A 71,524-nucleotide genomic window follows, 5' to 3' on the forward strand; every position below is an offset into this window, starting at 1 on the left:
CGAAACCAAGTGCCTTTTACAACAACTACTAAATTTTCATCAACATATACACTCTATGCCGCCCCCTTAAGATAGTAAAAGTCTTGCCATGATAATGATCACTTCACTTGCCACTACTGCAGGATGCTGCTAACGCGACACTACGATCAGAGACCCTTTGATGAAACTGTGCGTGATGCATTAATCGCAAACGATGATGTAAAAAAACATCAAAAAAGACGCAAAACATTTGCGATGAATGATACATCAAACACAGTTCAGATTTTAGTTGTGTGTGCGATGAGGGGCATACGGTTGGTACAGACGAACTGTTTGCGATGAGACAGAACAACAGAAACGGGCAGCCAGATCAAGGTGTGTGCGATATACGGCATACAGTTCGCTCCAATGAACCGTTTGCGATGATTGAGGTGAACACAAACGATTCAGCGTAACAAGATGTGTGTGATACCTAGCAAACAAGTTGGTAATCAGAATTATGTGCGATCATTATAGACAGCCATACGGTCTTTTTTGTGAATTGTGTGCTCGTCAGGGCACTCAAGTCAACAGACCAACCTGTGGGTCATAATGTAGAAGATCTCTGTCGAATACATATTACTAATTGTCTGTGATGAGATTGATAGTAAACAGAGATATATACAGTATGCTTAATTTAGTCCTTCTTTTGTTGTTGTTGGATGGCCCCGTCATCATCGTCATTGCTGTCGTAGTCGTCGTCCTCCTCCTCATTCGACCATTCATCCTCCTCATCATCGTCGTCCTCTTCTTCGTCCTTCGACGGCTCCTCGTCCATCTAGTTGTCGTCCGACGACTCCGGAGGTGGCGTCTGTCGGTGTTCTGGGAACGGGGGTCCCCAGACTTGCCTGCCTGCAGCCTGCGACGTGGCTCAAAGGAGGCCTAGCACAGCCCATCTTCATCAACACAAACTCAAGACCCTCGCGAGGGGCCAAGCCTCGCGGGGCGGATGACAGGGAGCTTCCTCAGGCACGGCCTCGTCAGGCTGGCTCACGAGGAGGCGGAGAGTTCAAGGCCGGGTACCTCGCGAGGTGCCCATGACGCAAGCCATGACGACCAAGGGTGCCAGTCGGGCGCCAGCCCGCGCAGTGTCTTCCTTTCCTCTTTGGTTCAAAGGGAGCAAGTGCAGGTGAGAGAATCAAGCAAAGGCATCCGTTTCGGTGCAACGAGACCAAGACCAGCCCAACGGCAGGGAAGAAGTCATTGTGGAGCCCAAGCGGGCGTAACCACCAGAGCCTTTGACAGGCGAGGACCAACTTTAGTCAGGATAAGTGTACCCGCTGTTCCCCTTCAAATTGGCCAATTGTTGGTGCCCTTCCCGCTCAACATTTGGGAAGAGGCCCAGGGCCTTTGCCTATAAATAGGACTAGCCACCCCCAGGATAGAGGCAATCTGGACCTGACCCAGCTATCGGGATCCTCACCAAGAAACCAGTAGATAGAGCGATTGAACTCCTCCTAGCAGTTCGTGGCACCAGCCAAGAACAGACCCTCGCGAGGCTGTTCTTCCTTGTATTGTCCATCATCAGCCCAAGAGGCAATCCACCACACCACACACTGGAGTAGGGTATTACACCACAATGGTGGCCTGAACCAGTATAAATCTTGTGTCTCTTGTGTTGTTCTGTTTGGTAGTTTAGATCCTAGCGATTCAAGGGTCTGCCGGAACCGGAAATCCGACATTTGGCGTGCCAGGTAGGGGTGCGCCGGAATTTGCCTTCTGTCGTCCTGTTCTTCTCCGACCATCGCATCCATGTCTGACGCCCGTTGGGCTCGCGCCGAGCACCGAGCCGCCCTTGCTTCCCGTGTCTCCCGGACGGCTCTTGTCGGCGGGCGCCCCCGTCGTTCCCCGTCACCTGCCATCAACGCCGCCACCGGCCCGGCGGGGAACGGGCAGCAAACATCGTCCCAGCATCCCCCCGTGGCCTCTCAGGAAGAGCCGCGCCGCCTCTTCCTCACCCACCCCGTCGCACCGGCTCCCTCGGTCGTCGCGGCCCTCCTGGGTGGCTCGCAGGCGCCGGCCTCCAGCCACCACGTCAAGCCATTCGTTCGCCGGGTCGGCGCCGCCTCCACGCGGCAGGGGGCTCCCCCGGGCCAGTCGGAGCCACCGGCCAGGCTGACCTTCAGCTCTAAGGACCACCCCTCCAACTCGGCCTGCTCGTGCGCGCTCCCCATGCTCTGCACGCCCACCATCTGCCAGGTGGCTGTCACCAGGACTCTCGTCCATGGTGGCGCGGGCCTCAGCGTGCTCTCAGTTGAGGCCTTCAACCTCCTCTGCATACCCCGGGAGCGGCTGCAACCCAGCCGGCCTTTCTCGGGCGTCGGAGGCGGGTCGTCCAGCTCCTTGGGGCAGATCCGACTCCCGGTAACTTTCGGCACCTATGACAATTTCCGCACAGAGCTGGTCGATTTCGACATCGCCCCCATCGGCCTCCCCTACAACGCCATCCTCATCTATCCAGCATTGGCCAAATTCATGGCCGCGACTCACCCGGCTTACAACCTCATGAAGATGCCCGGGAGCAACGGCGTCCTCACCGTGCCCGGGGACACCGAAGGTGCGCTGCGAGTGCTCAAGCTTGCCCTCAAGACGGCAGCGGCGGCACGGCCCGCCGACACAGAAACCCCCAAGCTCAAGGGGGTTGCGCCAACCAAGAAGAAGCAGTTGTTCACCCAAGAGAAGGCAGAGACCAAGCAGGTACCTGTCGATGAGGACGGGTCCACTAACGCCACTTTCACCATAGGCACCAACCTCAGGCCCGAGCAGGAGGAAGCCCTGGTCAAGTTCCTGCGTGCAAACAAGAAAGTGTTCGCCTGGGAGCCCGATCAGTTGGCAGGGATCCCGCGGGGCGTAATCGAGCACCACCTCAACGTGTGTCCCAACGTGCGCCCCGTGAAGCAGAAGGCGAGGAGGCAGTCCACTAAAAAGCAGGCCTTCATCATCCAAGAGACCCGCAAGCTAGAAGCCACGGGGGTTATTCGCGAGGTCCGATATCCAGATTGGTTGGCCAACCCCGTGGTTGTGCCAAAGAAGGGAGGGAAGGAGCGCATGTGTGTCGACTTCACCAACCTCAACAAAGCATGCCCGCAAGATCCATTCTCGCTCCCCTGCATCGATCAGATCGTCGATTCCACCGCTGAGTGTGACCTGTTATGCTTCTTGGATGCCTTCTCCCGGTATCACCAGATCAAGATGGCGGTGGAAGACGTGGAGAAGACGGCCTTCCTGACCCCGTGTGGGGTGTACTGCTATACATGCATGCCGTTCGGACTGCGCAACGCGGGGGCAACCTTTCAGCGGCTCATGCACATCACCTTGGGCCCGTAGCTCAGGAAGAATGTGGAGGCTTACGTCGACGACATCATAGTGAAGTCTCGCGAGGCCAAGACCCTGATACAAGACCTGGAGGAAACCTTCGTGAGCCTCAACGTAGTGAGCCTGCGGCTCAACCCAGAGAAGTGTGTGTTTGGAGTCCCCTCGGGCAAGCTCTTGGGCTTCCTTGTGTCCCACTGGGGCATCGAGGCCAACCCAGAAAAGGTCAAGGCAGTCAAGGACATGAGCCCACCAAGGACCCTCAAAGAAATGCAGAAGCTCACGGGGCGCGTGATTGTGCTAGGGCGCTTCTTCTCCAGGTTAGGGGAGCGAGCGTTGCCTTTCTTTCAGCTGATGAAGAAGAAGGGGCCCTTTGAATGGACTGAACAAGCCGACAAAGCGTTCCAAGATCTCAAGAGATACTTAACCAGCCCTCCGGTGATGGTGGCCCCACGCCCTCAAGAGCCCTTGGTGCTCTATCTCGCCGCCACTCCTTACCAGTGCGGCTCTGGTGGCAGTTAGAGAGGAGCATCGGACCAAAGCCACAGCTGCTGCGAGTGTCAAGGCAAAGCAGGACCAACAAGGACTCGCAGAGGTCTCTACCACGGCTGAGGAGGATCAGCCGCCGCAGGGAAGCGCGCCGGGAATGGAGGAAGCTCTTCCCCCAGGCAACCAGTTTCCGGAGGCCCCATCACCTCAGCAGGCGCCACGGCCTCCGGAGGACACTACCAGCACCGACGCTCCAAGCCTCGTCGAGCACCCGGTGTACTTCGTCAGCACGGTGTTGCGGGATGCGAGGGCATGGTACCCCATGCCACAGAAGCTCCTCCTCGCGCTGCCGGTGGCCTCGCGTAAGCTGCGGCACTACTTCCAGGGTCACCCGATCAAGGTTGTCTCGGCATACCCCTTGGAAAGAGTGCTCAGGAGCCCTAACTCGGCCGGAAGGGTCGCTGAGTGGAACATTGAATTGCAAGCATTTCAGCTCGAATTTAGCACGACCAGGGTCATCAAGGGTGCCGCGCTAGCAGATTTCGTGGCTGAGTGGACGGAGGCACCGGACCTCAAGGCCGACGAGGACCGATCACTTTCCCCAGGAAGCGAGGCGCCAGAGGGCTAGGCCATGTACTTCGATGGGGCGTTCTCCAGGCATGGCGCTGGGGCTGGGGCGGTGCTCATATCTCCCACTCAGGACAAGCTGTACTACACCGTCCAGCTCTGCTTCCAGCAGGGTGAAAAGGTCTCCAACAATATAGCAGAGTACGAGGGACTGATAGCAGGCTTGAAGGCCGCCGCTTCCCTGGGGGTGAAGCGCCTTACTATCAAGGGCGATTCGCAGCTCCTCGTCAACTTCTCCAACAAGGTATACGAGCCAAGAGATGAGCACATGGAGGCCTACCTTGCGGAGGTCCGCAGGATGGAGAAGCAGTTCTGGGGGCTGGAGCTGCAGCATGTGCCCCGCGGCACTAATCAAGAGGCCGACGACATCGCCAAACGAGCCTCCAGGCGGTTGCCCCAAGAGCCGGGCGTCTTCGAGGAACGGTTCTTCAAGCCCTCGGCCATGCCATCATTATCGAACACAGCACAGCCTCGGGTGGAGCTTCCTCATCCACCTGCTTCGGGAGCCCCAGTCTGTGGCCCGGCCTCAGGAGCACGCCTGCTCCTGACGATGGAGCCTCAGGAGGGGTGCTGGATCACAGATATCCGGAGCTACTTAACGCAAAGGACCCTGCCGGAGAAGGAGGAGGAAGCAGAGCATGTGGCACGGCAAGCCACAGCGTACTGCATCAGGGATGGATAGCTCTACCGGAAACGACCGAATGATGTGTCCCTTGCGTTGCATCACCAGGGAGCAAGGGAAAGAACTACTGGCAGATATACACGGTGGAGACTGTGGGCATCATTATCGTCACGGACCCTCGTCGGCAAGGCGTTCCGCAGCGGTTTCTATTGGCCTACTGCGCTCAATGACGCTGTCGAACTTGTGAAGGCTTGCGAGGCTTGCCAATTCCATGCCAAGCAGATCCGTTAGCCGGCAGGAGGTCTGCAAACCATACCCCTCACGTGGCCATTTGCAGTCTGGGGGCTGGATATCCTGGGCCCTTTTCCTCGGGCGCCAGGGGGCTATCGCTACCTCTACGTCGCCATGGACAAGTTCACCAAGTGGGCCGAAGTGGAGGCCATCCGCACCATCCCTGCTGGTTCTGCGGTCAAGTTCATCAAGGGCATCGTGAGCCGGTTCGGGGTGCCGAACCGCATCATCACTCACAACGGTTCGCAGTTCACCAGTAACCTTTTCAAAATGTATTGTGCTAACCTTGGAACGCAGATGCTACGCTTCGGTGGCGCACCCCCGAAGCAACGGCCAGGCCGAGCGGGCCAATGCAGAAGTCCTAAGGGGCCTCAAGACCAGGACGTTCAAGAAGAAACTGGAGGCCTGCGGCAGAGGTTAGTATGACGAGCTTCAGTCCGTGTTGTGGTCCATCCGCACCAGCGCGACCAAGCCGACTGGGGAGACCCCCTTCTTCTTGGTCTACGGAGCCGAAGCGGTCCTCCTTCACGAGGTCAGGCGTCGTTCCGCGCGGGTCCTGGCGTTCGATGAGACGCTGCAGGACGCCATGTGGGGGACAGACCTCGTGCTAGGGGAGGAGCATCATCGAGAAGCTGCGCTGCGGGCGGCAAGGTACCAGCAGCCACTCCAGCGATACCACTGCCGCAACATCCGCCCCGGAACTCTCGAGGTAGGGGACCTCGTGCTCCGGTGGGTCCTCTCCAGGGAGGGAGTGCATAAGCTCTCTCCTATGTGGGAGGGCCCGTTCAAGGTTGTTCATGTTTCCAGGCCCGGCTCCATGCACTTGGAGACTCAGGAGGGAGTACCTGTACAGAACGCGTGGAACATCTAGCACCTCGGAGGTTTTACCCCTAGAAAGGCCCAGAGCCTGTGAAGAAGGCGAATGCCTGTGAAGCTCATCCTTTTTTGGAAAAGGCCCAGAGCCTGTGAAGAAGGCGAACGCCTGTGAAGCTGTCGCGTTTTGGAAAAGGCCCGGAGCCTGTGAACAGGGCCAATGCCCGTGAAGCTTGCCTCCCTGAAGAAAGGCCCGGAGCCTGTGAAGAAGGCCAATGCCTGTGAAGCTCGCCGCCCGTGACACTCTCACGTAATAATGAGTTGGGGCTGTACACGCCCCAGAGTCTCAGGGGTGCCGGCCTCAGGCCCTGGGGCTCCCTCCCACGCCCAGTGGCAGCACTAAGCTCCGCGCTGGTGAGAAGACGTCGAAGACTAGACTAGGTGCTGGACGCGGCTTTTTCATTTGCTTTCTGCATTTGGCTAGTTCATTCCCATTTGGAGTTTTATCGAAACTATCGCCGCCTCTTGACATGTGGTTCTTCGACTTTTTCGCTCTCCTGCCTCGATTTCTCTTGCACGGGGGCTCGCGAGGTGGGAGCCCCAGGAGCCCTCGCGAGTGTTCCTGCCCCTATCGCTCAAGTTTTCACGGCCCAGGTCCACTACAGGAGCGCCCCTCCAGACCATGCCTCACGGGCACCACGACACGAATACAGGGCCTTGGTCGGTCGCCTCCACGGCTGAGACTGGAGATCACTTGCGAATGGGCATGCAACAAAAAGGAACAATACCAGAATAATAGAAACAGTACGATGATTGACGACGTTAACCCAAACACGCCCCCACGGGGCCACACATCGCTGTCTTTTTGCGCAGGAGAAAAGAAAGGAAAGAACAAAGCAGGCGAAGCTCGTCCTGCGCCGGCCCCCATGGAAGACTCGGGCCGCCTATGGAGATCAGGCGGATAACCTCTCGCGCTTCACCGGGGCGCGACGGCGGGCAGACCCACTGCCGCCCTCCAAGCAGGCGCGACGGCGTGGAGGCTGACCATGGCCGCTGCTAGAAGGGTCGCTACCCGAAGAAGAGCTGGTGAAGCTTGAGGAGTCACGGGCGCCGCTAACCGCGCGCGTGCTGTCCTCTCCGTCCTCGCCGGGGCTAAGTTCCCAGCCGCGATCGTCGTCTTCAGGGCAGCACCCTGCACGGCGACCATCTTCCCCAAACACCCTCACATAGAGGGTGGCGTCGCCGTCGAACTTGAAGTGTAGAGAGCACCGGTGGCGCAGGCCACGCGCCCGAGCAAACGTCTGCCAGCCGCGGGTCAGGGCCAGGCTCCCGGCTGCGGAGACCTCCAGCGAAGCCCACGAGGCCCGGCTGCAGCAGCCATCTGCCTGGAGCCAGAGGCCACCCAAGGCGCCAGCTGGGAGCTCACCTAGGAGGAAGCGAGGGAGCTGAAGCCGGGCGCCGGTTGGCTCCACCGCCCACACAATGAACTCCGGCAGCACCTCCGCAGTATGAAGGCGCGGCCTCGAGGGTCGCACGACCGGAACACACCCCCCGACCATGGCCAGCCACTCATCACTGCGTAGAGAGCCACCTCCGTGAATGCGGGGGGCCGCCATGGAGGCCACAGGATGTTTGCGAGGGCGACCTCAACCGCGCTTGGGCGGGGGAGAGGTATACTCAACCTGGTGAGCCTTTCCTTTCTCTGCGGCCGAGAACTTCCTTGGTGGAGCCATGAAGAAGAAGGAGAAGCAAGAGGGGATAGACTGGAAGGGCTCGCACCGTTTCGTACTTACAACCGGCGAAGGCCAACCATTGACCTCCATGATCGCAGGTAATCATGACCCGCTTTACATGCAGGGACTTGTCGAATCTGTGCGGTTACCAAGGCGTCGTGGGGAAGCGGAGGCGCCCACGTCCAATCAACCGCCACACGGCACCCAAGGCCGCAGGCTGTTAGGGCCCGCGACGCTTCGCACTTGCCCTTTCGCCTCTCTGCTCAGCCAAGTTCGGGTGTGCCGTGGGCCCGGGGGCTACTGTCGGCGTTCTGGGAACGGGGGTCCCCAGACTTGCCTGCCTGCGGCCTGCGGCGTGGCTCAAAGGAGGCCCAGCGCAGCCCATCTTCATCAACACAAACTCAAGACCCTCGCGAGGGGCCAAGCCTCGCGGGGCGGATGACAGGGAGCTTCCTCAGGCACGGCCTCGTCAGGCTGGCTCATGAGGAGGTGGAGAGTTCAAGGCGGGGTACCTCGCGAGGTGCCCATGAGCAAGCCCGCGCAGTGTCCTCCTTTCCTCTTTGGTGCAAAGGGAGCAAGCGTAGGCGAGAGCATCAAGCAAAGGTATCCGTTTCGATGCAACGAGACCAAGACCAGCCCAACGGCAGGGAAGAAGTCATTGTGGAGCCCAAGCGGGCGTCACCACCAGAGCCTTTGACAGGCGAGGACGAACTTTAGTCAGGATAAGTGTACCCGCTGTTCCCCTTCAAAATGGCCAATTGTTGGCGCCCTTCCCGCTCAACAATTGGGAAGAGGCCCAGGGCCTTTGCCTATAAATAGGACTAGCCACCCCCAGGGTAGAGGCAATCTGGACCTGACCCAGCTATCGGGATCCTCACCAAGAAACCAGTAGATAGAGCGACTGAACTCCTCCTAGCAGTTCGTGGCACCAGCCAAGAACAGACCCTCGCGAGGCTGTTCTTCCTTGTATTGTCCATCATCAGCCCAAGAGGCAATCCACCACACCACACATTGGAGTAGGGTATTACACCACAATGGTGGCCTGAACCAGTATAAATCTTGTGTCTCTTGTGTTGTTCTGTTTGGTAGTTTAGATCCTAGCGATTCGGCGAGGAGCAGGCAGGCAGAGGGTTAGATCTCCATGCGCACCCCAGTGTTCAAACCTCAAGGGTCTGCCAGAACCCGAAATCCGACAACTTCCCTTCCATGAACCGGATATAATCGAGGTCTGGGCTCGACGCCGGATTCATGGAAGACGAGCGAGATGATTCCGATGTTGACCTATCATCGGGCGCCAGACAGCTGGCCGAACTATCGTCCGCGTTGTCGCTCGACATGGTTGCAGAGTGTGTGCCAGTGTGTAGCGCGGCCTGCCGGGGACGATGAAGATGGTGGACACTTAAGCCGGGTATGCAGAGAAGAGGAACTGCCAATTGAAGCGGGGTTGCGATTATTTGTACCTAGTCGCTCCAAATTCCCAGGGTTGCACAAGACTCCTATTGGCTATTTGGCTGGTTTCCTTTTTTAGGACAAAAACAAGGAACGAGTTTTGGGATTATGCACCGGTAATGGTACGAACGGAATAGGACAGCTGGCAAGCAATACATTGAGATCTTCTTATTGATAAAGCCAATAATAATCAAACTACAAAGGAAAAGAAAAAAGACAAAGAAAAATATTTGCATGAATCTTCGTGTAACATCAATCGCATAGGACCTAGATGTGCATTACTTAGAGCACATCTAGATGTGCTTTAGCAATACTGTCAAATAAAGCCCCTAATCATCATTGCAAACACCGCATAGAACATGGCTAACGCGACAACCACAACTACACATGCTAGTTCCTTCTTGTCTCCTTCTTTCATCTGTTGCCTATGATTGATTCTTTCTCGCTTCATCATACTAATTGTACATTCCAGATTAGCCAGTTTCTTCTTCAGCTTAATGTTATCTTCTGCGAGCTTGGTGATAACACTCCGAGCCCTGCCATGCCATTCTCCATCAAGCCAGTTAACAAAGGCACAAGCCTCATATCCCTGCCAATGTTAAATAGTATTCAGGATGAGCGGTGGCATTAACTCAAGTAAAATGATGAACTTAGCACTAACCTCTAAGGGGCAACTGAGAAACCGCCTGCCAATGTCGAATCCCTCCATGCATACACGTCGAGAGGGAGTGTGCCCATGCACACAACTCAGCTTTTAGTACTGTTGGGGATATAACTATTGGTATGACCCGCCCAGGAGGGGCCGGGTTATACCTACAAGTATTCTTGAAGCCCAAGACCAAGGTTGAAGATGGCGGTTGAGTTAAGGGCCCAAAGCCCAGAGGCGACTTAAGGCCCGTAGTGATAAACCTCCATATGTACGTGACTTGTATTGTAAGGCAAGAATAGTGAAGAGATTGAGCCGAACACTGTTTATGAGCCGACCGGGACTCTGTGAGCCGCTGGGCGTCGACCTCTCTTTATATAAAGGGACGACCCGGCGGCGGTTCAGGGCAAGTAACATCAGATCGAGAGCTAGGTCAAGCAATTCCGCTCCCTAGTTATCGGGTCATAAGCAATCCCACTCAAAACTAGATCGTAGGCTTTTACCTTCACCATAAGGGGCCGAACCAGTATAAACCTTGTGTCCTTTGTCCCTATTAACCCCTTTAAGCTTCCTAGTTGCGATGGCTCCACGACTAAGTCCTTTCGCTAGGACATCTGACGTGACAATTCCACGACAGTTGGTGCCCACCATGGGGCCAGCACACGGTGGATTTGAGGTCTTGAAGGGCAACTTCGAAGGGCTCAAGGGATACGCTGTGGGCCGGATGACCAAGATTCATCACGGCAAGCTTTACATCGACGACGCAGGCTGGGGCCTAGATGCCGGCTCAATTGAGTACGGGTACCGGGTCCCCTTCGGTGGAATCCACGTCTTCATCGGTAAGATCGGCGAGCCGGGCCCTGAGCCGGTCATTTGCACCAACCTCGTTGAGACGGCTCAGCATGCGAGACCCACCCGAGCTCTGCCTGCTGTGAAGCGTGCCTTTGTGGGATGCATCCACAGAGGACTCTCTGAAGGATCTGTTTCTGGCGGTGAGACGGCCATCTATTCAGATGGTGAGTCGTCCACAGGCGAGACAGATTCATTGTATCAATTAGAAGACGGCGGGCTTGGGGGTTGTTCCAATGGCAACAGTATTCTGGATCTCCTTGAGCCGCCAAGCAGGGTCAGAATCTTCATGGCCGGCACGCAACCTATCCAAGACTCCACAACTGCGGCAGCCATAACCTCTGGGTCAGCAGCAGCCAGGGCAGGGGGCCTTGTGTGCTCACCGGCTCAGGTGCTGATGGATCTCACAGATAAGATGACCGCTCTGTTAACCACCGTGGTCAACCCGGCGGATCAAGCTCAACATGATGCGGAAGTGGCGCAGTTAAAGCTGGATATAGTGCAAGCTAAGGAAGATTTGGCAGCGGAAGATGTCAGGATGACTGCAGAGCGGGCGACTCTGGATGCTCAGGCTCAGCAGATTCAGGCACAGACTTTCCGGCTCACGATGGATCAGAATGCATCCAATGAGGTCATGAGGAGAAGATACCAGAAGACTCTGTCTTGGCTCCCTCTGGTTTATGATCCTCAAAACCTCTTCCATACACACGGTGCAAGGCCCAGTAACCCGCCGGAGATAGACCGGGTTGGAACGCCGGTTCAACCATAGGTGATGGGGCCTCCCTGTATGAATACTGCTCCACCTCAGTATGTACCAACCCCACCAGGTCATTATTCTAACCCGTTGGAGAACATGATCACGGCGGCGGCATGACTGGCGGCTCTCTCGATGGATGGCGACTCTCCGACGACGGTTGAAACCCGTCAGGTCAGAGAACTTCTTCAAACGGCCTTAGCACAACAGGAGGCATACTCATATAGCTGGGACAGGATTCATTCAACCCCTCGTCAAAGCCGGAGCCCGAGTTATAGCACATGGACTCAGTGTCCGTTTCAAGCAACGCCCGACGCTGTAACCAGCCAGGCGGGCATGACCCGACGCGCAATGGAGCCTTTGACTAGTGGATCAGGACAGAATACGTCAAGAGGCTGAGCGGGCGGCTTAGCAGGCGGCTGAGAAGGCGGCTCAACTGACGGCTTACCAGCCTTATCCGGTTTATCCGACGACTTCTATTGAGGCAGGCGTGGCCACCAGGACCGGAGGTGTCCCCTGTCTGGTGTCAGCTCTACGTAATGAGCATTTGCCCAAGGATTTCAAAGGACCTAGGAAGGTGCCTAATTATACAGCCGACTTACAGCCTGGGGCATGGATTGAAAGCTATGAGATGTCTATTGAATTACTGGAGGTTAGTGACACTGCGATGGCCAAGTAATTCACCATGATGTTGGATGGAACCGCCCGCACTTGGTTGAATGGACTGCCGCCTAATTCAATCAGTTCATGGGCGGAGTTAAAAGCCCGGTTCATTCAGAATTCAAGGATACATGCAAGCTACCCATGTGAATCGTGGATTTGACTAGTTGCAAGCAGGAGGAGGGCGAGTCCACAACCCATTGTATGCGCCGGGTCAAAGCCATAATATATTCTTCTGATAAGATGGATGCCGGCTCTGTAGTCTTAATGTTGGAGAAGAATTGCCGTTTTCAGCCGATGAAGCTTGGGCGGCTCAAGCGCGATTGCAATGATATGGGTACGCTGATGGCGGCTCTGGTCAAGTACGCCGACTCTGACAGTACCAAGGATCATGAGTCTGATGATGAGAAGACAGGGAAGGGAAAGATGAACGGCAACGGCCTCAGCATAACCCGGCAAATCAAGGAGGTAATAAACGTAAGGCTGATGGTAGCTTGGAATTTGTGGCTAACACCAATGCGCAGGGTAACAACCAATGACGTAAGGGGAGACCACCTCCCCGGTCCGGTGGGTCAAGCCCAACGCTTGAGCAGTTACTGAATGAGCCCTGTCCAAGGCATGGTACTCAGCAGAAGCCAGCCACTCATCTATGGAAAGATTGTACGATCATGAAGGCTTTCAAGAATTCCAACATGTTCGACGGTAATCATGGGCAGGGCGGCGGCTTAGGTGGCGGCGGTTTTCATGGCCCGGGCGACGGTTCAAATTCCAATTTTCACAATTCTCAGGGTAATCAAAGGTGGTCATAACCAGCAATCTGGCCAGGGTGGTCAGCAGCAGCAGCAGGGTGGATACCAGAGCCATCCAAAGCAGCTGAATAGTGGGCAATATCATGTGTTCACCACCAGTTTGTGTAAATGAGACCAGAAGCTTCATAAGAGGGCTGTGAACGCTGTTGAGCCGGCAGTTCCTCGTTATTTGAGATGGTCTGAGCAGCCTTTTCTATGGAGTAGGGAGGATCATCCTCCCCGGGTTGATAATCCGTGTCACTTGGCCTTGGTGGTAGCGCCTCAGGTTGGTGGATACAAGTTCACTAAGGTGCTCATGGATGGAGGCAGCAGTATTAATATCCTCTATTATGAGACCTTTCGCCGCATGGGTTTGACTGACAAAAATCTCAAGACTTCCAACACTGTTTTTCATGGAGTGGTTCCTGGTAAGTAGGCATACCCAGTGGGTAAGATTGATCTGGATGTGGCCTTTGGAGATGAACACGATTCCAGGGCTGAGAAATTAACCTTTGAGGTGGTCAAGATCAGAAGCCCGTATCACGCTCTCTTTGGGCGGCCGGCTTATGCCAAGTTCATGGCGAGGCCATGTTATGTTTATTTGTAGCTCAAGATGCCGGGTCATAAAGGCACCATCATAGTGCATGGGAGCCGAAAGATAGCCTTGGAATGTGAGGAAGGCGATGCCGCTTATGCTGAATCTGTTTGTGCGACAGAAGAATTGAAGTTCTACAAGGATAATATTGACCCGACGGATATGACATCTTTGAAAAAGCCAACCACAGAGCATGAGCCGGTAATGAAGTTTAAGTCGGCCGATGATACTAAACTTGTTGACTTTGTTCCAGGCGATTCATCCAAGCAGTTCAGTATCAGTGCCAATCTGGATCCCAAATAGGAAAGCGCGCTCATCGAGTTTATCCGTGAGAACCGGGACATCTTTGCATGGAAGCTTCCTGACATGTCGGGTGTACCGAGAGAACTCGCTGAGCACACTCTTAATATTGATCCAAAGTTTAAGCCGGTCAAGCAGTTTCTTCGGTGATTCAATGAGGAGAGGCGTAAGGCCATTGGTGAGGAAGTAGCCCGGCTCTTGGCGGCCGGGTTCATTGCTGAAGTTTTTCATCCAGAGTGGTTGGCTAACCCGGTTCTTGTGCTTAAGAAGAACGGCAGTTGGCGTATGTGTGTGGATTATACTGACTTAAACAAAGCTTGTCCAGCTGATCCTTTTGCTCTCCCTCGTATTGATTGAATTATTGATGCTACGGCGGGTTGTGAGCGTTTGAGTTTTTTGGATGCTTACTCTGGTTATCATCAGATCAAGATGGCAGTTAAGGACTAGGAGAAGACAACATTCATTACTCTGTTTGGAGCCTTCTGCTATGTGTCTATGCCTTTTGGGCTCAAGAGTGCCCAGGCGACTTACCAGCGGTGTGTGCAGAATTGTCTTCATAATCAGATTGGTCGCAATGTTCATGCTTATGTGGACGACATTGTGGTGAAATCCAGAAAGAAGGAAACCTTGATAGATGATCTGAAAGAGACCTTTGACAATCTTCGGGTCTACAAGATGATGCTTAACCCGGCCAAGTGTGTTTTTGGTGTGCCTGCAGGCAAGCTTTTGGGTTTTCTAGTTTCTAACAGGGCATCGAGGCTAACCCGGAGAAGATCAAGGAAATCACCTCTCTGGCTAAGCCGGCATGTATCAATGATGTTCAGTGTTTGGCGGGTCGTATCGCTGCTTTAAGCCGGTTCATAAGTCGGTTAGGTGAGAAGGCCATACCACTTTATCAAATGATGAAGAAGACAGATGACTTTGTCTAGAGTGACGCTGCCAACGCTGCCTTTGAAGATTTGAAGACAGCTAGCTGAGCCGTCGGTTCTGGCTGCTCTCATTGATAAGGAGCCATTATTATTATATGTGGCTGCTAACACACAGGCTGTTAGTGTGGCCATCATGGTGGAGCGCAAGGAGGCTGGCAAAGAGCATCTAGTTCAACGCCCGGTTTATTATGTCAGTGAGGTGCTTATTGAGTCCAAGCGAAGGTATCCACATTGGCAGAAACTCATTTACAGGGTCTTCATGGCAAGCCGGAAACTTAAGCAATATTTCCAGGATCACCCCATCACTGTGGTTAGTTCTGCTCCTTTAGGAGATATCATCCAAAATAGAGAGACCACAGGACGAGTCGCCAAGTGGGCCATTGAACTTGGGCCTTGTGGTTTAAAGTATGTACCACGCACGGCTATCAAATATCAAGCACTGGTGGGTTTCATCAACGATTGGATATAACTACAGATGCCTAAAGAGAAGCCAGACAACACGTATTGGAATATTCACTTTGATGGGTCCAGGCAATTGGAGGGCTCGGGGGCTGGAGTTGTTTTAGCTTCCCCTCGAGGTGATAAATTTTGTTATGTGCTACGGTTGATGTTTCCCTGTACTAACAATGCAGCTGAGTATGAGGCCTTACTCCATGGTCTTCGGATGGCCAAGGAGATGAGCTTAAGCCGGGTAAGGTGTTTTGGCGACTCAGATTTGGTGGCTCAACAAGTATCAGGGAAGTGGGATTCCAAGGATCCTCTCATGGCGGCTTATCGCCGTGAAGTTGATGCCATTGTTGGACATTTCAAGGGTTACCAGTTTGTAACACCCCGGATGTATCTTTCCATATTTGTAACTCCAACTCTTGCCATTTTCGGCTATGTGTTATGATATTCCCTCCGTGGTTGGGTTTTTGTCTTTTTGTTTTGCATTTTGTTCATGTCATGCATTTCATATCATGTCATCATGTGCATCTCTTTTGCATACGTGTTCGTCTCAGGCATCCGAGCATTTTCCCCGTTGTCCGTTTCACAATCCGACACTCCCACATGCACCCGGCGCACCCCTCTTGTCTCTTTTCCTGAGCGGGAGAAGAACTTTCTCGGATGGACCGAGGTTTGCCAAGTGGCCTTGGTACACCACCGGTAGACCACCTGTCAAGTTTCGTTCCATTTGGAGGCCGTTTGATGCTCCAACGGTTAACCTGTTAGCCTCAAAGACCTCTTGTGTGTTGTAGCCCAACACCCCTCCAAAATAGCCCAATAACCCATCTAAACCCCCCTCCATGCTCTCCGTCGTTGGATCACGATCGCATGGGCGAAAACCGCTCCTCATTTGGACTCTCCTAGCTCCCTCTACCTATATAAAAACCTCCCCCCTTCAAAATCGCAGTCCAAACCCTAACCTTCTTCCCTCCACGCCGCCGGGCACATCTCCCCCGCCGACGGACATGTCCGCCGCCAACCTCCATGTCGCCCAGCCAATCAGGCTTCGCCATGTTGCCCCCCTCACCGCCCACAGCCACTAGGGAGCCGCCACATCGTCGGGGCCGCGCCCCACTTTGCCGCTGACCGTGCGGGCCCGCTCGGCCCGACCGCGGCCCCCTCGGCCCATTCTGTCTCCCGCGCGCCTCTCCGCCTCCCGCTCCGGCCGCCTCCCACCGGCGCCGCCTCGGTCCGACCCCGTGCCGCCGCCTCACCCTCGCCTCCGCGCCTCCCGCCGCCGGCCGCCTTGCCGCCCCGCACCGGCGACCACCACCGCCTGGCCGCGCATCACGCCTCGACCAGGCCGTGCCCAGCCCCGCCGCCCGCAAGATCCGGCGACCCCGAGCTTCTCCGACTAGTCCCCGAGCTCCGGCCGCCGTCTGCTTCCCCTCCGGCGAACTACTCCGGCGAGATCCAGTCGCATCGAGAACCGTGCCGAAACCCTAGAAGGTTGACCTCGTTTTTCAGTCCTGTAATTTTTGCATTATGTACCCATGTTTGTTTTGCCATAAATTCATGCTCGGTGCTCAGATTTGTGCATATAATATGTCACAATGTTCATCATGAGATGACCTTCATTTTGTTCCATTGTGCCATGCTTGTTTGAGTTCATCTTGATGCCTTAATAATCGTTGCAAGAGTGCTATATGATGTTAACTGCTATCTACTAACAGAACTTAGTGATTTGTCTTTTTCATTGCATTTTGTGTGTGCATCCTATGAGCATGAGCTATACAGGTGTTTTGATCTACAACATGCCATGTTTACAGAGGTGCTTGCCATGTATTTTTGTGATTAATGTGGTGGCTAGCACAAGCATGCAAACCAGGCTTCGTGACGTTGCTGATTTCAGTCCTTGTTCTGCTGTTATTTTGATGCCATGTAAACTTGATGCTACAGTGATATCCATGCTTGTTTTGGGATACTTCAGTAAGGATGTTTTGAACATATGGTTATGCTATATCCATCCATGCCCCTCTTTGCAATTATGGAGTACCCTAGCATGTCTTGTTCTTGCTCTACTTTTGCTATAATACTAGCGGTGTGACCCGCACATTTGCGCGGCTAGCTTCCTTGTGTATGGTAAGTTATGTATGTAAGATATTGTTATGTTAGTAGACATAAATTTTGTATTATAGTAAAGCTTGAATTGTTTGTTGAATGCCAATTTTTTCAGTTTTATATTGAATTTTAAAATACTATATTGGACTAATTTGCTACTTTGTTGAATGCCAATTTGGAAGTCATCATTTGTCTTACATTTATAATGTCATACACATTTGCGCGGCGAGATTTATAGTGTATTTTTTTGTGTAGTTCTAACTTATTTTTATTATACATTACTCCCTCCGTTCCAAAATAGATGACTCAACTTTGTTCTAACTATGGTATAAAGTTGGGTCATCTATTTTAGAACGGAGGGAGTAGTTCTTAGCATGTCATTAGATAGACATTTCAAAGAATAAGAAAAACATACCAAAATTACATGGTATTGAACTTATTGGTCCTAGCGTGAACTACCATTCACTTCAATTTAGTTGTAAACAATTGTAGTTTGGTAAAAAGTTCTATTAAATAGAGTTTGTCATTGCAAATATTTGGTGCATGACAGTAATAAAAGATCAATGACCTGTGGCCCACGGCCTAACATGTAGAACTATGATTTTTGTATTATTCTATTATAGTCTCCTTTTTCCTCTATCCTTTTATTTTATATTTCACCAAGTTTTCAATAACTGTTACAGAAAAATTAGAAAAAATAAAATTTTTGTGACACCTTTAATTTGTATTTTTCAAATAACTTTTACATAAAAAATAAAACAAAATTATCAAGTACACTTGGACGACCGCGCAAAATTTTTATATATGTTGGCTCATGTGTTTGAATTTAACCAAGAGAGATTATCATTTTGAAAGGTTGCAAATAAATATGATTGGTCAAATACGTTTTGGCTTTTTGCGGTTGCCTATGATATTTTGGTTTCATCCATGTAAATGATTTGGCTTCATTTCTTAAAAGAATATTATAATTGCATGTGCACTAACATCCACATACACGCACATGGTTTTTTTAGCCTATTTGTTTTCTAAAAGTATACATGGCTTATACGGAAAGCCTGATTTTTTTGTTTTTTCTAACTTTGTTTACTAACTATTTTGAATGTGTCGTTCACTGGAGCAGATAAGCCGGGGGGGCATCTCTAATTTACTGGCTTATGCTGAGCTACTTCTTAGAAAATTCTAAGCCCTACTTCACTTACCCCATCTACTAGTTGAATGCCCGTGCGTTGCCACGGACACACAAAATACAAAGTATGATGTGAAAAGATTACTCGACAAAATGATAGCATGGACTTGGATATTTTAAATGAGTGTTTTTTATAGAATATATTTTGACAAAAAACAATGTCAAAGGTAATTCAAAATCTATGAACATGGACAAACTTGTTTTTAAATGTAGATAATAACTAAGTCATCCGTGAAATTAGCACATCCCTTAAAACACCATAGACACAAACAAACATGACGAAACAGTCACCTACATAGTAGATACAAAACAAGTACGTGATAACTACACTTACAAATTGAAACACACAATCATGCGTAATAGGCATAACCAATGTCTACTATCTTACTACATGCGCCGAGCTTTCTTTGTATACATCCTATAATAGGCATAACCAATGTCTACTATCTTACTACATGCGCCGAGCTTTCTTTGTATACATCCTGTGTCGGGATCCTTTGTAGACAACTCGCTTGCTAGGAAAGCTCACCTCCACTCAATAAATCGGTGAACAAACTTCATATCAATCAACCCACCTATTATTTTCTGGCGAATATCTGCAAAAATATATATTATAAATATTGCATTTAATAATATTTAAAATTTGTCTACATATGTTAATAACAATCGTAAGTAATTGATTTTTAGTTGATAATAAGTCATAACTACTCACCATCAAGTGCGCGTGCTGCAGTATGATCCGGGTTGAATGCAAGGATGGTGTAATTTGAAGTTTCTAGATTTCCTATTGCCAAGATAAAAAAATACTTAGGTCGACTTAACAATACACTTTCTTAGAATATGCAATACATGTATTGGTATAGATGCTTCAATTACCGTATTTGCAATCCTTACGAAGCATAGTGGCAAGGACAATAGATTTATTGCCTTCAGTTGTTGACCACCTATATGAGTTCTCAATCAAGTTGCCACCCCAAATCCCAACAACTATAAGTTTGCCCCTACAATTTTGAATTTTTTTTAAATGGTAACCATGTCAAGGACTTTTTGAACTAATTTCGATTATTCGGTATAATACATTTAAATTTTGAGACACTGATGTTTAATTACGAGAGTTTGTGTGGTTTGACTTACATCATCATGCGTAAGGCATCTCATCTCAGCGTTCGTTAATAATGCATCATTGATGTGCACCAACTTCGTTTTTTCATGCAAGGACATGATTGATTTAATAACGGAAATATCGTCCCGTGTGCAAATATAATCTGTCATGGGACAACATAAATCCAAATTAGTTACATATAAAAAAGGCCAATGAAATGATAAGGTTGATAATCACTGTGAAAGTAAATACCTTGTGATGTAATATTTGTATTTGCTCTTCTTGGTTTGTTATGACGCGAATTTGCTATTTCTATCTGCACATCGCTCTTGTTGATAGGTTCTTTTTCATGGTTAACAATATCCATATTTGTTAGTGGCACATTCTGCAAAGTGAAATGTATATAGAAATATATGAATTAAATATAGTACTGCCATATTTTTTCCCAGGAATAGTATAATAATTCATATGCAACATGCAAAATAAAAGATTAAAAAGATAGACATGTAAGAAATTTGGTAGCAGTGACAGACTATCTAAATACCCAGCTCCTCACCGCTCCTCACTTTCTCCTCACCACTCTCACTTTCTCCTCACCGCTTAGCCCTTTTTCCTTCAGCTACCACCTACCCAGATCCCCTGTGCAGCCGCCGGCGCGTCATGGGGCGCATCCGCACGACGCGCGACGGTGCGAAGCACCAATCCCTGGCCCATCCTCCCATCCCCCCGCCTCCGAACCAGGCTGCGCCCTCGCGAGCATCCCACACCCGCTTCCATCACTCCCTGGTGTCCGGCCAGATCCGCCGGGCAGGGCTCTCGCGGACGCGCGCCGCGCAGTCTGGGCGGCGGCATCCACCGCGCAGCGCCCCCTGCCCCGCGTCCCCCGCCCGACGCCACCCCTCCCCCTGCCACCCCCCCCCCCCCCCCCCCACCCGCGCTGCGACGGTGACACGCCGGTCGGAATCTTCTGCTGACAACGCCCGGCGTCTTCTGCTGGCAACGCCCGGCGACCGGCGCGCGCCGTGCAGCCCGAGGAGACCCTGTAGCAAGCCGTGCTCGCCCGGATGGGCGGAGTACGAGCAGGAGTGGATTCCGTGGTGCACCACAACGTCGACGGCTTCTTTTCGCCACCGAGCTCTGCTCCCCTCCCTGTGCATCAGGATGAAGGTGCTCACGAATCTTACCTTGTCACGGTCGACTCCCCTCTCTCCCTCCGCGTTTTGCACTGGTAGGTCTGTTGGATTGGCACCGCCGGTGAAGCAAAAAACTGGAGGTAGATTGAATCTCTCCTATATATAAGGCTAGCTAGATGTGTAGTATCGGTATACGGTTAGGATAAGGTTGTTTATTTAGTGAGATGAGGATTAAACCTTTCTTGGGGTTGTTTGGATTGGATACAGACTTTTTGCCAATTCTGTTTCCCATAATAAACTCGTTTAAAGGGCTAACCACATGAAATTTGTTAGCGTAACCAAAAGTATAGTTTTTTAGGGACAGAATTAGTAAAACTTGGTTTAGTAGAACAGGCAAAGTGTCTTCTAATAATTATTGTTTAAACCATTTTAGCCGCTCATATTAAAAAAGGCATGGCGTGAGCATCGATCGGACCAAGGAAATCACTTACGCCTCAATCAGGCAAAGGCAGCAGCATGGCCTTAACATTGTGTATAGTTATAGTCTACTCTAGAAGATGGTTAACACCTTAACGTTGCGACTCGCGTGTTCTCGGTGATGTGCCTGAGTGTCTTGAAACTTCTAAGAAGGAAAAGAACTGTGGTCAAGGAGGCTAGCTTCCTCTTCCTGGAGATTCGATCTGTCAATCCTGACCAAATTTCGAATTGTACAGACCCACAATGCATTTCAACAAAGAAAAACACAATGTCAGAATCATACAGATTTATGCAAGGTAACCTGCCATAAAAGTCAGTACTCTACAATGGTGACAGTCATACTAATGTACCATTTGTAAAAATCGAATGCAAAGCTTGGTCTGTATCTTTTGGCAAATAGCTTAAGGTTGATGTTTCTAATCCTGTACATGGTACTTTGGAATCACCTTCTTCTTCATTGAATTTTGAGGCCTGAAATTGATGTTTAAGAACGTGTTAGAAATTAAGGTCAGCCGCGTGCTAAATCTTATCACAGAGGTACTGAAAAAAGCAAATCAACAGATTATGTTCCTTTTCTTCATATCGAAGTATTTGTCGCCTAGAAAAACTCATCCTTTAATAGTTGAGATAGTAGAGATATGAGGAGATCACTGATGGCTTCACTCAGCTAGGGTTCTTCATTAATTATCAGATACATAGTTCCTTGTCCATGTATTTCTCACAAGAGATTCTATGCAATTGAAGTTTAAGTCGGTTTTTATATTGCTATATATGATATTAGATGCCACAGGTTTTGACAATATTAAAAAACATATGCATTAGAAAGAAATACGACACCTTAGTATTTTTGTTCTTCTTTAGCAAGTCACTATCCAAACATCTTCCTCCTGCATCTGTTTGAAATTTCACGCTGTCTCTTGTTATTTCGAGCTTAAACAGGTATACGACGGGCAGGTGTCGCGAAAGGAATACTCATGGTTTCTGAAGACTGACTATGCCTGAGTACTACACAGCAACAAACTCAGGTTAGTGTGCATTAAGATCTACAATAGTTATGTGGTTGTAATGCAGAAATGAACATACTTTACCTTGACTTGCTATAATTTGATCCGGCAACTTCATGTGCTAAGGACTTCCTTGTACACTATGTTCTTCATGGTCATTAATAAGGGCTCAGATCTTTTTCGCTTCTTTGAATTCTTGCTTTCTTCCTTACCCTTGCCTTTACCCTTGCCATTGTCCTTGATGGCGAGAATCTTGATGTTCCTCTTCGATGTGGCTCTAGACAATGCGGTGTAGAGCTGACCGTGAGAGAAAACCGGGTCCGGTAGGTACACCCCGACAATTGGGATGGTCTGCCCTTGCGCCTTGTTGATTATCATGGCAAAGCTGAGCCTAAGAGGGAACTGCTTCCTCTTAAACTTGAAAGGGAATATATCGTCATCGGATGGGCAGAGAGGTATCCGAGGAAGGAACACCCTCCTACCAGCAATGTTGTCCTACCAGCATGTTGTCCTAGCACGATCTCTAATTTACTGGCTTATGCTGAGCTACTTCTTAGAAAATTCTAAGCCCTACTTCACTTACCCCATCTATTAAGCCATCGTTGCGATGCTCCAGCGGTCCAGCCCACCTAGCGACCCAGGAAAAGTCCACATCATTTTTTTTACTCAAACCACATGCACATGTCATCCTCTACATAGAACTGTTGCTTTAGTTAAAAAGAAAAACTGCATCTTCCTCTCCTCTCAGTCGATCCCCTTTAGTCCTCCTCACCCACATGCGCCACCAGTTGTGATTAGCAGCCAGCGAAGTAAGATCTAGCTAATGTATTCCAGGAATCTAATTCCTGACCTTCTCTGATGTCACTTCTCGCTACTGTTTTTATAATTTCTCGTCCTCAGGTACTAAACGCGAGCCCTAATCATGGCGACCTAGAATGGGGCACGCAGCAGAGGCAAACTTGTGTGGCTGGGTCTCAGCTCGATGGAGGAGGGCCATCAATGGGAGGGCAGCGTTCAGCCCAAAATTTGCTTGCCGAAGGGGAGGTTGATGTACACGTGCTGGATCTGCGGCACAATATAGAGGTTTTCCTTCCAGCTATTGTCAGGTATTGGTTGGCGGAGCTAGATGTGTAGAAGTAGATCGGGAGCCCCCGCCAAAAAAAAGATTGGGAGAGAAATACTTAGTAAGATGAGAAGTGTGTCCGCTGGTAGAAGCGATTTGCCGGACTATATATTTTTCTTCCTTCATAGAAACCGACTCTTCACAGGAAGTTTTTTTCCAATTTGGACTAAAAAGTATATTATTTTGATTTGTTGTTGTCATATCTGAGAAAATATTACTTGTATGTATTAGTAATAGACAAAGCGAGAAGACTTGCATGTAGTATAAGAAGCTTAGTTCATATATATGTTGTTAAACAAACAATGGTTGATCATTTGCAGGCCAAGCTAATAACATTGGAGGTTTTCTTATGCTTCTCATGAACTGAAAATGTTAGTGTGATATAGAAGTGCTATTGCCAGAAACATATATTGAAGAAGTTTTTTCCGAATAATTGCAATTTGACATGCATTGAATAGTGCTAACATTCGGACCCTTACTATCCAATAAGTATCATCCTTATCTTGACCAATGTCTAGTATTCTTAGGCTCTTTATTTGGGGAAATACATATAGTCCGACTTTCACAGGATAAGCTACTAATCAACTTATTTGTGGATAAGTGTGTTGTCTAATGGCTGCATTAACATTAGGTTTTCTTTGGCCATAATGGACATCTGAATCTTCATCTTCGTCCCCTAGTAGTTATTTTTGGTTGAACTGGTTTTTGTTCTCTCGTACATCTTTTTCTTTTCCTTGTTGCACATTTGTCTCTGTTCATTTATCCCCTGAGCCATCAGATATTGAAATAGATCTTGGTATCCTTCTTTATCACGCGGAGCTCATGTGACGTTGATATTTTCTTCTTGGCGCCCATCTTCATTTACTATTATCCAGTTTCTATCCGTAATTCCATTGTTTTGTGATAATCATCACATGGCATGTATGATAATTTAATATTTTCTTGCAGGCGATCTATTGTAGGCCTGTAGCTATGAACACAAAATTAGAAAATTTACCCAGAAACTCAATGTTAGCATTGTGATAAAACTAAAACTCAATGCTAGCATTGTGATAAAACTAAGTGACACAAATAAGTCAAATGTTACTTCATTATAATTGATATGAATCAAATATTCAAATGTCATTGCAGGTCTCAAGGGTCAGGTTTTCTTCGAAGATATCATATCTCAAAAGAACTTGGATGGATTACCTGATTTAGTAGGTTTTCTTGATTCGTCGTAGTAAGTTCTTGTAATGCTCTGCTCCAGTAAAACATTTTTTTCTAGCATCCTTGAGTACTTTTATCTATTTCGATCATTTTAGGTACAATTTATTCTGCTGAGTGCCTACATTTATGGTTTGAGTTAAGAATAACTATTATTTACATTAGTGAGTTTACATGAGTCACAATTCGTCGACTAATAACAAAAAGATAGTGTCTCATACCCTCTGTTTTCAAGGCGTCCCTAAGGCGTCGCCTAGGCGACGCTTAGGCCTCAGGGCGCCCTGCGAGGGCAAGGCGTCCACCTCGCCTTAGGTGGGTGTCTAAGGCGTCCGCCTTAAGCTATAAGGCGTCTGAGGCGTCTGCCTAGGCGTCCGAGGCGTTGCCTTAGTCCATTTTGGACGCCTTAGCTTGCCAGGCAGGCAGAGGAGCTGTTTTAGGCGGGAAACTGGAATCATGTTGGCGCCAACAGGTAAGAGGGGAGAAAGAGAGAGAGAGAAACAGCCCCCAATCCACACACTCCTCCCCTCCTTCTCTTCAGTGGCTCCTCTCCAGCAGCTCTGGTTCCTCCTCCTCTCCAGCAGCTCCTCCCCCTCTTCTCCAATGGTTCCTCCTCTCCAGCAGCTCCTCCTCTTCCTCCTGTCCAGCAGCTCCTCCTCCTCTTCCTCCTGTCCAGCAGCTCCTCCTCATCCTCCTGTCCAGCAGCTCCTCCTCTGCAGTACAACAACAACAAGCAAGAGCAACAGTAAGGTATACCTCCCTCTCCCTTCTCCCACACCCTCCTCTGCTCTCTTTCTTCTTTGCTGGACTGTTTTGTGCTAGCTGGTTGGTGGTTGCTCACTTGTCTCTTATAGTGGTTAGTGCCTTAGTGGCCAGGCATATGTTAGTGATTAGTTTAATGATAGTGGGGTTAGTGCCTTAGTGGATGCTCCTTGGTTGAATAAAATAATGCATGCTGTTGGCCTGTTGGGTGGATTAGAATAAAGGCTAGTTGAATACTGATGCATGATGTGTTGTGCTCAACAATGGATTAGTTCAATGACTAGTTGAATGCTGATTAGTTTAATGGCTAGTTGATTGTCGCTGTTTGCTACATCTGCATGAGTAGAGTAGTTTAGTTGCTGCCACAGCAGCCTTTTCATATGCCATGGCAGCCCTTTTATCAGTTATGCTAATATTCCTTTGTGTTTGGTTGTTTGCTGCAGGTAGTAGAAGTGTAGCACCATGGATGGAAATGCAGCAGCTGATGGGGGTGAGCCCACCTACGGTTAGGATAAGGCTGGGAAGAATATATCATTGGGTAGGCAAGCTACAAGCAAACTTTTTTACTGTTTTTCTGCTTATGTCCTATGTCTTCTTCAAATTATAATACTAGTGTATGATTTATTTTGCAAGTCCCATGAGGATTGAGGAAATTGATGCGTTCAATCATTGAGGACTTGAAAAGAGGCACAAAGGAAACAGACGGGGCAGTATTTTGATCTAATCTCACATCTCAAAATTAGCCTTTGTCTTTATCGCATGGCATTTTATATTAATATATACTCGTTGTATCGCCGTATGGCTGTTTCTAGAAATTGCCATATCCATGTCCCCACATCTGTGTCCCCGTATCGATGCTTCTTAATTTTAAACTACTTATTAAACTTGTGATATGTTTATTTATTTTAGTCAAAAAGTACATTGCAGGTGTGCAATTAGTAGTTCATGAAGAAAACAAAGTAGTATAGCGTCAAAATACAGTGAGAAGGGAAAATAGCAATATATAAGAAAAAAATACAGATATGCAATATATGTTTCCTGTATTAGCACCACAAGATAGTACTTCATAATGCAAAAAAAAACTGATATCAAAAGAATATTACGGTGAGTGTTCATTGTCCAATAAAGGTTATCAAATATATTTTTACATACTGCAAAGAAAATAAGAACAGAATAAATAAAGATATTCTAAACAACAGCTTTCAATAATTGAACTAACCTTTTTTGATGAACAGCACGCACACAGATGAGTGCAAGCTTTTTTACGTTGTGAACTACAACATGTTCCACTGAGTAATCTGCACCAGCAAAGAGACTTGCAACATCTCCTTTAACAAAAAAAAGGAGTAAAGGTAAATTATGGTCAATCCCATAAATGTATTGAAAATGAATATTATGTTGACGATCTGCTCACAAATATATTCTACAAGACTGAAATATGCTAAGAAGATTGGCACGAATCAAGTTGTGAGCTAAGGATAAGATAACATCAACATGTAGGGGTAAAAATAACATTAAACAAACTCAAATAAAACCATCTCATTGATATAATTTAGGAGAGTCAATACACAATCGCGCTAAAGTTCGTTCTAATAGAGGAATAGCCTGTTACACCCTAGCCTTGCCTAGCGAGGATTCCAGTTCAGTATGTAGGTTATTAAAACTTGCTTTCCATGGCAATTTTGGTAGCAAATGTCGTCAAATGCTTAGCACAGATATTAGTCGGTAACTGCAGTCGTACATGTGTGTGTGCGTTTGAGGTAAATGCAGCAGAGGAATTAGCTGGCAAAACTATGAGCCTGAAACAAGCTAGCCGAGCTTATTGTGGTAAGGCAAGTAAAGAAAAGGATCAAACACGCCAAAGGTTACCATGTATACTATACCATAAACCCTAAAACATCACAAGAATGTTATTCTTAGCATCATACTTACCATCACGTTTGGCATATTGTAGAAGCAGGTCACAGACTTGACATAGTATATCAATATCTTTGTCCTCCTTTGCATCAAAAAATAACAGGAATTGACCCAAAAAATCCGAAGCAACATAGCTTTTCCTGATTTAATGGCAACATAATCAAAGAGCTGTTCCAGAACCAGAATAGGTTTTAAGTTTTTGGCTATGCTTACCTATCTAAATTCTGGAAGAAACCTTCAAAAGTAGAGCAGAAGTTTTCTCGAGCTTCAGAATGTTTTGATTGTATAGCCTTCTTCCCTCTAAAGCATCTCTAAAGCTTATAAATAGTCAGTTTCCATTGAGGGTCTAGAAAAGAATAGGTAGCAGTTCCTCACTGATAAAAAACTGAGGGTGGCTTACACAAAAATAACACATCTGCCATGTCACACACCATAGTTCATGAAACATGCATAAATTTTTTCACAACCAGTGATCCAACAACTTTGAAGAACACTCAACTATCATTGGATCATGAAAACGCCCAACTTACCTCACATCCCCCAACCCCACCCCACCCACAACCCCACGCACACATACCAATTTAGATTTATCCCGGATGGTCCATGGAAGATCGAACTCGAACGGGCAGCGTGCTGAACTGGCGATGCGCCAACCCCATAATACAATCGTGAAGGGTTTAAAACAAACCTGGATCTTTATGGCGGAGGAATTCTGTTGCTCTAGCAGCAACTGGCGGTTGCGCTCTGTCAGGTCGCCGGAGAAGGGCATCGATGCCTGCATGCATGCTTCACATATAAACACACAAAATCCGGAAAATCTACCAAATTTCGCAGAGCAAGAAAAGGTGAGGCCGGTCAGGCCTTACTCGCAGGTGGGGGATCAGGATGCTTTACCGGAATAAGGATCGGCGTGGCGGCGGAAGCTAGGTTTTAGGTTTGCGGCGGGGTGGAGCGTGGGCTGGGTCAGGGGTGATGTTGGTGTTTCTCAAAAAAAACAAGGTGCAAGAAAAGCGCTGCTCGGCTCTTCGTGCCTGACAGGTAATTGTTTTTGTTTTTTCAACTCAACTTTTGGACCATCGTAACTGGCGAACGTTCGTCAGGAGGGTGGCACATGCAAAAGATTGGTTGGCAGTTTCAGTTCTGATAAAGTTATGTAGGTGGCATTTTATTCAGAAGACATGGCAATGTCTTCCCAAGAAGATATTGTTTGTTTAAAAACTGTCACGCTGTGTTCGGATGTCTGTATTGGAGGCCTCCTTATTGAATTGGTTTCAATTCGAATTCAGGATGGAAACTGTAATGGACATGAATACGAATTCACATGCTTGGATGCTCATGGAATTGGGCTATAGAATCGCAGTGAGTTTTCAATACCAAATCATGTTCGGACGAAGAACTATGGAATTGCATGGTGTTTTGTGCTTTATGTATCAAATCAAAATCTATACCACATGTGGTATAATCGAATAATTATATAACAATAAAAATTAACAAATATTGTAGAAATGCATATGACACCAAATAATATTCACACGGCAATAGCAACAATAGTAAATCTCTTACAACAACATTATGGCAAATAAGTGGATCAGTACAACAACACATAGTTCAGATGGAAGAGGAACATATCCAGAGAAGGGGAAGAACATGGAAGAGGAAGGGGAAGAAGAAGATGCCAGAGAGAAGGGGAAGAAGAAGGGCGGGATGGAGAGGCAGAGTCGGCTAGCAAGATGGTCAGCATGGGGGCCGGACCAGGCAGCGAGATGGGCGGGAGGAGGGGCTGCGCCGGCCAACGACATAGGCCGCCGGGGCTTGAAGATCCGCCACCACCGGAGATCAGTCGGAGGGCCAGCGAGTTATCCCTACCTGCGCCGCCGCCGGGGCTTGAAGATCCGCCGCCGCCGGAGAGAGGACGGAGAGGATGAGGGCCAGGGAGTGGGGGAACCCTACCTGCGCCGCCGCCGCGGAGTCGTCGCCAGGTCTCGCTCGGGAGAAGTTGTCCAAAGCGGTAAGTTTTGCGGGGTGGGGCAACTCGACCCAAATTGGAGAGAATAACCACAAGTGCCAAAATACCACTATGAAAAACCGAAGAGAGAAGTCTATTTTAAACCTTGATGTTATAGAGCTGGTCGAATTTTTTTATTTTTTTTGAAAGATCCAGCAAAATGCTGGCTTGATTCGATTTAGCAGGAAGCAGCGGAAGAACAACATGATGAAGATCCGAAGATCAAAGAAAAAGAAAAACGACAGCTGTCGAGCTACCCACCACAGCCAACACGGCTACAAAGCAAAAAGGGCCTGTCCTAGGCTAAGCGTCACCGCCGCGTCACTTGATCAACGCCGGTATCCTCCGAAGACAGCAGCAGCTCCAACTAAGACTTTCTTTGTCAACGCACCATCCACCCTTGAAGCAAAGTGCAGGCAGATGGTGGAACTCGGTCGGTCCCAGAAAAAGCTTCGTCTTGGACTTATCTGCGATGGCGTACATTGCGCCTGGAGCTTCACCAAAAACAGCGGCGAGCACCGGAGGAGCGCCACATAGAACCTCCAAGCAGTGTCTCAAAAACGTGATGCTCCCAACAGAGGAACGACGTTGGAGACACCGTCATCACGCCGATCCAACCGGACCTAGGCTTTCGCCCGGAGACACTACCAACCAAGCCCGAGGAAAATGCCGACACACCTCGGTGGCGCCTCCAAGGAGGAAAATGACACCCTCAGGCGCCATCGGCACCGGCTCTTGTTGTGCAGGACTTTCGTCCGTATCGTCGCACACCTCCGCTCAAGCCCTACGGAGCTCGTCCATGTCGTCTCACACCGCCGCCGCCGCAGCACCTTGTTGTTGAAGCCATGAAGGCATGGTCCACCTCCCCGCGGCGAGCATGCAGAGGCCAGATCGGGCCCCGCATCCCGCATCTACCACGGCTGGAGCCTCCTTGCTCCAGCAAGCGCAGCCCTCCTAGATCCAGCGCGGCCCATCAGTGCCCTCGCCGCCCGGTGCAGTGCCGACGCCGCCCTCCGCGGCGCCCACCTCCGTGCCAGGCCAGGAGCAGCACGGGGCGGAACTCGGGCCCTCGTGGCGGCAACGCGCCAGATCCACGCCACTGCCACCGTCGGACCGCTTCCCAGCTCCACGCCGGCCAGATCCGCACCGGCCCTCCTCCCCGCGCCCTCCTCCTCCTTTACCGCGACCCCTCTCGGCGCCCTCTTCCTCCACCTCACCATCTCCTGGGCGCCGCACCAGATCCGCTCGCATGGACGCGCCGCTCGACGCCGCAAGCCGCGGAACAGCCGCCCATCGCCCGACGAAGCCTCCCCCTGCAGCCAACCGTAGAGCGCCTCCGACCCGAGGAGATCCGCCGTCGGGCCGCGCCCCGCTGTGAAGCCGGCCGTCCCGCGCCGCCCTGGTGCCTCGCGGGGAGGGGAAGGGCAGCTAATAGGGCTATCGTTTTTCTTCTTCTTTGATCTTCGGATCTTCATCATGTTGTTCTTCCGCTGCTTCCTGCTAAATCGAATCAAGCCAGCATTTTGCTGGATCTTTCAAACAAAATAAAAAAAAATTCGACCAGCTCTATAACATCAAGGTTTAAAATAGACTTCTCTCTTCGGTTTTTCATAGTGGTATTTTGGCACTTGTGGTTATTCTCTCCAATTTGGGTCGAGTTGCCCCACCCCGCAAAACTTACCGCTTTGGACAACTTCTCCTGAGCGAGACCTGGCGACGACTCCGCGGCGGCGGCGCAGGTAGGGTTCCCCCACTCCCTGGCCCTCATCCTCTCCGTCCTCTCTCCGGCGGCGGCGGATCTTCAAGCCCCGGCGGCGGCGCAGGTAGGGATAACTCGCTGGCCCTCCGACTGATCTCCGGTGGTGGCGGATCTTCAAGCCCCGGCGGCCTATGTCGCTGGCCGGCGCAGCCCCTCCTCCCGCCCATCTCGCTGCCTGGTCCGGCCCCCATGCTGACCATCTTGCTAGCCGACTCTGCCTCTCCATCCCGCCCTTCTTCTTCCCCTTCTCTCTGGCATCTTCTTCTTCCCCTTCCTCTTCCATGTTCTTCCCCTTCTCTGGATATGTTCCTCTTCCATCTGAACTATGTGTTGTTGTACTGATCCACTTATTTGCCATAATGTTGTTGTAAGAGATTTACTATTGTTGCTATTGCCGTGTGAATATTATTTGGTGTCATATGCATTTCTACAATATTTGTTAATTTTTATTGTTATATAATTATTCGATTATACCACATGTGGTATAGATTTTGATTTGATACATAAAGCACAAAACACCATGCAATTCCATAGTTCTTCGTCCGAACATGATTTGGTATTGAAAACTCACTGCGATTCTATAGCCCAATTCCATGAGCATCCAAGCATGTGAATTCGTATTCATGTCCATTACAGTTTCCATCCTGAATTCGAATTGAAACCAATTCAATAAGGAGGCCTCCAATACAGACATCCGAACACAGCGTGACAGTTTTTAAACAAACAATATCTTCTTGGGAAGACATTGCCATGTCTTCTGAATAAAATGCCACCTACATAACTTTATCAGAACTGAAACTACCAACCAATCTTTTGCATGTGTCACCCTCCTGACGAACGTTCGCCAGTTACGATGGTCCAAAAGTTGAGTTGAAAAAACAAAAACAATTACCTGTCAGGCACGAAGAGCCGAGCAGCGCTTTTCTTGCACCTTGTTTTTTTTGAGAAACACCAACATCACCCCTGACCCAGCCCACGCTCCACCCCGCCGCAAACCTAAAACCTAGCTTCCGCCGCCACGCTGATCCTTATTCCGGTAAAGCATCCTGATCCCCCACCTGCGAGTAAGGCCTGACCGGCCTCACCTTTTCTTGCTCTGCGAAATTTGGTAGATTTTCCGGATTTTGTGTGTTTATATGTGAAGCATGCATGCAGGCATCGATGCCCTTCTCCGGCGACCTGACAGAGCGCAACCGCCAGTTGCTGCTAGAGCAGCAGAATTCCTCCGCCATAAAGATCCAAGTTTGTTTTAAACCCTTCACGATTGTATTACGGGGTTGGCGCATCGCCAGTTCAGCACGCTGCCCGTTCGAGTTCGATCTTCCATGGACCATCCGGGATAAATCTAAATTGGTATGTGTGCGTGGGATTGTGGGTGGGGTGGGGTTGGGGGATGTGAGGTAAGTTGGGCGTTTTCATGATCCAATGATAGTTGAGTGTTCTTCAAAGTTGTTGGATCACTGGTTGTGAAAAAGTTTATGCATGTTTCATGAACTATGGTGTGTGACATGGCAGATGTGTTATGTTTGTGTAAGCCACCCTCAGTTTTTTATCAGTGAGGAACTGCTACCTATTCTTTTCTAGACCCTCAATGGAAACTGACTATTTATAAGCTTTAGAGATGCTTTAGAGGGAAGAAGGCTATACAATCAAAACATTCTGAAGCTCGAGAAAACTTCTGCTCTACTTTTGAAGGTTTCTTCCAGAATTTAGATAGGTAAGCATAGCCAAAAACTTAAAACCTATTCTGGTTCTGGAACAGCTCTTTGATTATGTTGCCATTAAATCAGGAAAAGCTATGTTGCTTCGGATTTTTTGGGTCAATTCCTGTTATTTTTTGATGCAAAGGAGGACAAAGATATTGATATACTATGTCAAGTCTGTGACCTGCTTCTACAATATGCCAAACGTGATGGTAAGTATGATGCTAAGAATAACATTCTTGTGATGTTTTAGGGTTTATGGTATAGTATACATGGTAACCTTTGGCGTGTTTGATCCTTTTCTTTACTTGCCTTACCACAATAAGCTCGGCTAGCTTGTTTCAGGCTCATAGTTTTGCCAGCTAATTCCTCTGCTGCATTTACCTCAAACGCACACACACATGTACGACTGCAGTTACCGACTAATATCTGTGCTAAGCATTTGACGACATTTGCTACCAAAATTGCCATGGAAAGCAAGTTTTAATAACCTACATACTGAACTGGAATCCTCGCTAGGCAAGGCTAGGGTGTAACAGGCTATTCCTCTATTAGAACGAACTTTAGCGCGATTGTGTATTGACTCTCCTAAATTATATCAATGAGATGGTTTTATTTGAGTTTGTTTAATGTTATTTTTACCCCTACATGTTGATGTTATCTTATCCTTAGCTCACAACTTGATTCGTGCCAATCTTCTTAGCATATTTCAGTCTTGTAGAATATATTTGTGAGCAGATCGTCAACATAATATTCATTTTCAATACATTTATGGGATTGACCATAATTTACCTTTACTCCTTTTTTTTGTTAAAGGAGATGTTGCAAGTCTCTTTGCTGGTGCAGATTACTCAGTGGAACATGTTGTAGTTCACAACGTAAAAAAGCTTGCACTCATCTGTGTGCGTGTTGTTCATCAAAAAAGGTTAGTTCAATTATTGAAAGCTGTTGTTTAGAATATCCTTATTTATTCTGTTCTTATTTTCTTTGCAGTATGTAAAAATATATTTGATAACCTTTATTGGACAATGAACACTCACCGTAATATTCTTTTGATATCAGTTTTTTTTTTGCATTATGAAGTACTATCTTTTTATGGGTGACACCCAGGCTTAGAATCACATGGCCCAGAATCTAGAGTCACCCATCTGCAATCACATCCTTCCTTGGCAGTAAAGTATTACTTAATATTAAACGGTTGTTGAGAAATGAAGATAGTAAGATAGTACATAGCAATTCACAATGGCAAGTTTCATGTACCATACTTTGTATCAAGCATTCAAGCTAAGAATAGTCACTAGCTTTGCTGAAAAGATATAAATTTGAGAAAAGAACTTATGTTATATTTCTAGGAAATAGGCTAAAGTGTTGAAGCAGCACAAAAGGTTGTGCAGGAGCAACTCCACCTTGCTGCTACAATGTGTACAACACAAGTGTTGAAGGAACAACTTCAATTTGCTGCGCTAGATATCGCTCTAGAGGCGAATGTAGGCCAATATGGCAACAAGAGTTCAATCCAGAACTTCTAGAGCACAAGATCTACTCCAAGATCTTAGATAAGAACAACAAGTTCTATTATAGGTAGTGGGTACATAGTCTGGGTTACAAAGTAGAGGTGAGGACCTCTATTTATAGGGCTTTGGGAAGCCTTCACATACTTCTACTTATAGCTGGAACACTCTAGAAAACATTATTTAGGATTCACCTCTTTACTCACAGCTAGTTATAACTAGAGAACTCTAGAAACAACAGGTAGGGTAAAGAAAGAAAAAAAAGGGAATGCTACACTAGAGTGGAAATATCTAGAAGTAGCCAAATCGATCTGGCATCTGTTTTTTTCTCATCTATTGTTCCTCACCATTCTCCCCTGGTTGTTTGGAACTCACCCTTGAGTTATCGTCATAGAGCACTTCTTCTGGATGGTAGAGAGTCAAGTCCGCAACATTGAAAGTGTTGGATATGCCCATGTCGTTTGGAAGATCTATCACATAAGCATTATCATTTATCTTCCTCATGATAGAGAAGGGCCCATACCTTTGCCGCCTAAGCTTCCTTTTGAAATTAGCAAGTTGTTTATATTTCTAATTTTGTGCTTCCAGAACACCACAAATCTCTTCAAGTAACTCAGTGTAATTATCAGCAAAGGACAATGCTGATTTTGAGTTTCCCCTTGATGGTAGCTTCATCAGGTCCACCAAATGTGTTGGAACTTTAGTGTAGACAATGGAAAAAGGGCTCCTTCCTGTGGATCTATGCTTGGAGTTATTGTAGGAGAACTTTGCAAGAGATAGAGTCAAATCCCGTTGTCCCTTTCTTTCTCCACAAATGCAACGGATCAGATTACCCAAAAACTTGTTCACCACTTCCGTTTGTCCGTCTGTTTGTGGATTTGCAGTGCTAGAAAATTTCAACTCAGTGTTGAATTGCTAACACAAAGTGAGCCAAAATGCAGCAAGAAACTTGCTATCACGGTCTAAGACGATGGACCTTGGTACTCCATGAAGTCTGACCACTTCTCGAAAGAATAGGTTTGCCACATGATGAGCATCCCTTGTCTTGCGGCATGGGATGAAATGAGCCATCTTAGAGAATTTATCCACAACCACAAATACAACATCACTTCCTCGTCTTGTTCTTGGCAAGCCCAAGACGAAGTCCATAGAGATGTCCTCCCATGGAGCAACAGGAACAGGCAAAGACATGTATAACCCTGTGTTCTGGACTTGGCCTTTACAAGTTTGACATATGGGGCACCGCTGAACAAACTTGCCAGCATCTCTCTTTAGTTGTTGTGGCCAAAAGTAGCGAGCTTCCAGGTTAGCGATAGTCTTGTCCCGTCCAACATGGCCACTAAGATCACTTGAATGGAGTTCTCTAATTAGTTTGCCACGCAGAGAACTCATTGGGATGCATAAATGATCATTTTTGAAGAGATAGCCATCCTGCACCAAATAGTCATCACTTAATGGCTGGCCCCTGATGTGCTTCACCCAAACATTGCCAAAGTCTTCATCATCCTCATACAACTCCTTTATTTGATCCATGCCTAGAAGTTCAGCTTCAAAAGAAGTCAAGAGGCATGCACGACGACTCAAAGCATCGGCCAATCGGTTAGTTATCCCAGATTTATGCATGATGAGATAGTTAAACCTCTCCAGATATGCTGCCCATCTCGCTAGCATGCGGTCAACATGCTTTTGATTTCTAAATTGCTTCAAGGATTGATGGTCACTATATACAATGAACTCTTTAGGCAGCAAATAAACTTCCCAAGTTTTCAAGGCTATGAAAACGGCATACAATTCTTGTTGATAGGTGCTCCATTTCTGTCTAGCTTCACTTAACTTCTCACTAAAGAAAGCAATGGGCTTCCTTTCTTGAGATAGAATAGCTCAAATGCCTACTCCACTCGCATCACACTCCAACTCAAAAGCCTTGTTGAAATCGGGTAGCACCAACACAGGAGCTTGTGATAGTTTTTGTTTAATCTCACTGAAACTAGCTTCAGCTGCATCTGTCCATTGGAATTTTCTTTTCTTCAAACACTCGGTAATTGGTGCCATGATAGTGCTGAAATTCTTCACAAATCGCCTATAGAAAGTTGCAAGGCCATGAAAACTTCTTACCTCAGAAATGGTCTTCGGAGTTGGCCATTCTCGGATTGCCTCAATCTTAGAATCATCAACATGAATACCGTCACATGTTATGATGAATCCGAGGAAAAGAAGTTGTGTTTGCCGGAAAACACATTTCTTCAAGTTGACGTAGAGCTCATTTTCCCTTAGTACGTCTAGCACCTTCCGAATGTGATCAAAGTGTTCATCCTCATCCTTGCTATAGATTAAGATGTCATCGATATAGACCACAACAAAGTGGGACAAGAAGGGTCGAAGGACTTGATTCATTAAGCACATAAAGGTACTTGGTGCATTTGAGAGTCCAAATGGCATGACTAGCCATTCAAACAACCCTTCCTTTGTCTTGAAGGCGGTTTTCCATTCATCCCCGGGTCTGATATGGATTTGATGATATCCGCTTCTTAAATCTAGCTTTGTGAACACTCTTGCTCCACTAAGCTGATCCAACATATCACCTAGACGGGGAATCGGGAATCTATACCTTACGGTGGTCTTGTTAATGGCTCTACTGTCCGTACACATGCGCTAAGATCCATCTTTCTTTGGCGCGAGTAGGGCTGGTACAACACATGGGCTAATACTTTCTCGAATGTGCCCCTTCTGCAGCAATTCCTCCACTCTCTCCTTTAATATATCATGCTCCTTTGGGCTCATTCAATAGTGTGGAAGACTAGGAAGACTTACTCTTGGAATTAAGTCAATTCTATGTTGAATTCCTCTCATCGGTGGCAAGCCTTGTGGCTCTCCAAGTATGTTCTGAAATTCTGCCAATAAACTACATACCTTAGCTGGAATTTCAGCAGTCAAGTGCTCTTCTCCCTTTACAACAAGTGCAGCACACAAATCTGCCTTCTTCAAGTCTTCCATAAACTCATGAGGTATGGGAGATAGTTAACATAGTTTTCCCCTCCTCCTTGGAGATATTACCTTCGGTTTTGTTTGGTAAGATAATGATCTTTCTCTTGTTCAAAATGAAAGAGTAAGAGTTTTCCTTGCCCTTGCCCTTGTGTGTAGTATCGACATCAAATTGCTAAGGTCTCCCAAGAAGAACATGGCTAGCGTCCATATTAACTACGTCACACAACACATTTGAGCGATAATGCTTGCCCAAAGAAAGTGGCAGGTTACATTGTTTGGTGATTCTCATATTCACTCCTTTCTTGATCCATCCAATAGTGTAGGGGTTTGGATGATCATGAGTATCAAGCTTTAAATGGCTCACCAAGTTCTAGGAGATAAGATTCTCGCAGCTGCAACTATCAATCACTAACTTGCATACTTTGCCATTCCCTGTGCATTTGCTCTCAAATATTTTCTTCCATTGTGTGTTGTCAGGTTGTGGCGTGGAACATAGGAGACGCTGAATCACACACATCACCTCTTCACCTTCTTGACGAACCTCTTGTCCCTCTACATCTTCAAATTCGTATTCTTCCTCATCGCCTTCACCATCATGGATAGTTGTGTTAACAAATTTCCTTAGTGGGCAGCCGCTGGATATGTGTCCCTCTTCACCACATTTATAACATTTTGGGCCTTCATTGGACTTGCCCTTGCCTCTAGTTTGCTTCTGGATGGGTCGTTTTGCCCTTGGTGGAGCCGTCTTTTCTTCCACTCTATTAGGCTGACTCCTAGACGAGCCTTTGGTATGAGGATATGGAGGATATGGAGCTTTAGTTGCCTTTCTTGTCCTCACAAACCTCTCGGCATTTAAGGCTCAAGCTTGTGCTTGATCAACGGACTAGAATTGTTGCATCATCAATCGATCTTGAATAGCATCATCGAGACCATTGATGTACCTTGCAACTTGTTGATCTTCAGTTTCAGCAAGGTTGCACCTCACTTGTTAGCCTTAGAAATTCCTCCGTGTAATCTGAAACAGTCCTATTTCCTTGAGCACAATTTTGAAATTGGATAAATAGGATCTGGTCATAATCAACGGGCAAAAATCTCCCTTACAAGAGACTTTTCATTTGCCGCCAAGTTCTCACACGAGGTTCTCCTCTCAGCCCACGCTCTTTTTGAACGCGATGCCACCATGCATCGGCTCCTCTTTTCAGCTTGTATGCGACCAAAGGAACTCTACGACTTCCGGAACCATCATGACCTCAAAGAAAGTCTCCACTTCATATAACCAATCTAGGCACCCTTCAGTATCAACATTTCCACTAAAAGTTGGGATCTCAGCTTTCACCTTGTATGTATCTCTTGCATATGTAGGGTTGGGTACTCTTGATATGCGTAGAGATCTGGTTCTTCAAGGGCATCATCATATTCTTCACCTTCATAAGCTTCAGCATAAATTGCCTTCTTGAAGCACGTTGAACATGTTGTTGTGGCGGCCTTGCTCCAAGATTACCTCTCTTTCTTTGATGAACATCTTCTTCTTCTTTGATGAACATCTTCTTCTTTGATGAACATCTCCTTCCTTCTTTAGATGAATCTCCTTCATTGGTAGCAGGGTGGACACCCTTTCTTATCATCTCAACCAGCTGGTCAAATCTCTGATTAAGATCTTCATGCAGCTCTTTAATTTGCTGTTCTGCAGCATCCATCCTCTTCAATTGCTCCATTGCTTGCTGCAGCTTGCTCTCGAAGAGGACAACAAGAACTAGTATGGGTCAAATGAGGCTCTGATGACCTGAAGCAGCACAAAGGTTGAGGAGGAGCAACTCCACCTTGCTGCTACAATGTGTACAACACAAGTTTTGAAGGAACAACTTCAACGTGTTGTGCTAGATATCCCTCTGGAGGCGAATGTAGGCCAATATGGCAACAAGAGTCCAATCCGAACTCCTAGAGCACAAGATCTACTCCAAGATCTTAGATAAGAACAAGCTCTATTATAGGTAGTGGATACATAGTCTAGGTTACAAAGTAGAGGTGAGGACCTCTATTTATAGGGCTTTGGGAAGCCTTCACATACTTCTACTTATAGCTGGAACACTCTAGAAAACATTATTTAGGATTCACCTCTCTACTCACAGCTAGTTATAACTAGAGAACTCTAGAAACAACAGGTAGGGTAAAGAAAAAAAAGGAATACTACACTAGAGTGGAAATATCTAGAAGTAGCCAAACAGATCTGGCATCTATTTTTTTTCCTTATCTATATTGTTCCTCATCAAGTGTAATGAAGAGGAACATAATCGAACATAATTTTTAATTGTTCTAGGTGAGCACCTGGTGTGTAGTTGTATCTAAACCAATCAACAACAAATCTATGATTCTGGAGATAATTATGAGATGGTAAACAGGGATGTTTGAGCGGTAAATGTGGTGAGTGCTAAACATTGAAGCAACCTAACGTCCTGGACAAGTGAGATGTCTTTGATCTCTAGAACCGATGCTCTTTATATTAGTGGAAATATAGCTCACCCACCAAGCTTTAGCAAAGTCTAGTTTTCTACTCCCTCCGTTCCATAATATAAGAACGTTTTTCAAACTACCAAAGCTTGAAAAACGTTCTTATATTATGGGACGGAGGGAGTATCATTCATGATGACATGAGCACTATTAAATTTGACCTTTTTTTTAAGTGACTTGGTGATTATGTTTTAACATTTTTCAAACTACCAAAGCTTGAAAAACGTTCTTATATTATGGGACGGAGGGAGTATCATTCATGATGACATGAGCACTATTAAATTTGACCTTTTTTTAAGTGACTTGGTGATTATGTTTTAATAGGTTTGAATGGGGTAGCCAACTGTTGATGCCATTGGGAAGTACAACTATCCCTTCTGTTCTTTTACTAGAATTTGTGGCCTGCTTGATAAACCCTAAATTTTCATGGAAATGTGAAGTAATCGGGTATCTTCAACAGGAAAAGACCTATTTCTTATTTCGAGAGCTAATTATTGCTGTACCGGTACATTCTATTTCTGCATTAAGATTGTGTATTTGTTTGTGTTTTTAGGCAACTTGTTGACCAGTAATGTAAATTTTGACTTGCATAACATCGACATCAATAACAACCATAACAACAATAGCAACAAGAACAAGACAACATTTTCCCTTGGTCATTCAGGGGTAGGCTAGAGTTGAATCCCGGCAGGAGCCACTTAGGCAAAAAATGGCTAGTAGTTTTGTTATGATTTTTGGATCGAAGGTTGATGTCGTGCCGAGGAGGTGCTCTTGGGCAGATGAGTTGCCTACTAGCGTGTGCCTGACAATCGGCTGTGAGGGAGATAACAATGGTAGAGGAGATAATAGGGAATTAGAACTTTTAACTGCTTTAAAATATCAATTGCCTCTGAACAACGTGTCTGCCTCTTTAAATAGAGGAAAGCCTTACATGTGACTTGACTTGGAACCCAACTAGGATTATAAATAGAGGAAGCCTTACATGTGACTTGACTTGGAACCTAACATATATCAATTAACCTATTCAAATACAAACTGACTCTTTCCATTAGGGATCAGTCCTAACTAAAAGACAACCTAGAGGACAACATGCCTTTCCTCTGCCGCAGCCTAACTTGTCCCAAGCTGGTCCTTGCACCTTGTGAAGGGTATACCCCACATAACATATGTCCCTGCCTCGGCAAACAACTTGTCTTCGAGTTGAAATTCCGGGAACTTCGGTTCCCATATAAAATCATCTTCCTTCGTACCTTTCCCACTAAACAAGCACATGCCTGACATCAAGGCATAGGCTTGCACCAAGGATCTTGGCTGGCTGCAAGATCATCTTGCATTGTGGGTCACCATGGAATTTTTCAGAAGACTAACATGAAACATCATGTAGTTTTGCTCATGGAGGGAGTTCTAGATGGTATATGCTACTTACCCAATACGTTCCAATACCTTGAATGGTACATAGTATTTGGGAGAAAGCTTCCCGTGCACATGTCCTGGCAAGGATGTTGTTGTTCTATGTTGTAGGCGCAACCAAGGCCATTCTCCCAACTTGAACGAAAGTTCCTCGAGATTATCATCATAACATGTGACGGTATTCATGTTGATGATTCTAGAGGTTCACCAACGTTGGAGTTGCTGCTATTTCCTGATGCAAGTCGTCCATGAGTGCAAACATAGGCACCCAAAAGGGCATATGCTGTCATATCCGCTGTTCCATCACATCGGGAGAGGGCACCAACCACCGTGTTAAGGCGCCCAGGCCGGTACTCTACTGCGAAGTTATAGCTGAAGAGCTTGCTTACCCATAGATGTTGAGGGATCGTTGGGAACAATTGGTCAAGGAGGAGCTTCAAGCTATAGTGGTTGGTGTGGACCTCGAAGCTATAGTGGTCTGTGTGGACCAAGAAGTTTACTTGGTGCAAGTACGACCTATGCCCACAAGTACGACCGCCATGTCGAACAACCTGAACCAGACCAATCAACTCACATTGACAATGTAGATGGCGATGGCTGACGGCGTAATGCCTTGGCCTGTGCGGTCATTCAACTCATCCTGAAATTGAGTTGCATATGTATAGGACTCTACCCCTTGCGGCCCAAGCCCACACCCCATGTACGTTGTAGTGGTGGTATAATACATCCATGATCCATCTTCCAGGCGAATGGTCCAAAAAATATGATCCTGTTGGGCCTAGGCCATACGGCAGTTGTGATTCTAATTACTATAAGTAATCACGATTAGGATGCAAACTACTGTAAATTAGCACTGGTCCCTGCTATAGTTTGTTGTGGGTGGCCGAGCCATTTGGGGGGGGGGGGTCTGGCCCCTGCTTGCTCCGCCCCCATCAACAAAGCCTTCAGTCCCCCAAGCAAGTTTATTGTATCAACCCATAAGGTCGCGAAACCAACTCATGGTTCTGGCACATGGATAGGTAACTTTCACGCCCCCCTGTCCATGGCTAGTTCTTTGCAGATAACCGAATAGCATGAAAATTTATATTCAGGTCTATAGTTTTCAACATAACTTGTCTATGCACTATGGAGAAATGGTAAATAGAATGAAAACAATAAACTACAACAACAACAAAGCCTTTAGTCCCAAACAAGTTGGGGTAGGCTAGAGGTGAAACCATAAGATCTTGCGACCAAGTCATGGCTCTGGCACATGGATAGCGAGCTTCCATGCACCCCTGTCCATAGCTAGTTCTTTGGTGATACTCCAATCCTTCAGGTCTCTCTTAACGGACTCCTCCCATGTCAAATTCGGTCTACCCCGCCTTGTCTTGACATTCTCCGCACGCTTTAGCCGTCCACTATGCACTGGAGCTTCTGGAGGCTTGCGCGGAATATGCCCAAACCATCTCAGGCGATGTTGGACAAGCTTCTCTTCAATTGGTGCTACCCCAACTCTATCTTGTATATCATCATTCCGGACTCAATCCTCGTGTGGCCACACATCCATCTCAACATACGCATCTCCGCCACACCTAACTGTTGAACATGTCGCCTTTTAGTCGGCCAACACTCAGCAGCGCCATACAACATTGCGGGTCGAACCGCCGTCTTGTAGAACTTGCCTTTTAGCTTTTGTGGCACTCTCTTGTCATAGAGAATGCCAGAAGCTTGGCGCCACTTTATCCATCCGACTTTGATTCGATTGTTCACATCTTCATCAATACCCCCATCCTCCTGCAGCATCGACCCCAAATATCGAAAGGTGTCCTTCTAAGGTACCACCTGCCCATCAAGGCTAACCTCCTCCTCCTCACACCTAGTAGTACTGAAACCGCACATCATGTACTCAGTTTTGGTTCTACTAAGCCTAAACCCTTTCGATTCCAAGGTTTGTCTCCATAACTCTAACTTCCTGTTTACCCCCGTCTGACTCACCACATCATCCGTAAAGAGCATACAACATGGGATATCTCCTTGTATATCCCTTGTGACCTCATCCATCACCAAGGCAAAAAGATAAGGGCTCAAAGTTGACCCCTGATGCAGTCCTATCTTAATCGGGAAGTCATCAGTGACAACATCACTTGTTCGAACACTTGTCACAACATTATCGTACATGTCCTTGATGAGGGTAATGTACTTTGCTGGGACTTTGTGTTTCTCCAAGGCCCACCACATGACCTTCCGCGGTATCTTATCATAGGCTTCTCCAAGTCAATGAACACCATATGCAAGTCCTTTTGCTCCCTATATCTCTCCATAAGTTGCTTACCAAGAAAATGGCTTCCATGGTCGACCTCCCAGGCATGAAACCAAATTGATTTTTGGTCACGCTTGTCATTCTTTTTAAGCGGTGCTCAATGACTCTCCCATAGCTTCATTGTATGGCTCATTAGCTTAATCCCACGGTAATTAGTACAACTCTGAACATCCCCTTTGTTCTTGAAGATTGGTACTAATATACTCCATCTCCACTCTTCTGGCATCTTGTTTGCCCGAAAAATTAGGTTGAAAAGCTTGGTTAGCCATACTATCGCTATGTCCCCGAGGCCTTTCCACACCTCAGTGGGGATACAATCAGGGCCCATCACCTTGCCTCCTTTCATCCTTTTAAAGCCTCCTTGACCTCAGTCTCTTGGATTCGCCGCACAAAACACATGCTGGTCTCATCAAAGGAGTCGTCCAGTTCAATGGTAGAACTCTCATTCTCCCCATTGAACAACTTGTCGAAGTACTCCCGCCATCTATGCTTAATCTCCTCGTCCTTCACCAAGAGTTGGTCTGCTCCGTCCTTGATGCATTTGACTTGGCCAATATCCCTCGTCTTCCTCTCTTGGATCTTGGCCATCTTATAGATGTCCCTTTCGCCTTCCTTCGTTCCTAACCATTGGTAGAGGTCCTCATATGCCTGACCCCTTGCTTCACTGACAGCTCGCTTTGCGGCCTTCTTCGCCATCTTGTACTTCTCTATGTTGTCTGCACTCCTATCCAGGTATAGGCGTCTGAGGCAATCTTTCTTCTCTTTAATCGCCTTCTGGACATCATCATTCCACCACCAGGTATTCTTATCTCCGCTTCTCCTTCCCTTGGACACTTCAAACTCCTCCGAGGCCACCTTACGGATGCAAGTCGCCATCTTCATCCACACATTGTCCGCATCCCCTCCTTCCTCCCAAGGGCCCTACTTAATGACCCTCTCCTTGAGCGCCCGAGCTACCACCCCCTTGAGCTTCCACCACTTTGTTCTAGCGACTTTGGCATGCTTATCCCGCTGGACATGAATCCGAAAGCGGAAGTCAGCAACCACCAGCTTATGCTGGGGTACAACACTCTCTCCAGGTATCACCTTACAGTCTAGGCACGCACGCCTATCTTCTCTTCTCGAGAGGATGAAATCGATCTGGCTATATGTATTTTATGCTTGTAATGATCTTAAATTTGGTTAATTGGTAATGAGTGTATTTGGTTCAGAACATGGCAATGAATCAGTTGAATTTGCCTCAAGCATCAACGGAAGTAAACTATAGATAATATGTTAACGGCTTCTGTTTTTGCAGTTCGATAGTATTTTTATCTTTTAACAAACCATTCTCATGTGATACCATTCCATTTTACTGTCTTTGTTTTACTAGTGTTGCTAGCACTCATATCTGCTATTTCATCGTCAACTAGGTCGACCACCTTGAATGATCTGTTTTCACTGGATCCAGTTTCATACGAACATCTTTTGCAGTTAAAGGTTTGATTATGTTTCCGTTATCTTCCATGAATTTGTAGAGAAAATGGTTATTGACAGGTTTATGAATTGAGCGGCTACTATGAAGCACAATTGATGAACTGCGTAATTGTTATATGTTAAGATAAATACAATTATACAAATTATCATTATGTAAAATATTTTTTATTTCACGTCCAAGACTAATCCAGATGGTATGATTATATTTGTACCTTGAAATACCTTCATAGTATATGAATATATCGGGTCCACTTTTATCTTTCTGAAATTTCATGCGACTTGAGTGCTTTTGCCTTGTTATGATTCTTTTTTCCATGCCCAGCGTTATGAGGGCAAACTCTTGGATTTGGAATTGCGTTTCGTTACCACAAATAATGAAAATGCTGACCAATCTGAAGAATTGCTTCCTGGTGGGAGAGGAATGCGTGTTACTGATCATAATGTTACTACTTATATTCATCTAATTGCCAATCATCGTTTAAACTATCAGGTAAAAATATTATAAATTTGTCATTTTCTCGTCAGGAAATGCTTTAAATAGTTTGTTTTTTTGTTTTGATCACAGATCCGTAGTCAAAGTACACATTTTTTGAGAGGTTTTCAACAACTCATACCAAAAGAATGGATTGATATGTTCAATGAACATGAAGTTCAGGTACTTGGTTATATTACCTGACAAATGGATAATATAAAACCACATTTTGGGACTAAGTGGCTTCTGTTTCTGTGTTAATATCAAATGTCATGTGGTTTTTTGTGTGTGCTGTTTTTGTATGGTTTGAGGCGCTATTGTTTTATCTTCTACTCCCTCCGTCCTAAAATAAGTGTCTCAACTTAGTTGAGACACTTATATAAGTTGAGACACTTATTTTGGGATGGAGGGAGTACTTATTTGCTACTGTAGTCGTTCAACTGAACTAAAATGAACATTTTTTCCTAGTATTATCACATTTTTATCTTTCCATTGTCCTTTTTTCCTTTTTTTGCCTCTTAAGTTTCTCATATCCGGCTCTCCGAAAAGTTTGGACATTGATGACTTGCGGTCAAACACCAATTATGCTGGAGGATATCATGAGGTAAGCGTCGTTTCACTATGCAAGGAAGATCATTGTTTCATTTCTCAAGAATGCAGTCTGACAATCTAATTCAAGTTTGTTGGCAAGGTTTCATTTCGATCATTAAGAATGTCGACTAATATAAATTTATTGAACCGGAGATTTTTTTTTATACATGAAGAAAACTAGTATATAAGTAGATGCAGTCTTGTGGGGCCACTCTTCAGTCTTTCTCTCGCCTTGCTTCTTGTTTATATAAGCTCATGCTGTTTGAAAGATTGAAATGCAATGAATAGCAGGCGAGCAAAAACACAAGCCAATTTGGTCAGGGTGAACTACGGAAGTCCTAGTAGACCATTCATTTATTCGCAACACAATGAAGTTCATAGTAAAGAGTACATGAAACGGAGTAAAAGTATAGGAAAAGTACAATTTACCCTCTCAACTTTCAGTCCACTATGGATCTCCAGATTGGACCTTTCTACCGAACCCATCAACTCCGTAATCCAATATAATTCGCTTCTTGATGATGGTCTGCGAAGCGGTGTTGCCGCATCTCATTCGTGATATGAATTGAAATGAGGTCGCAAATTAGCACAAGAACTAGCCAGAGTTCTAAAAATCAGGCTAGGTGCCACTGTCGCGCGGGGCGTTTCCTGGGCACCGCGATTTGGCCTTGAGAGACCCCTAGGGAGCCAAGCCAAGGTCAAGCTCATCAGACCATGTCATGTGGTCGTTTGTCCATGGAATCAAACATTCCTACATGTGAATAACCTCATATGGCTGGAGCTGATACTAGGGCTCGTGTTTGCGGTGATGAATTGTAGAGCCTAACTCGCGCATCCACGTATAGTCAGATGCTATGTAGCTCAACCCAATAACTCACCACACTGGGACACAGTGGCAAACCTAGAATCGGAGCATTGGGGGTGCCAAATAGTATAATTTGATCTAAATATATCATATGTCTAACAATTAGTCCTTAAATAACATTAAATTGTTATACAATTAGGATATAATAAAGGGCAGCTCAGTGCATGTAGGTCCTGCTTGCGCATGGTCCGGGAAAGTCCGACCACTTTGGGTCTTTTGTACGCAACCTTTCCCTGCATTTCTACAATCGGCTGTTTCCAGGACTCGAACCCATGACCTCATGATTCACAAGGCAACAGCTTTACCGCTCACCAAGGCTCCCCTTAACAATTAGGATATAATATGGTAAATTAGATTGGCGCCCTCTGCTGGGACATCAAGTCTGGAGCTGCCATGCTTGATGTCGAGCTCACCTGCTACCATGTCCTCACTATTGAGCCCCTTTACTGCTGTTGTGACTTGGCCCTGATCAAGTCTTCTTCTTCCTGTTCTCTCCCACCCTAGCATAGTACATCACGTCGCACAGCCTTGGTAGGTGGTGACTGGCTGCAGAGTGTTTTAAACATTGAAACCAGTGTCTTATTTAGACAACACAACAGTACAACAAACCATTGAAGTATTACTATCAAATAGTGAGATCTTCATGTTGATGTTGTTTTGGTGCAGGGTCATCAGGTTATTGATATGTTCTGGGAGGTTTTAGCAAGCTTCTCTTCATATGATCAGAACAAGTTTCTGAGGTAGACACCTCCCATTTTTTGTTCCCATCATGATTTTATATTCTTTGTAAAATAAATTATGTATCATTTTTCTTGCCTTTTGGCCTCGATGCTAATGTTAGCAGTTATACCTATTAAACCTAGTACTAGTAATCAGTTAAGTTGTATCTATTCTACTTTATTACCTTATAAATTCATGTTTGTTCTTTGGTATTTTTTTCCACATGTGGCATCAGTTCTGAAATATTGAATTACATGGATTTCATTGAACACATAGGTTTGCCATTGGATGTTCTCGCGGCCCATTTCGTGGATTCCGACACGTTGTTCCAAAATTTAGCATTCTGAGGTTTAGTATATCTATCTTATACTCCCTCCGTCCCATAATATAAGAGCGTTTTTGACACTCTCTCGTTCTTTTGAGAATTATGATGTTCAAACTCCTATTTGATGCAGAGATTGTTACCTTGGAATGGACGAGCATATAGACCGTTCGCCTACTTCGGTGACTTGCATGAATCAGCTGAAGCTCCCTCCTTATGCAACGTTAGTAAACCAAATAACTACAGTACATTAGTACATCCGATTATTTGGTATGGCTTGATGGATTCCCTGGTTTTTGCTCAACAGCAAGGAAATGTTGCGGGACAAATTGTTGCAGGCGGTGAGGTCTGCAGCTGGCTTGTAGAGACGCATAGGTTTTGATCTGGATTGACCGCTTGTGAACATGTGCAGTCGAGAAATGCAGAGGTTCTCGGGGTGCTACCTAGCTCATATCTCACCGACCAAACTAGGGATTTGTGCCCTGTTGGATATTTCTTCAAGTACTTCCTCCGGTTGGGTGTGTAGGGCGTGCGCATATTCGTACGTCCTTATTTGACTACCAATTTATGTGTTCTATGCAACAAAAATCGTGTGTTTAGAAATTTTATTGGAATATGAATCCAGTGGCATGCTTTTGATGGTATATAACACATGTTTCGTTTGTCATATCGAGGACTTGAAACCCGTGCCGATGTTAACACCCAGATAGTATATCACATGATCTATTACACTTGCTCACGAATTCGAGTATTGGGTGGTGATTACAAGCAGTGGTACACGAATGGAAAGGGGATCAGGGAGGAAGAGGAACAGAGAGCCGTCGCCGCCTGGTGCCGTGATCCACTGTATGCCTTGCGCTCTTGTGCGTGTGACCTTAAGTAGCTGGGTTAGGTCACACCCACTCTGGTCCTTTGTTTCGCGGGTTGGGCTTCCTTTGCCTGGCGGGCCGGGCCCCGAGCGAGGTCGTGTGCTTGACGAGGGAAGGGCCTGGGGCGGTAGTGGGCCTGACATCCCCTCGAGAGGAGGCTTGGTTGACCCCAAGCCTTAGCCGCCGGAGAACATGCTTGTAGCTCCTTGTCTTCTCAGGTGTTGTTGATCTTGGTTCGATCTGACCAGCGCACCAACACTTGTTTGACCATGGCTCCTTGCTTGCGCTTCCGGCGAGTGTCGAGGATGGTTTGAGGCACAGTTGGTACATCAGAGAAGTACTGGCTCGATTGGCGTACTTGGGAGCACCGCGTGGCGCAGCATGGAAACGTGAAAGACGGGGTGGATTGTGGCTTGCGGAGGTAGCTCCAGTTTATACGCCACCTCGTTGATCTTGCTGATGATGGGAAAAGGACCATAGAACCGAAATGAGAGCTTGTGATTAGCTCGTTTTGCCACTGACATCTGGACATAAGGTTGAAGTTTCAGAAACACCATATCACCCACTTCCAAACTGTGCTCAGATTGCTTCCGATCAGCTTGTTGCTTCATGCGAAGCCGTGCACGCTGCAAATGCTGTTGCAGCAAATCTTGAATGATAGCGCGCTTTGTTGGAAATATGCCCTAGAGGCAACAATAAATAAGTTATTATTATATTTCTTTGTTCATGATAATAGTCTTTTATTCATGCTATAACTGTATTATCCGGAAATCGTAATACACGTGTGAATACATAGACCACAATATGTCCCTAGCGAGCCTCTAGTTGACTAGCTCATTGTGATCAACAGATAGTCATGGTTTCCTGGCTATGGACATTGGATGTCGTTGATAACGGGATCACATCATTAGGAGAATGATGTGATGGACAAGACCCAATCCTAAGCATAGCACAAAGATCGTGTAGTTCGTTTGCTAGAGCTTTGCCAATGTCAAGTATCTCTTCCTTTGACCATGAGAGCGTGTAACTCCTGGATACCGTAGGAGTGCTTTGGGTGCATCAAACGTCACAACGTAACTGGGTGACTATAAAGGTGCACTACAGGTATCTCCGAAAGTATCTATTGTTTTATGCGGATCGAGACTGGAATTTGTCACTCGTGTAAACGGAGAGGTATCTCTGGGCTCACTCGGTAGGACATCATCATATGCGCAATGTGACCAAGGAGTTGATCACGGGATGATGTGTTACGGAACGAGTAAAGTGACTTGCCGGTAACGAGATTGAACAAGGTATTGGATACCGACGATCGAGTCTCGGGCAAGTAACATACCGATAGACAAAGGGAATTGAATACGTGATTGATTAAGTCCTTGACATCGTGGTTCATCCGATGAGATCATCGTGGAACATGTGGGAGCCATCATGGGTATCCAGATCCCGCTGTTGGTTATTGACCGGAGAACGTCTCGGTCATGTCTACATGTCTCCCGAACCCGTAGGGTCTACACACTTAAGGTTCGGTGACGCTAGGGTTATAAAGGAAGCTTGTATGTGGTTACCGAATGTTGTTCGGAGTCCCGGATGAGATCCCGGACATCACGAGGAGTTTCGGAATGGTCCGAAGGTAAAGATTTATATATGGGAAGTCCTGTTTTGGTCACCGAAAAAGTTTCGGGCGATATCGGTATTGTACCGGGACCACCGGGAGGTTCCCGGGGGTCCACCAAATGGGGCCACCGGCCCCGGAGGCTTGCTTGGGCCTAGAGTGGAAAGGGACCAGCCCCAGAGTGGGCCGGTGCGCCTCCCACCCTTTCCCAAGGCGCAGCTAGGAGGGGAGAGGGGAAACCCTAGGGCAGATGGGCCCTAAGGCCCATGCTCCCTGCGCCTCCCTCTCCTCCCCCTCCTGGCCGCCGCCCCCTTTGCCATCTAGGGCTGGCCGCACCCCTTGGGGGTGGGAAACCCTAGAGGGGGGCGCAGCCCCCTCTCCCCCTATAAATAGTGAGGCATAGGGCTGCCCATAACACGCGATTCGATCTCTCGTTGGTGCAGCCCTGCCCCTCTCCCTCCTCCTCCTCTCCCATGGTGCTTGGCGAAGCCCTGCAGGATTGCCACGCTCCTCCATCACCACCACGCCGTTATGCTGCTGTTGGATGGAGTCTTCCTCAACCTCTCCCTCTCTCCTTGCTGGATCAAGGCGTGGGAGACGTCACCGGGCTGTACGTGTGTTGAACGCGGAGGTGCCGTGCGTTCGGCACTTGATCATCGGTGATTTGAATCACGACGAGTACGACTCCATCAACCCCGTTCACTTGAACGCTTCCGCTTAGCGATCTACAAGGGTATGTAGATGCACTCTCCTTCCCCTCGTTGCTAGTCTCTCCATAGATTGATCTTGGTGACACGTAGGAAAATTTTGAATTTCTGCTACGTTCCCCAACAGTGGCATCATGAGCTAGGTCTATTGCGTAGATTCTTTGCACGAGTAGAACACAAAGTAGTTGTGGGCATTGATTTTGTTCAATATGCTTATCGTTACTAGTCCAATCTTGTTTCGACGGTATTGTGGGATGAAGCGGCCCGGACCGACCTTACACGTACTCTTACGTGAGACAGGTTCCACCGATTGACATGCACTTGGTGCATAAGGTGGCTAGCGGGTGCCAGTCTCTCCCATTTTAGTCGGAACGGATTCGATGAAAAGGGTCCTTATGAAGGGTAAATAGCAATTGGCATATCACGTTGTGGTTTTGCGTAGGTAAGAAACATTCTTGCTAGAAACCCATAGCAGCCACGTAAAACATGCAACAACAATTAGAGGACGTCTAACTTGTTTTTGCAGGGTATGCTATATGATGTGATATGGCCAAGAGGAATGTGATGAATGATATGTGATGTATGAGATTGATCATGTTCTTGTAATAGGAATCACGACTTGCATGTCGATGAGTATGACAACCGGCAGGAGCCATAGGAGTTGTCTTTATTTTTGTATGACCTACGTGTCATTGAAGAACGCCATGTAACTTACTTTACTTTATTGCTAAACGCGTTAGCCATAGAAGTAGAAGTAGTCGTTGGCGTGACAACTTCATGAAGACACGATGATGGAGATCATGATGATGGAGATCATGGTGTCCTGCCGGTGACAAGATGATCATGGAGCCCCGAAGATGGAGATCAATGGAGCTATATGATATTGGCCATATCATGTCACAACTATATAATTGCATGTGATGTTTATTATGTTTATGCATCTTGTTTACTTAGGACGACGGTAGTAAATAAGATGATCCCTTACAAAATTTCAAGAAGTGTTCTCCCCTAACTGTGCACCGTTGCTACAGTTCGTCGCTTCTAAGCACCACGTGATGATCGGGTGTGATGGATTCTTACGTTCACATACAACGGGTGTAAGGCAGTTTTACATAGCGAAAACACTTAGGGTTAAGTTGACGAGCCTAGCATGTGCAGACATGGCCTCGGAACACGGAGACCGAAAGGTCGAGCATGAGTCGTATAGTAGATACGATCAACATGAAGATGTTCACCGATGATGACTAGTCCGTCTCACGTGATGATCGGACACGGCCTAGTTGACTCGGATCATGTGATCACTTAGATAACCAGAGGGATGTCTATCTAAGTGGGAGTTCATAAGATGAACTTAATTATCCTGAACATAGTCAAAAGTATTTTGCAAATTATGTCGTAGCTCGCACTTTAGTTCCACTGTTTAGATATGTTCCTAGAGAAAATATAGTTGAAAGTTGAAAGTAGCGATTATGCGGACAGTAGAAAGCTTATGTCCTTAATGCACCGCTCAGTGTGCTGAACCCCAAACATTGTCTGTGGATGTTGCGAACGTCTGACATACACATTTTGATAACTACGTGATAGTTCAGTTAAACGGTTTAGAGTTGAGGCACCAAAGACGTTTTTCGAAACATCGCGGAACATATGAGATGTTTCGAGGGCTGAAATTAGGATTTCAGGCTCGTGCCCACGTCAAGAGGTATAAGACCTCCGACAATTTTCTTAGCCTACAAACTAAGGGAGAAAAGCTCAATCGTTGAGCTTGTGCTCAGATTGTCTGAGTGCAACAATCACTTGAATCGAGTGGAAGTTGATCTTCCAAATGAGATAGTGATGTTTCTCCAAAGTCATTGCCACCAAGCTGCTAGAGCTTCGTGATGAACTATAACATATCAGGGATAGATATGATGATCCTTGAGGTATTCGCGATGTTTGACACCGCGAAAGTAGAAATCAAGAAGGAGCATCAATTGTTGATGGTTGGTGAAACCACTAGTTTCAAGAAGGGCAAGGGCAAGAAGGGATACTTCATGAAACGGCAAATCAGATGTTGCTCTAGTGAAGAAACCCAAGGTTGAACCCAAACCCGAGACTAAGTGCTTCTGTAATAAGGGGAACAGTCACTAGAGCGGAATTACCCTAGATACTTGGTAGATGAGAAGGCTGGCAAGGTCGATAGAAGTATATTGGATATACATTATGTTAATGTGTACTTTACTAGTACTCCTAGTAGCACCAGGGTATTAGATACCGGTTCGGTTGCTGAGTGTTAGTAACTCGAAATAAAAGCTACGGAATAAACGGAGACTAGCTAAAGGTGAGCTGACGATATGTGTTGGAAGTTTTTCCAAGCTAGATGTGATCAAGCATCGCACGCTCCCTCTACCCTCAAGATTAGTATTAAACCTGAATGGTTTATTGAATCTCGATCATAGTGATACACATTTTCATACCAAAAGATATAAGATAGTAATGATAGTACCACTTACTTGTGGCACTGCCATGTAAGTCATATTGGTATAAAACGCATGAAGAAGCTCCATGTTGATGGATCTTTGGACTCACTCGTTTTAGAAAAGTTTGAGACATGCGAACCATGTCTATTGGTGTATACGCATGAAGAAACTCCATGCAGATGGAACGTTTGGACTCACTTGATTTTGAATCACTTGAGATATGCAAATCATACCACATGGGCAAGATGACTGAAAAGCCTCGTTTTAGTAAGACGGAACTAGAAAGCAACTTGTTGGAAGTAATACATTTTGATGTGTGCAGTCAAATGAGTGCTGAGGCATGCAGTGAATATCATTATGTTCTTACTTCACAGATGATTCGAGTAGATGTTGAGAATATTTTCTTGATGAAACACAAGTCTGAATTATTGAATGGTTCAAGTAATTTCAGAGTGAAGTAGAAGATCATTGTGACAAGAGGATAAAATGTCTATGATATGATCATAGAGATGAATATCTGAGTTACGAGTTTTGGCACGTGTCACATCCCTAGCTTCTGGCATTGCTCTAGCCTAGCTTCATGTGTGCATCATGTCTATATTTTTGAAACTTGAATTGAGGAATATTGGAAGCCTCAGAACCCTAAATAAAAGAGGGGCAAAAACCCTAGAAATCTCATTCATTGCTCCAAAAGGGCTCTTCATAAATGTTTGATAATTTTTGGTAAGGGTTCTGGTCCCAACCAAAATATTGAACATTTTTAAGGATTTATTTTTGGGACTTTGAATTTAAATCATTAGCTATTTGAATTTGAATTATATTCATATAATTAGAATATAATTTAAATACCCCTGAAATATTTTATAAGCTTTTGGAAAAGTCCATCTAGCAATATAAAATATTCAGAGGAGTTTTTGGCATTGTTTGAATTATTTTAAATTCAAAACAGTGGCAAAATAAATTAATAAAACAAACAGAACAGAAAAATATAAAACAGAACTTACCTGGACTTACCTGGCCTCACCCGTGCAGCCCAGCCGGCCCAGTTCCCCCCCCCCAGCCGGCCCAGCCCACCTCCTCCTCCCCCCTTGTCTTCTTCCTCCTCTGCCAGGAGGACGGACACCGCACGCACGCGCGCACGCGGAGGCCTCCACCTCCTGCTTCGCCGTGGCAGCCCCCCCCGACCCCCTCGTGACGCCACGAAGACGGCCCCGACCCCCCTCGATCGTCTCTCTCTCTCTGGACCCCCTCCTCCTCCTCTGTTCTTCCTCCCTCTCGTCACCGAACGCACCTGGGAGCGCCGCTCGCCGTAGCCATGACCACGGCCACCCCCTTCCCTCTCCGACGTGCTCCCGAGCTCCTGCACCTCGTCGCCAACCCCCTCACCGAGCCACGTGACCGGAAGGGCCCCGAGCAGCCGCCATCGTCATCATCCCCAAGCTTCGGCCCCGGCGCCGTTCTCCGTCGAATTCGGCCACTCCGGCGCGCCCCCGAGCTCGCTGACCCTCCCTGCACGATCCCTGTGAGCTCCACTCCATTTCCCCTCCTCCATTTTGTTCGTTCCCGTGCCGTAGCACCCCGGCCACATTCCCGAGCGCCGCCGTCCGCCATGGACGCCGGGCATGGCACTGACGTGCTGCTGCGGCCAGTCCGACGAGCCTAGCGTGCTCCTAGCTGCCCCAGGAGTCCGCATAGCCCCTCAGCCAGCCCCCTAGCGCCCCGTAACCTCGCTCCGCCCAAACCCGAGCTCCGGCAGCCGCTGCGGCCCCCACTCCGGCGAGCTCCGGCCACCCCCGCACCTCCCGTTGGCCCCCTAGATGCGCACGGGCACGGGCTACCCTCTGGTGCCCTTGGCTTGGCCCAAAACCCCTCGCAGCGCCACTCCGGCGAACTCCCGCCGCAGTTTTGGTCGTCGCCGGCCGAACTACGGCGACTGCCGACGTGGCACGCCTAATTAGCACTAATGACGCCTAAACACCCCCCCCACAGCCACTGACAGCGGGCCCCACCCCTGGTCAAACCCCAGTCAGCGCTGGGTTTGACCGGGATTAGCTCCTGTGTCACTGACGTGTGGCCCCCACACGTCAGATTTGACCCGGGCAGCCCTGTTGACTTGCTGACGCAAGCATGACGCAGTGCTGATGTCATAACTCATTTTCTGGATTTAATTTAATTCTGAAATTCCAGAAAATGCCTAAAACTTCAATAAATCATAGAAAATTAACCGTAACTCCAAATTAAATAATTTATATATGAAAAATTATCAGAAAAATTCAAGGAATCCATCTGTACCATTTTCATGCATGTTAGAACAACTTATAGATGCTGTTTAGCACAAATCATATAAATGGCATTTGAATAATCACATATGGAGTTTGAATTTGAATTTTATATTCAAACCAACTTCATTTAATCTGGTTTTAGGTGCATTAGCCCAAAACACATTCATATTGCCATGTCATAGCATGCATCATATTGTGCATTGCATTGATTGTGTTCCTTTCTGTGTTGCCGGTATTGGTCCCCTCTCGATAGACGTGTACCGACGATGTGATCGATGACACCGATGAAGAGCTATATTATCTTCAGAAGTGCCAGGCAAGCAAAACCCCCCTTGTTCATTCCGATAAAATCCCACTCTCTCGCTCCTGCTCTCTTTTACTGCATTAGGACAACAACGACATATTTGATACTTGCTGCGGTAGCTGAACCCTTTATCCCTTGCATGACCTGTCATTGCCACAGTAAATAGATGAAACCCACTAGCATGAGTAGGAGTTGTTTGAGCCCTGATGTGCCTACTCATTCATGCTTGTTTGTCATGCCTGCTACTGCTTAGAGTTGAGTCAGGTCTGATTCATCGGGGATGAATCAGAGGCGTGTGAACATGTCCTACTGTGTGTGAGCTAAGTGTGTGAACACGATTTGGTAAAGGTAGCGGTGAGAGGCCATGTAGGAGTACATGGTGGGTTGTCTCATTGCGGCCGTCCTCAGGAACTGAGTTCTGTGTTTGTGATCCATGAACAGCTACTACCACACATTGGGTTCCGGTAACTCGACCCCTCTCGACTTATTAATCAACATGATCTCTGTCCAGGAGTTGCAACTAGTTTCTGGTGTTTGTAGGTAGTGTTAGTAGTCTACCAAGTGGCACCCGGTACAGGTGGGCTTGGGACAGACTAGGCACCGTGGCACGGTGTACCAAGTGGCACCCGGTTGGTGGGCTTGGGAACCCTGCACACATCGTTTGGGGCCGTGAGCGACACCCCGGCCGGATCTCCTTGCGGATGGAACCCGAATAGGCGATAAACCTGGACTAGAGACTTGTTCGGTTAGTCAGGTCGTGGCCGACTCCCTCGCCCGGCTTCCGCTTGAAGGTTGCCGAGGTACATGACGTGTACAGGGCGGTAAGTGGCGAGAGCGTGTGTGAAGAAGTACACCCCTGCAGGGTTAACATCATCTATTCGAATAGCCGGATTCCTCGGATATGGAAACTTGGACCCCTTGTACAGTTCATAGACAAGTGAAAGTGGATACTCTAAAATACGCAAGATAAGCGTGAGTGCTATGGATGGCGTTCTCGTAGGGAGACGGAAGCGGATCCATAGTGGTGTATTGATATGGTGAATATGTGGACTCGTGTGCGCCACCTCAAAAGAGTTACATTGCAGTCGTAGTTCAGGATAGCCACTGAGTCAAAGCTGGCTTGCTGCAGTCAAACTCCACCACCCCTTTGTTGATAATGATGCATATGTAGTTAGTTCTGATGTAAGTCTTGCTGGGTACATTTGTACTCACGTTTGCCTATTTTATGTTTTTGCAGAGAGACTTCAGTCTCACTAGTAGTTCCACGTGGACTTCGACGTTTAGCTTGATACCTCAGCTACGATCTTGTGCCCTCGGCAGGATCTGATAGATAGTCAGGCTTCTCAGCCTTTTTCATTTATAGATGTCTGTACTCAGACATGATAGCTTCCGCTTGTGCTTTGACTTGTATGCTCTGATTGTTGGGTCATGAGACCCATGTTTGTAATGTCTCGCTCCTCGGAGCCTATTGAATAAATTACTTGAGTCGTAGAGACATGTTGTGATGCCATGTTGTATTTGCACATATCGAGCATATTGTGTGTATGTTATTGAAATGCTTGGTATGTGTGGGATCTGACCATCTAGTTGTTTATCTTTAGTAGCCTCTCTTACCGGGAAATGTCTCCTAGTGTTTCCACTGAGCCATGGTAGCTTGCTACTGCTCCGGAACACTTAGGCTGGCCGGCATGTGTCCTTCTTCGTTCCTGTGTCTGTCCCTTCGGGGAAATGTCACGCCTTGAGTACCGGAGTCCTGTTAGCCCGCTACAGCCCGGTTTACCGGAGTCCTGCTAGCCCAGTGCTACAGCCCGGACCCACTTGCTGATGACCGACACGTTCGAAGCTGGGTCATGGATGCCTGTCCCTGTAAGTCTGTGCCACTTTGGGTTTACGACTAGTCATGTCAGCCCGGGCTCCTTATCATATGGATGCTAGCGACACTATCATATACGTGAGCCAAAAGGCGCAAACGGTCCCGGGCAAAGGTAAGGCGACACCCGTGGGGATACCGTGCGTGAGGCCGCAAAGTGATATGAGGTGTTACCGGCTAGATCGATGTGACATCGAGTCGGGGTCCTGACAGCGTTGGTATCAGAGCTTGACTGCCTGTAGGATTACCAAGCCAAACTGGTCGAAGTTGAGTCTAGAAATTCTTTAGTTATATAAGGGAATTGATTGTGGGATGGAACGTAAGGCTCTTTTACTCCTTATACCTTATGCCCTTCTGATCTGAGTCATCATCTTCTCTTCTACGGGGATTAAGAACTAGGCTATCTCTTCTTTCTATTAGGATCACGTGTTACTAATCCGTAGACTTATAAGATTGTTGATTCAAGCCTCAGTTCAGCTCCTACTACTTCCGTATGTTAATTGTTGATCTCGAAACCTTGATACTGTGCTTCTGAGTGGTTATGCCACCATTTTTGTGAATGTCTCAAATCTTTTCTGAGCATTTACAGCCGTTATGCTGTCCGAGTCATTCCAGGTTTCTAAATAGTCTGATGCATTTGCAAATCCTTTCCCTCTGGTTTCGATGCTCCTTTATGCCAGCTCAATCACACTAATTGTTGAGTTGAGGTATTCTATTGCCTTGACATTATGTTGGAGTTATTATTATGACCCTAGGTGTCTTAGGGGATCATCTAGTAATTTAGCCATGATTTGTGTTCCCAGTGTGATGATTCTGGCCATCAGTCTCGAAAGCATCCCGTGATGCTACTTAGTAGTAGGTATTCTACTCCTGGGTTCTGAACCCAAGATTCACTCTACCTACTTCATGTTGATAGCAATTGCTAGTGCCTTTAGGATATTAGTAACCTTTGCGATAGTCCTTGAAGTCCGTGGTATCTTCTTCTTCCAAATACCATGAACTATTCATGGCAGATGTTTATTGGATCAAAAGATCACAATTAGAGTACTCTTGAAGAGTTCTCCATTCATAAATCGTGACTCTGCCAGTTCTACCTTTCTGCATGGGTTATCCGGAAGAAATATGTTGAACTTGGTTCGACATACTAATCTATGCATCCACAACTCAGAAAATTATATGTTCCTTTGAGTTGTTCTCTTTAGTTGCATACTGACCTTCGTCTATAAATTGATAGTGAAGGGTATGCATGCACTCGTTTACCGATGCCTATTACCCTTGTGGTCTGTCAAGCCATTCTATTCCGGAATGACTAGGAGAAACAAACTCCAGTACCTCTTCCATATCTAGGATTGGGTCAAAGTAGTTGTATTCCGCAGATCAAATGCCAATCTAGCTTTTGGTTCTGCTCTACCTTGGAGTATTACATATTTTATATCGAGATTGTTATAGGAATTGCACACCATCCTATGAACTCTTGGTACAGTAATACTTCTTGCCATCATTGTTCATTCCTCGGTTCCTGTGTTATTGTAACCGGAATGTCGACAAGTGAATCGTGATGTGTGAATTCAATACTCCTAGCAACCTTGTTGCTTGGTAGTTAATGGACAATAATTTCATTCTTAGCGTGCTGGTTTTGAATCATCCTTCTAAGACTGATCGTGCTACCTAGTCCTTATTCGGTGCACCCTTCGATTGATGAGTTAGGATCTTGTCAAGTCCTCACTCATTTGATCATATCGTCTTGCCCTCAAAAGGCAAGATTGTTCTCGAGCCTAGTAATATATCGGTGGTTTGTGATTTTCCGAAGATCTTCTCGGAAGTATTACCAGGTTGTCACCTGACCGCTGTGTTGAGCTCGTGATCAAGTTGGTTTCTTGTGAACCACCCTTCTCCAAGAATCTGTGTTGGATATCCCTGAGCTAGTTGGTTAAGCTAGACAACAACTTGGAGAGTTGGAAGGTAAAAGCTTGCCTGACTTAGTTCGTTCCAAAGGGGTATTCTTGTGTAGTATGTGTTGACGAAAGATGATATCTTCCTCGATTGGTTCCTGTGATCAGTTGCTGGACCTATCATTTTTATCTAACCTTTGATTGGAGCATGGGCTATCATCCAATCAGACCAGAACCAACGATATTCGTAATGTTGTCTTACTCATGGTTGATTCCTCGAGCATACACCATTATATCTTTCGGGTCTGACCAATGCTATCACTTGTTCACTTAACTATGGAATTCCTTTTAAAAGGAAACCCGGATGAATTGTTGTTGAGCCCATTGACAACATCCTTATTCCCTCCTTGATTTTGTTGAACATTAAGTTAGTGTTGGAAATTTTTGAAAGAATTTCTTCATGCTAGTTCATGGAGCAAATGTTCGGATGTAAGAAGTGACTTCCTCCAGTCCATGTGCATTTGATGCAAGTTGCCGCCGTGGATTCGAGAAAGTCAATGTTGTTTTCGTTGGAATCATTCCAAATCAGTCATGCACACGTGCGAAGTATTCTGTAGTCTGGAGACTTGCAACCTTCATTCTATATGTGTCCCTAGCACACTAAGCCACTGATTGACTTGTTCAAGGAAAAGAAGTCTATGCTTGGGATCTAATCCATGGACTTGCGTAAAGACTTCGATATCCTCGATTATGGTTCCCCACCTGAACTCGGTAGTGTTTAATTATAAGACTACTACATGGCCATGCTTGTCTGGAACAACGTGTTCACATGTTGTAGCAGAACCAGCTCATGTTTTGGAGCTTACTATCGTAGTTCATTCCCCGAGAATCTCGCAACGTCATCTCGTCAATTTGTGTTGCAAACTTTCATTTTTCTTCCTAGACTCGATGAGTCTGGAATATTCTGACACCAACCAGATCTGAATCTCAGGCAGATGTGATGGTTGGAACATTTCCCAAGAAATATAATATTGGTCACACGATAACCGGTAAAGTGGATGTCGTGGCCAACACACCCCGCCGGGAGACCTAATATTGTAGTATCTTGATTGAGGAAGTTGGCCACCTCCCCATAAGGATTTCGTAGGATTTACCTCCGTAACTGTTTCTTATGGATTCTATTGCTCCCGAAGTCCGACCTTTACTTGATGTTCTAGATATCAAACCATATCTATGAATGGGTTACGCTAGCACATTAAGGAGAACATTAGAAGCGGAGTGCTAAATGTCTCTCGGTCGTTCATCCAGATTTTATTTGCTTGGCCTCGCTAAGGTGAAATCTGAGAAAGTGTTGTCCTCCTTCGCATCTGCATCCTCCATCACCATTCATCATGGTAGCAAGTTGTGTTGCCAGGATCCTTGATACGGATGTTGGTAAAACATTGATGAATATGGAAATGCTCAAGTTCTTGAGAGCACGCACAAGCGCTACGTGTTATCATCGGCACTAACCGAGGTTGCTCTCAGTTTCCTCGGCAATGCTATGATCTTTCAAACATAGAATCCACTCTCTTTTGTTGGGTTCTTCCCCAGTTACCAGAATCATTCCAGCATTTGCATTTTGTTCCCAGCTTGCACCACCAATGTGCCATTCTACCATGGGTCTCTTCCATCTCCGGTGATGAGGAAATTCATCCGTTACGTTGTCTTCAACAAGGTAATCCACATCATCCAAGTCCGAGTATGCCATTCCCCCGACCCCCGCCAATCGATTGCCGTGATTTGCCTTAGGCTAATATAGAGAGTCTCAATGATCTCTATATCAAAGGTAATTCTTTTTGCCACTTAAGGGGATATATCTTTGAGTCACCTTCCCTAAGGTGCATCATTGTGGTATCATGGCAACTTAACTCCTCGCTACGTTGACGATCGTTTACCACCTTCTTAAGTGTGGAATTATTGTCCACCTAGTGAACCTTCGTCATCCGTTTCTTCCACCCCTATTGATGTGTATCTCGTGTCTCAACCCGAGAGATGGTTCTATGTCTCATTCCGGAAGTTAATCCTGAGTTGTTCGATCTTCGAGAAGACCGATCCTTCCAGAGTTTTCCTTTCCTCTTCTTGTCATGATTAGTTGGAGTTCTCAGAGCAAGACGACAAGACAAAGATGGTGTTCAAATCAACGTTCACTGAAGTGCAACCGGGATCGTAAAGATTATACTAGTTTGCGTTCCCCTTCAGCCTACCCTACGCCTGAATCTCGAGACGAGATTCTTGTTTAGTGGGGGTGAGTTGTCACATCCCTAGCTTCTGGCATTGCTCTAGCCTAGCTTCATGTGTGCATCATGTCTATATTTTTGAAACTTGAATTGAGGAATATTGGAAGCCTCAGAACCCTAAATAAAAGAGGGGCAAAAACCCTAGAAATCTCATTCATTGCTCCAAAAGGGCTCTTCATAAATGTTTGATAATTTTTGGTAAGGGTTCTGGTCCCAACCAAAATATTGAACATTTTTAAGGATTTATTTTTGGGACTTTGAATTTAAATCATTAGCTATTTGAATTTGAATTATATTCATATAATTAGAATATAATTTAAATACCCCTGAAATATTTTATAAGCTTTTGGAAAAGTCCATCTAGCAATATAAAATATTCAGAGGAGTTTTTTGGCATTGTTTGAATTATTTTAAAATTCAAAACAGTGGCAAAATAAATTAATAAAACAAAACAGAACAGAAAAATATAAAACAGAACTTACCTGGACTTACCTGGCCTCACCCGTGCAGCCCAGCCGGCCCAGTTCCCCCCCCAGCCGGCCCAGCCCACCTCCTCCTCCCCCCTTGTCTTCTTCCTCCTCTGCCAGGAGGACGGACACCGCACGCACGCGCGCACGCGGAGGCCTCCACCTCCTGCTTCGCCGTGGCAGCCCCCCCGACCCCCTCGCGACGCCACGAAGACGGCCCCGACCCCCCTCGATCGTCTCTCTCTCTCTGGACCCCCCCTCCTCCTCTGTTCTTCCTCCGTCTCGTCACCGAACGCACCTGGGAGCGCCGCTCGCCGTAGCCATGACCACGGCCACCCCCTTCCCTCTCCGACGTGCTCCCGAGCTCCTGCACCTCGTCGCCAACCCCCTCACCGAGCCACGTGACCGGAAGGGCCCCGAGCAGCCGCCATCGTCATCATCCCCAAGCTTCGGCCCCGGCGCCGTTCTCCATCGAATTCGGCCACTCCGGCGCGCCCCCGAGCTCACTGACCCTCCCTGCACGATCCCTGTGAGCTCCACTCCGTTTCCCCTCCTCCATTTTGTTTGTTCCCGTGCCGTAGCACCCCGGTCACATTCTCGAGCGCCGCCGTCCGCCATGGACGCCGGGCATGGCACTGACGTGCTGCTGCGGCCAGTCCGACGAGCCTAGCGTGCTCCTAGCTGCCCCAGGAGTCAGCATAGCCCCTCAGCCAGCCCCTTAGCGCCCCGTAACCTCGCTCCTCCCAAACCCGAGCTCCGGCAGCCGCTGCGGCCCCCACTCCGGCGAGCTCCGGCCACCCCCGCACCTCCCGTTGGCCCCCCTAGATGCGCACGGGCACGGGCTACCCTCTGGTGCCCTTGGCTTGGCCCAAAACCCCTCGCAGCGCCACTCCGGCGAACTCCCGCCGTAGTTTTGGTCGTCACCGGCCGAACTCCGGCGACTGCCGACGTGGCACGCCTAATTAGCACTAATGACGCCTAAACACCCCCCCCACAGCCACTGACAGCGGGCCCCACCCCTGGTCAAACCCCAGTCAGCGCTGGGTTTGACCGGGATTAGCTCCTGTGTCACTGACGTGTGGCCCCCACACGTCAGATTTGACCCAGGCAGCCCTGTTGACTTGCTGACGCAAGCATGACGCAGTGCTGATGTCATAACTCATTTTCTGGATTTAATTTAATTCTGAAATTCCAGAAAATGCCTAAAACTTCAATAAATCATAGAAAATTAACCGTAACTCCAAATTTAATAAATTATATATGAAAAATTATCAGAAAAATTCAAGGAATCCATCTGTACCATTTTCATGCATGTTAGAACAACTTATAGATGCTGTTTAGCACAAATCATATAAATGGCATTTGAATAATCACATATGGAGTTTGGATTTGAATTTTATATTCAAACCAACTTCATTTAATCTGTTGCTAGTTGCATTAGCCCAAAACACATTCATTTTGCCATGTCATGATCATGCATCATATTGTGCATTGCATTGATTGTGTTCCCTTCTGTGTTGCCGGTATTCGTCCCCTCTCGATAGACGTGATACCGATGATGTGATCGTTGACACTGATGAAGACTCAATGTTATCTTCAGAAGTGCCAGGCAAGCAAAACCCCCTTGTTCATTCCGATAAAATCCCACTCTCTCGCTCCTGCTCTCTTTTACTGCATTAGGACAACATCGATTCATCTGTTACTTGCTGCGGTAGCTGAACCCCTTTATCCTCTGCATGACCTGTCATTCCACAGTAAATAGATGAAACCCACTAGCATGAGTAGGAGTTGTTTGAGCCCTGATGTGCCTACTCATTCATGCTTGTTTGTCATGCCTGCTACTGCTTAGAGTTGAGTCAGGTCTGATTCATCGGGGATGAATCAGAGGCGTGTGAACATGTCCTACTATGGGTGAACTAAGTGTGTGAACACGATTTGGTAAAGGTAGCGGTGAGAGGCCATGTAGGAGTACATGGTGGGTTGTCTCATTGCAGCCGTCCTTAGGAACTGAGTTCTGTGTTTGTGATCCATGACCAGCTACTACCACACATTGGAATGCTTAAGTGCCCCTCTCGACTTATTAATCAACATGATCTCTGTCCAGGAGTTGCAACTAGTTTCTGGTGTTTGTAGGTAGTGTTAGTAGTCTACCAAGTGGCACCCGATACAGGTGGGCTTGGGACAGACTAGGCACCGTGGCACGGTGTACCAAGTGGCACCCGGTTGGTGGGCTTGGGAACCCTGCTCACATCGTTTGGGGCCGTGAGCGACACCCCGGCCGGATCTCCTTGCGGATGGAACCCGAATAGGCGATAAACCTGGACTAGAGACTTGTTCGGTTAGTCAGGTCGTGGCCGACTCCCTCGCCCGGTTTCCGCTTGAAGGTTGCCGAGGTACATGACGTGTACAGGGCGGTAAGTGGCGAGAGCGTGTGTGAAGAAGTACACCCCTGCAGGGTTAACATCATCTATTCGAATAGCCGGATTCCTCGGATATGGAAACTTGGACCCCTTGTACAGTTCATAGACAAGTGAAAGTGGATACTCTAAAATACGCAAGATAAGCGTGAGTGCTATGGATGGCGTTCTCGTAGGGAGACGGAAGCGGATCCATAGTGGTGTATTGATATGGTGAATATGTGGACTCGTGTGCGCCACCTCAAAAGAGTTACATTGCAGTCGTAGTTCAGGATAGCCACTGAGTCAAAGCTGGCTTGCTGCAGTCAAACTCCACCACCCCTTTGTTGATAATGATGCATATGTAGTTAGTTCTGATGTAAGTCTTGCTGGGTACATTTGTACTCACGTTTGCCTATTTTATGTTTTTACAGAGAGACTTCAGTCTCACTAGTAGTTCCACGTGGACTTCGACGTTTAGCTTGATACCTCAGCTACGATCTTGTGCCCTCGGCAGGATCTGATAGATAGTCAGGCTTCTCAGCCTTTTTCATTTATAGATGTCTGTACTCAGACATGATAGCTTCCGTTTGTGCTTTGACTTGTATGCTCTGATTGTTGGGTCATGAGACCCATGTTTGTAATGTCTCGCTCCTCGGAGCCTATTGAATAAATTACTTGAGTCGTAGAGACATGTTGTGATGCCATGTTGTATTTGCACATATCGAGCATATTGTGTGTATGTTATTGAAATGCTTGGTATGTGTGGGATCTGACCATCTAGTTGTTTATCTTTAGTAGCCTCTCTTACCGGGAAATGTCTCCTAGTGTTTCCACTGAGCCATGGTAGCTTGCTACTGCTCCGGAACACTTAGGCTGGCCGGCATGTGTCCTTCTTCGTTCCTGTGTCTGTCCCTTCGGGGAAATGTCACGCCTTGAGTACCGGAGTCCTGTTAGCCCGCTACAGCCCGGTTTACCGGAGTCCTGCTAGCCCAGTGCTACAGCCCGGACCCACTTGCTGATGACCAACACGTTCGAAGCTGGGTCATGGATGCCTGTCCCTGTAAGTCTGTGCCACTTTGGGTTTACGACTAGTCATGTCAGCCCGGGCTCCTTATCATATGGATGCTAGCGACACTATCATATACGTGAGCCAAAAGGCGCAAACGGTCCCGGGCAAAGGTAAGGCGACACCTGTGGGGATACCGTGCGTGAGGCCGCAAAGTGATATGAGGTGTTACCGGCTAGATCGATGTGACATCGAGTCGGGGTCCTGACAGCACGCAATTAAGACATTGTGGAAATTGTTTTACAATTAATACCGCCTGGAACACCATAGTGTGATGGTGTGTCCGAACATCATAGTTGCACCCTATTGGATATGGTGCGTACCATGATGTCTCTTATCGAATTACCACTATTGTTCATGGGTTAGGCATTAGAGACAACCACATTCACTTTAAATAGGGCACCACGTAATTCCGTTGAGATGACACCGTATGAATTATGGTTTAGAGAAACCTAAGTTGTCGTTTCTTAAAGGTTTGGGGCTGCGACGCTTATGTGAAAAAGTTTCAGGCCGATAAGCTCGAACCCAAAGCGGATAAATACATCTTCATAGGACAACCCAAAAACAGTTGGGTATGCCTCCTGTCTCAGATCCGAAAGCAATAAAGGATTGTTTCTAGAATCGGGTCCTTTCTCGAGGAAAAGTTTCTCTCGAAAGAATTGAGTGGGAGGATGGTGGAGACTTGATGAGGTTATTGAACCGTCACTTCAACTAGTGTATAGCAGGGCACAAAGAGTTGTTCCTGCGGCACCTACACCAATTGAAGTAGAAGCTTATGATAGTGATCATGAAACTTCAGATCAAGTCACTACCGTACCTCGTAGGGTGACAAGGATGCGTAGTACTTTAGAGTGGTACGGTAATCCTGTCTTGGAAGTCATGTTGCTAGACAACAATGAACCTACGAGCTATGGAGAAGCGATGGTGGGCCCGGATTCCGATAAATGGCTTGAGGCCATAAAATCCGAGAGAGGATCCATGTATGAAAACAAAGTGTAGACTTTGGCAGAACGGCTCGATGGTCGTAAGGCTAATGAGTACAGATGGATTTCAAAAGGAAGACGGACAATGATGGTAAATGTCACCATTAAGAAAGCTCGACTTGTCATTAAGATGTTTTTCGACAAGTTCAAGGAGTTGACTACGATGAGACTTTCTCACTCGTAGCGATGCTAAGAGTCTGTTGGAATTATATTAGCGATTACTGCATTATTTATGAAATCTTGCAGATAGGATGTCAAAACATTGTTTCCTCGACGATTTTCTTGAGGAAAGGTTGTATGTGATACAACCGGAAGGTTTTGTCAATCCCGAAAGATGCTAATAAGTATGCAAAACTCCAGCAATCCTTCTAAGGACTGGAGTGAGCATCTCGGAGTTGGAATGTATGCTTTGATGATGATCAAAGATTTTGGTGTATACAAAGTTTATGAGAAACTTGTATTTCCAAAGAAGTGAGTGGGAGCACTATAGAATTTCTGATGAGTATATGTTGTTGACATATTGATGATCAGAAATGAATTTCTGGAAAGCCTGGATTAAGCTACTTGAGCATTAAGCATCAAGATCTATAAGGATAGATCAAAATGCTTAATGGTACTTTCAAATGAGCACATACCTTGACATGATCTTGAAGGTGTTCAAGATGGACCAGTCAAAGAAGGAGTTCTTGCCTGAGTTGTAAGGTACGAAGTTAAGACTTAAAGCTCGACCACGGCAGAATAGAGAGAAAGGACGAAGGTCGTCCCCTATGCTTAAGACGTAGGCTCTTCAGTATGCTATGCTGTGTACCGCACCTGAAGTGTGCCTTGCCATGAGTCAGTCAAGGGGTACAAGAGTGATCCATGAATAGATCACAGGACAGCGGTCAAAGTTATCCTTAGTAACTAGTGGACTAAGGAATTTTCTCGATTATGGAGGTGGTAAAAGAGTTCGTCGTAAAGGGTTATGTCGATGCAAGCTTGACACCTATCCGGATAGCTCTGAGTAGAGAGACCGGATACGTATAATGGAGCAACAATTAGAATAGCTCCAAGTAGAACAGTTATTTGGAATAGCTCCAAATAGAGCATGGTAGCTGCATCTAGGAGATGACATAGAGATTTGTAAAGCACACACGGATCTGAAAGGTTCAGACCCGTTGACTAAAACCTCTCTCACAAGCAACATGATCAAACATAAAACTCATTGAGTGTTAATCACATAGTGATGTGAACTAGACTACTGACTCTAGTAAACTCTTGGGTATTAGTCACATGGCGATGTGACCTGTGAGTGTTAATCACATGGCGACGTGAACTGGATTATTGACTCTAGTGCAAGTGGGAGACTGTTGGAAATATGCCCTAGAGGCAATAATAAATAAGTTATTATTATATTTCTTTGTTCATGATAATAGTCTTTTATTCATGCTATAACTGTATTATCCGGAAATCGTAATACACGTGTGAATACATAGACCACAATATGTCCCTAGCGAGCCTCTAGTTGACTAGCTCGTTGTGATCAACAGATAGTCATGGTTTCCTGGCTATGGACATTGGATGTCGTTGATAACGGGATCACATCATTAGGAGAATGATGTGATGGACAAGACCCAATCCTAAGCATAGCACAAAGATCGTGTAGTTCGTTTGCTAGAGCTTTGCCAATGTCAAGTATCTCTTCCTTTGACCATGAGAGCGTGTAACTCCTGGATACCGTAGGAGTGCTTTGGGTGCATCAAACGTCACAACGTAACTGGGTGACTATAAAGGTGCACTACAGGTATCTCCGAAAGTATCTATTGTTTTATGCGGATCGAGACTGGGATTTGTCACTCCGTGTAAACGGAGAGGTATCTCTGGGCCCACTCGGTAGGACATCATCATATGCGCAATGTGACCAAGGAGTTGATCACGGGATGATGTGTTACGGAACGAGTAAAGTGACTTGCCGGTAACGAGATTGAACAAGGATTGGATACCGACGATCGAGTCTCGGGCAAGTAACATACCGATAGACAAAGGGAATTGAATACGGGATTGATTAAGTCCTTGACATCGTGGTTCATCCGATGAGATCATCGTGGAACATGTGGGAGCCATCATGGGTATCCAGATCCCGCTGTTGGTTATTGACCGGAGAACGTCTCGGTCATGTCTACATGTCTCCCGAACCCGTAGGGTCTACACACTTAAGGTTCGGTGACGCTAGGGTTATAAAGGAAGCTTGTATGTGGTTACCGAATGTTGTTCGGAGTCCCGGATGAGATCCCGGATGTCACGAGGAGTTCCGGAATGGTCTGGAGGTAAAGATTTATATATGGGAAGTCCTGTTTTGGTCACCGAAAAAGTTTCGGGCGATATCGGTATTGTACCGGGACCACCGGGAGGTTCCCGGGGGTCCACCAAATGGGGCCACCGGCCCCGGAGGCTTGCTTGGGCCTAGAGTGGAAAGGGACCAGCCCCAGAGTGGGCCGGTGCGCCTCCCACCCTTTCCCAAGGCGCAGCTAGGAGGGGAGAGGGGAAACCCTAGGGCAGATGGGCCCTAAGGCCCATGCTCCCTGCGCCTCCCTCTCCTCCCCCTCCTGGCCGCCGCCCCCTTTGCCATCTAGGGCTGGCCGCACCCCTTGGGGGTGGGAAACCCTAGAGGGGGGCGCAGCCCCCTCTCCCCCTATAAATAGTGAGGCATAGGGCTGCCCATAACACGCGATTCGATCTCTCGTTGGTGCAGCCCTGCCCCTCTCCCTCCTCCTCCTCTCCCATGGTGCTTGGCGAAGCCCTGCAGGATTGCCACGCTCCTCCATCACCACCACGCCGTTATGCTGCTGTTGGATGGAGTCTTCCTCAACCTCTCCCTCTCTCCTTGCTGGATCAAGGCGTGGGAGACGTCACCGGGCTGTACGTGTGTTGAACGCGGAGGTGCCGTGCGTCCGGCACTTGATCATCGGTGATTTGAATCACGACGAGTACGACTCCATCAACCCCGTTCACTTGAACGCTTCCGCTTAGCGATCTACAAGGGTATGTAGATGCACTCTCCTTCCCCTCGTTGCTAGTCTCTCCATAGATTGATCTTGGTGACACGTAGGAAAATTTTGAATTTCTGCTACGTTCCCCAACACGCTCGTCCAACCAGGAGTGAAGTGACGACACTGAGTACGCTGTAGTGGTAGTAATCCCCCAATGTCGGGCTTCATGCCCAAACATGGCTTTGAAAGGAGTCATGCCAATGGAAGAGTAGGGGAAATAATTATACCAGAACTGAGCGAGGGAAGCCAATGACTCCATCGCTTTGAGCAAGCGTGAGTAATGCAACGGAGGAAGGTTTCGAGGCGTTGGTTCACTCGTTCAGATTGCCCGTCCGTCTGGGGATGGTTGGCGGTGCTCAAGCGCAGTTCAGTGCCGGCATAGAGAAATAACTCTTGCCAGAAGTGACTTGTGAAAACCGGATCCCGGTCAGAGACAATGGCCTGAGGAAACCCATGAATCGGGTAGATGTGTTGCATGAACAGCAGGGCCACACGAGAAGTGGTGTATGGGTGGGCAAGAGGCAGAAAATGAGCAAACTTAGTCATCCGATCGACCAAAACCCAGATGCAGTTATGCTGACCTGATTGAGGTAATCCATCGATGAAGCCCATTGTTGTCATATCCCACGAGGCTTGTGGTACTGGGAGAGGTTGCAACAGCCCCGGCGCCACCCTTTCAGTTTTCGCTTGTTGGCATATTTGAGAGCACCTGACATATTGCTCAATGTGAGTCTTCATCTTCGGCCAAGCAAACAGCCTGCGAATACGCTTATAGGTCACTGGAAACCCGGAATGCCCTCTGACTGGACTGTCATGGAAGGCTGTCATAATTTTCTGCTGTAGCTCTGTGCTGCCTCCAAGCATATACGATCCCGGAAACGGATGATGCCCTGCGCTAGGGTGAACCGATTTTTGGGGTCAGGTCTGATTGCCAATTGTTCCAAAAGCTTTTGAGCTTGCGGGTTGCTGTTATAGCTTGTGAGCACATCTTCAAGCCATGCTGGCTGACAAGAGGAGATCCCAAACAACGTTTCTGCTTTGGGCAGCCTCGAAAGAGCATCAGCGGCCCCGTTCTCTGACCCCTTGTTGTAGACAATGCGGTACTGCAACCCGAGGAGTTTAGTGAAGGCCCGTTGTTGCCATGGAGTAACCAACCGCTGTTCTTGCAAGTGAACCAAGCTGCGCTGATCTGTTTTGATCACAAATTCTGCCGACTGCAAATAGGGACGCCACTGATCGACTGCCGCAATGATTGCGAGATACTCCTTCTCATATGTGGACAGCCCGCGCTATTTCTGACAGAGCGATTTGCTCATGAATGCAATTGGATGCCCATCTTGCTGTATGATGGCAC

At 47.0% G+C, this 71,524-nt stretch overlaps 2 protein-coding genes and 1 long non-coding RNA gene across 7 annotated transcripts; 1 reads left to right on the forward strand and 2 right to left on the reverse strand.

Annotated features, from left to right (window-relative positions):
* Positions 1-18,846: 18,846 nt before the first annotated feature.
* Positions 18,847-21,785, reverse strand: LOC123069470 (uncharacterized). Its single transcript, XR_006432582.1, has 6 exons — positions 21,412-21,785; positions 19,963-20,095; positions 19,743-19,873; positions 19,485-19,609; positions 19,321-19,392; positions 18,847-19,204 (listed from the first exon to the last, which is right to left on the reverse strand). It is a non-coding gene; the product is annotated as an uncharacterized lncRNA (long non-coding RNA).
* A 136-nt stretch (positions 21,786-21,921) lies between these two features.
* LOC123069469 (E3 ubiquitin-protein ligase UPL6) lies at positions 21,922-48,625 on the forward strand. 5 transcript variants are annotated; one of them, XM_044492344.1, is made up of 12 exons: positions 21,922-22,345; positions 23,225-23,430; positions 24,579-24,669; positions 40,125-40,305; positions 44,925-44,991; positions 45,311-45,478; positions 45,554-45,643; positions 45,984-46,064; positions 47,583-47,656; positions 47,913-47,984; positions 48,092-48,181; positions 48,266-48,625. In XM_044492344.1, exons 6-12 carry the CDS (start codon positions 45,410-45,412, stop codon positions 48,321-48,323), a joined length of 534 nt encoding a protein of 177 aa, XP_044348279.1. In that variant the 5' UTR covers positions 21,922-22,345; positions 23,225-23,430; positions 24,579-24,669; positions 40,125-40,305; positions 44,925-44,991; positions 45,311-45,409; the 3' UTR covers positions 48,324-48,625. The 5 variants fall into 5 exon arrangements, 4 of the variants coding, with proteins under 4 accessions (XP_044348279.1, XP_044348278.1, XP_044348277.1 ...); XM_044492343.1 differs by lacking the exon at positions 21,922-22,345 and adding an exon at positions 22,988-23,133; XM_044492342.1 differs by lacking the exons at positions 21,922-22,345; positions 23,225-23,430; positions 24,579-24,669 and adding exons at positions 32,479-32,810; positions 32,884-33,008; positions 33,613-33,721.
* Positions 26,557-29,331, reverse strand: LOC123067470 (E3 ubiquitin-protein ligase UPL6). Its single transcript, XM_044490251.1, has 6 exons — positions 29,280-29,331; positions 28,018-28,104; positions 27,543-27,640; positions 27,345-27,469; positions 26,632-26,740; positions 26,557-26,563 (listed from the first exon to the last, which is right to left on the reverse strand). Exons 2-6 carry the CDS (start codon positions 28,096-28,098, stop codon positions 26,557-26,559), a joined length of 420 nt encoding a protein of 139 aa, XP_044346186.1. The 5' UTR covers positions 28,099-28,104; positions 29,280-29,331.
* Positions 48,626-71,524: the final 22,899 nt, after the last annotated feature.

This window comes from Triticum aestivum, chromosome 3B, assembly GCF_018294505.1.
Source record: "Triticum aestivum cultivar Chinese Spring chromosome 3B, IWGSC CS RefSeq v2.1, whole genome shotgun sequence".
Taxonomy (NCBI): domain Eukaryota; kingdom Viridiplantae; phylum Streptophyta; class Magnoliopsida; order Poales; family Poaceae; genus Triticum; species Triticum aestivum.

Bases quoted from the DNA above. Each gene is read 5' to 3' on its own strand.
- LOC123069469 (XM_044492344.1), top strand. From the start codon at position 45,410: ATGCGTGTTACTGATCATAATGTTACTACTTATATTCATCTAATTGCC. The intron at 45,644-45,983 runs GTACTTGGTTAT...TTGCCTCTTAAG, and splicing joins TCAATGAACATGAAGTTCAG to TTTCTCATATCCGGCTCTCC. The intron at 47,985-48,091 runs GTTTAGTATATC...TATTTGATGCAG, and splicing joins CCAAAATTTAGCATTCTGAG to AGATTGTTACCTTGGAATGG.
- LOC123067470 (XM_044490251.1), bottom strand. From the start codon at position 28,098: ATGCCCTTCTCCGGCGACCTGACAGAGCGCAACCGCCAGTTGCTGCTA. The intron at 27,470-27,542 runs GTAAGCATAGCC...CCATTAAATCAG, and splicing joins TTCTTCCAGAATTTAGATAG to GAAAAGCTATGTTGCTTCGG. The intron at 26,741-27,344 runs GTAAGTATGATG...TTTTTGTTAAAG, and splicing joins ACAATATGCCAAACGTGATG to GAGATGTTGCAAGTCTCTTT.